This window comes from Oncorhynchus clarkii, chromosome 33 (assembly GCF_045791955.1).
Source record: "Oncorhynchus clarkii lewisi isolate Uvic-CL-2024 chromosome 33, UVic_Ocla_1.0, whole genome shotgun sequence".
In the NCBI taxonomy this organism is placed as follows: Eukaryota; Metazoa; Chordata; class Actinopteri; order Salmoniformes; family Salmonidae; genus Oncorhynchus; species Oncorhynchus clarkii.
Window position 1 is genome coordinate 9,479,903 of NC_092179.1, and position 72,089 is coordinate 9,551,991.

Genomic DNA, 72,089 nt, shown 5'->3' on the forward strand with positions numbered 1-72,089 from the left:
ACACATCCCAGATCTGAATGAAATATTCTTATTAAATACTTTTTTCTTTACATAGTTGAATGTGCTGACAACAAAATCACACAAAAATTATCAATGGAAATCAAATGTATCAACCCATGGAGGTCTGGATTTGGAGTCACACTCAAAATCAAAGTGGAAAACCACACTACAGGCTGATCCAACTTTGATGTAATGTCCTTAAAACAAGTCAAAATGAGGCTCAGTAGTGTGTGTGGCCTCCACGTGCCTGTATGACATCCCTACAACGCTTAGGCATGCTCCTGATGAGGTGGCGGATGGTCTCCTGAGGGATCTCCTCCCAGACCTGAACTAAAGCATCCGCCAACTCCTGGATAGTCTGTGGTGCAACAGGAGCGAGACATGATGTCCCAGTTGTGCTCAATTGGATTCAGGTCTGGGGAACGGGCGGGCCAGTCCATAGCATCAATGCCTTCCTCTTGCAGGAACTGCTGGCACACTCCAGCCACATGAGGTCTAGCATTGTCTTGCATTAGGAGGAACCCAGGGCCAACCGCACCAGTATATGGTCTCACAAGGGATCTGAGGATCTCATCTCGGTACCTAATGGCAGTCAGGCTACCTCTGGCGAGCACATGGAGGGCTGTGCGGCCCCCCAAAGAAATGCCACCCCACACCATGACTGACCCACCACCAAACCGGTCATGCTGGAGGATGTTGCAGGCAGCAGAACGTTCTCCACGGCGTCTCCAAACTGTCACGTCTGTCACGTGCTCAGTGTGAACCTGCTTTCATCTGTGAAGAGCACAGGGCACCAGTGGCGAATTTGCCAATCTTGGTGTTCTCTGGCAAATGCCAAACATCCTGCACGGTGTTGGGCTGTAAGCACAACCCCCACCTGTGGACGTCGGGCCCGCATACCACCCTCATGGAGTCTGCTCAAACGGTCAGAAACAGACACATGCACATTTGTGGCCTGCTGGAGGTCATTTTGCTGGGCTCTGGCAGTGCTCCTCCTTGCACAAAGGTGGAGGTAGCAGTCCTGCTGCTGGGTTGTTGCCCTCCTACGGCCTCCTCCACATCTCCTGATGTACTGGCCTGTCTCCTGGTAGCGCCCCCATGCTCTGGACACTACGCTGACAGACACAGCAAACCTTCTTGCCACAGCTTGCATTGATGTGCCATCCTGGATGAGCTGCACTACCTGAGCCACTTGTGTGGGTTGTAGACTCCGTCTCATGCTACCACTAGAGTGAAAGCACCGCCAGCATTCAAAAGTGATCAAAACATCAGCCAGGAAGCATAGGAACTGAGAAGTGGTCTGTGGTTATCACCTGCAGAACTACTCCTTTATTGGGGGTGTCTTGCTAATTGCCTATAATTTCCACCTGTTGTCTATGCCATTTGCACAACAGCATGTGAAATTTATTGTCAATCAGTGTTGCTTCCTAAGTGGACAGTTTGATTTCACAGAAGTGTGATGGACTTGGATTTACATTGTGTTGTTTAAGTGTTCCCTTTATTTTTTTGAGCAGTGTATAATCATGTCACTGTTACGGATACAGGTATCCTGTGTCTGTGTGTATCCTGTGTGTGTTTCTTTTCTCTCCTTCTCCCCTCACAGGTGAAAATCATCACTCCCCAATCAGTCAACAATCAACCCATCAATCAGAAGACACACCTCCTCCTGTTTCCTACCCTATCACAGTTCCTTCCCCATGGTTTAAAAACCCCATCATTTGTTTGTTCAAGAGCTCAATTTTTGTAATGCCATGTTGGTAGATCTCTGCTCTTGATAGATTTCAGTAGCTCAATCTTTTTGTAATGCCATGTTGGTAGATAGCTGTTCTATATAGATTTCAGTAGCTCAATCTTTGTAAATGCCATGTTTGTAGACCTCTGTTTTGCACGCGCTCTCTGTGTATTAATTAACCTCTCTTTTGTTTGAGCACCTCCATAGCACTTTGTCATCACCTGTGAGTATTGTTTTGGTTATGGTGTTTGTTTGTTGCTGGTGGGAAAAGGGGAAACCAAGACAAGTCGCCCATCGGCATACACTACCCGTAGGTAAACTTTGTTAAAAACACTAGTTAGAACTGGGTGGACCACCCACTGTATTTTTGGTTAGTTAGTTAGCTGTTGTTGAAATAGGCTAGTCTAGCTTAGGGGTGTTTTGAATACTTATTGTTTCTTTCCTTGGGTCCAGCTCAGCCCCTTTTCCTGCTCCCCCCCATTACCGTGTGTTTTACAATAAACCCTGAGTTTGACGGTATTATTTCAGTTGTCCTGGTTATTTCGTTCACACGTACTTTGTCACAATTATAATTTACATGAGTTATGTTACGCGTCTCACTACCATCCCCCCTAGACTGTCGGGCCAAAAAGGGATTCGTAACAGTCACCAAATAATTGATTAAAACACACTATTTTGCAAAGAAGGTCTACAGTAGCCCCAACAGCACTCTGTATGGTAGTGCCATCGTGTAGCTGGAGGACAACTAGCTTTCGTCCTCCTCTGGGTACATTGACTTCAATACAAAACCTAGGAGGCTCATGGTTGTTACCCCCTTCCATAGACTTACACAGTAATTATGACAACTTCCGGAGGACGTCCTCCAGCCTGTCAGAGCTCTTGCAGCATGAACTAACCTTGTCCACCTAATGAAAGGATCAGATAATGAATCTAGCACTGAAAGCATAAGCTACAGCTAGCTAGCACTGCAGTGTGTAAAATGTGGTGAACAGCTGACTCAAAGACAGAGAAAGACAATAGTTGAACAGTTTTGAACAAATTAATTTCTTCCAAAATGAAGGAGACGCAAGAGAGAAATAGAGAGATTGTCATTTCTTTCCAGTGGTCACACCGGATACTGACTGGTTTCTGATCCACTCCCCTACCATTTTTTTAAAGGTATGTAACCAAAAGATCAGTGTTGCCAGTCATATGTAATCCATAGATTAGGGCCTAATTAATTATTTTTAATTGACTGATTACCTAATATGAACTGTGAGTCAGTAAAACCTTTGAACAATTTTACGCAAAAGCAACAATTTCGGTCTACATCCATTTTTGGATTTATGAATGATATGTACCCATTGATTCTTGAAGAATGTAACCTATAAATGCTTCATGAGCTTAGTTTAAAGGGCAATTCCGCCACTAGTCAACCTTCTGCGGCACCAAACCAGTATCTACATACTGTATGTGTAAACGGTGTGCTTCTATTATCCATTTAAAAAAAGATAAGGTCCTAAAAAAAAAAAATGTGATATTACAGGGTAGGATTAAAAGTAAAAAAACTGATTTTCAAAAACTGCAAAGAGTTTCTAGCCCAAGGGAGGGTATTTTCATGCTCCCCGTCAACGCAAATCTCACCCTTTGAAAATCACTTTTTCAACAAAACAGAAATGCGCCGTTTCACATATTAACACTGGAAATACAAATTAAGTTGATAAGTGGTGGAGTTGCCCTTTAACCGTCCTGTAAGAACCCCAAATATAAACTTGCTTTACTCCAATGTTTGTAAACAAGGTCGATGTAAACAAATAACATCCATAGCTCTGTAAATGAATTTGAAAGTGATTAAATGTATACAATTGATGAGATGGTCTAGCCGGCCCCTGCCCAGTCCCTAGAGAGCCCTCCCAATAACATTAACGAGATGCTATTCGGTCTCATAGAGAAAGGAGAGCAGGACCTGTAAGGTTTGAGCTCTGGAGGTCACAGCCACCTACACCAAGGACCTAAATGCAGAGATATGCGGGATGATGAAGAGCCTGCTTGACACTGGCACAGCCTCCGAAGTCCACAGGAAGAAGGTCACGCCAGAGACCCTCTGAAGATTGAGATCCCGGGTACACAGGCAAAGACATGTTGGTGTAGAAACCTGAGATCTATGAGCAGATGACATACACCTGGGCGACCGCTGTCTTGTCGACCTATTGCTACAGATGCTCCTGCTATGCTGCACAGACCGTGTTCTACTGCAACACCTGAATGAGCTACCCCCAGTTCGGCTATGTGTACTGGATCGTGGACGAATACTTCATCTTATGTAGCAACTGGTGCTTGCCCCTTTAGGAGCGCAGTCAGGTCTCGTCATTATAGTTCTGCATGTTCGATTCAGTGGCCAGAACAGTGGATTCACCAATACTCTTTTTTTGTACAATTTAAACTTTAATAGATGAATTCAGTCCTTTAGAGAAGTAAAGGCCACATTTGGTAACAATCCAAAAATAAACAGTTACCTACAAAAATAAACCTGCATCATCAATAATATAAATAGAATATAGCAAAGTATTTTTCATTATAACATGTTAGTTGCATCCTGTCTCCTCCAAGCTGTGCCCACAGCTGCTGTGTTCATCCACATCCTGGTACTGAACTATAACTAACACTGTCAGCAGAATCATTCCAGGTATAGATCTTACAGTATCTGCATATAGCACTGCAGCATAGAACATTACAAGAGCATAGCTGAAGGGGGGGGGGGGGCGGCGATCTTTGGCAAATAGATACGTAACTCTATCTAGTTTACGAATATCTATATAAATTGTTCATACATTTCCAAGTTCAACAGTACTGGCCTACGGTTCCACGAAGGCCACATAGTAGGCCTATATGCATTAGAGTAGATAATGCATGCATTATAGTATATTTATATGGGTTACCTTAGCAGTCATATTCCTACAGACGTAAAAGCCAACCAGACAGCACCGCCCATAACATGATGCAAATTGAAGATAAACCAACTTTCACAGTCTAACAAATCATACAGGAGCTTGTATAAATATCAAGTTTTAGAAACACCTATCATATTTCAATAAGAAAGGCCTAATTATGAAACATTGTCTAGAATTAGAATAGTGGAAGATCGGCATCTGGTAAATGGAGAAAAGAAAAATCCCTGAATTAAAAGGTAAAGTGCCCAGAAGCTTCAGTAGACAGTAAACTGGTCCGATAGGAGCGCTGGAGATAGATATGAACTGGTCTGGTTCAAAGCCCTGATGCTGAGATGTGCAGACCTCTAACTAGCTAACACAGGGCCAGTGGTATCTGTCAATGTAACACTGTGCTTTGCAACACCATTTAGCAGGGCTTACAAAGAAAATAATGGCTTTAGGATCTAAAATATGATAGATTATTTTACCATATCTAACTCCATTAACACAGTGATTAAACAAATTAAGTTCAGGGTGTGTAACCCCTTATAAACTCTAGCTATAACATTTTCCCTTAATTTTTACGAGGCCTCTAAGAGCTTGCACCAGGCAAAACCTAAAATAAATCTAAACATTTTAGAATATCTTCAGTTATAGAACAGAAAAAGAGAAAGCAACAGCACATCATATCACCAACAGGCTTTAGATAAACAGTTTGATGCAGGTGAAGACCGAGAGGACAGTTACAGCATATATCCATAAGGTGGGGCTATATAACCACACCACTACTCTTCTATAGAGATAAACATGGCAAATAATGCAGTACCATCAGAAAAACGTCATATAGTACTGATAAACAACAAGGCTTTTAAACATGCCAATTCAACATATAGTCTTGCATTTGGTCAGTGTTGTTTTGATACGGTGCTAAGGGTTGATGGCCCAAAATGCACTCACTTGTTGCTCTGTCCATTGAAATGATTGTACTTTGCAATAGATGGACAGTCTCGGTTCAAATGAACTTCTCAGAGCAACAAGTTCTAGCCTCTCTCTCCTAGTCTAGGAGACTGATGAACACATGGTCATGTGACTTCACCTCCACGATAACGGACTAGTTTCTTTGGTCTGTTAGCACATCCATGCAGAGAGCATGTCACATGCAGCTTTGCTTCAGGGTTCAGAGTTCACACGCTGGTGCAATGGAAGGCTGATTTAAAGCATTTATCTTACCAGCCCTACAGCAGATTAGGACAGATGTAGCCATGTTAAATGAATACCAGAGGAACAGGAACAATATAGCCATTGTCATTCGCTGCTATTCCTAAACATGTTATCTGTGGCCACAGGCCTGGCACTGGCTCCAACAGAGGTGGTTTAAACTAGGCCCTGAACTTTCTCGGCATCAACAATCTCTTAACACGGAACTCCAAAAACCCTTGTTTGTCACATCCATTTAATTTCTCAGGTTTTTCCTTACACAGCTTTCTACGTTTCTTCTCTACCTCCTCTAAAACCATTAGTCAACTTCCCAAAATCTTTCCATTCTCACGGCATGTCCAGAGGTCAGCTCAAACTCCACTAACTGTCAGTCTGGTCACAAGCTGTAACACGCCCATTCTGACCTCTAAACCCCAAACCGCTTGTGACTCTCAGACTCTACACCAAATATTATTCTCCTTTCAAGACCATCACAACCCTCAGTTTAAATACAATCACTCATCTTCTCTATCTCTCAGTTACCTAAAATACAGAGTCACTTCCATAAACCAGTCTAGCCTTTGTTGCCAATGTGTTTTCTGTGCGCCCCTGTGAGAAATAAATGAGCTCACTAGGTCCCTGTAGGAGTTGGATTGCTGCCACACCTTCATAGAACACAATAAAACCATTTCTGCAAAGAAACAGAACAAAGCGTCACCCACATAAATTAAAATGACAATATGTACAAACCAACGCATCCAATTAAATAGAAAGTACAAATAAATTGAATCAATTATTTTGGGGTTTGAATCATTCACGTTCAAAAAGGTAATTCTAAAATAATAAAACCACAACTACAGAGAATGCACTAGAAGGATCCCAGAAGGATGGGAAGAGAGTGAACAGAAGAGTGAACATGGCACACAGGGTGTAGGCCTACTCAGTAAAGACATGGAGCTAGTCACTTGAGTGCTCCTGAATGAAGTCCAGGCTGACTGCAGTGGAACCACTGCCCTCTGCTCCCCTCTATTGTCCATCCAGTGTATTGCACACAGGGCCCACTGGTACAATCTGGAGTTAATTCCAGCTGTCTGTCTCTCCAGTTTCTGAATCAGGTTGGACCAGTTTCCCCCTCAGTGTCCCTCAGACTGGCTTTTGGTTCCCAGCCCTCTCTCCTCCAGGGGCAGTAGTTACCCCGGCCCCCCTGCTGCGCTCATGGCCTCCTTCAGTTTGAGTCTGTAGTTGTCGTAGCGACGCGTCACGGAACACACCCGCTCAGTCTCCTCCTTCTCCAGCATCCTCAGGAAGTTACTCAACTCTGGGATGGAGAACGCTTCCCACTGGAAGAGAGAGGAGTACGGTTAATACAGAGAGTGAGAGTGTGTGTTTAGTGTGTGTGGGAGTTCCGTGTGCGTCTTACCATGACCTCGCCAGTCTGCTGTTCTCTCAGGACGAAGCCTAGTGTGTCGGTGTTGGGACCTGCTAGCAGACGCAGGAACAACGGATGCTCTCCCTCCGACAGCTTACACATGTACACTGCAGGAGGAAAAACACACAAGCTAGAACATCAGTACCATAATATGCGGTGGTTATAAGGCATGATTATTGGACATTCTACAAAAGGGTTCAGTGTTGAGTCAGGGGAAGACGTGCTGTAAAACACTGACTAATGAGAGCTTGGGAAACTGGGGATAGGCCAAAGTGGTGTGTGTGCATGGAAAACAACCCTGGATAAAAGTCCTGGCTCCATGCCAATGGGGTAAGAGCACACAAACAAAATGCACACACACACACACATACGGGTAAATAACCACAGCAGCCCTGTCAGATCAGAGAGAAGTCTTTCACGAGAGTCAGTCACCAGGCAGCCCTCAACCCTCCTGCATGCTCCTTATCCAGAGACACCAGCACATGTTCCCAGCCTGTCCGTCTACAGTGGAGGTTCCTGCCTGCTAGGCCTAGCCAGCCTATACCTAACCCTATTAAAACCCAATTGGTGAAAGAGACCAGCTATGTAACAGATGGTGCCGTGGCGGTAGAGTACTTTAACCGTCCATCTCAGCGGGACTGGGAGAGAACCGCATTCCATGTCACACCGGATTCTGACATCACCATATGTTACATAGACATGCAAACATTTACCCTTCCTCATACGTCACAGTAACAGATCTAGGGTCAGTTTTGACGGTACAAATCCTGACCATTACAAACTGAGTCTATGCCCCCCCTAGGCCTACTCCACCCAGGGGGTGCTGCTGTGTATCTGTCTGAGGGTATTTATCAGCTAGTGGAACTAAACTGTTTTTAATTGGACCACAGTAATGGCTCTGTCTAGACAGACCATCTCATTAACAGGCTCAGCCCTCCCCTCTTCATTTACAGAGGGGAAAACACCACGACGTCAGAGCTAGCATCTGAGCCACACTGTCCTAGAGGTTGGGGATAGCGTGTGTGCATTTCCCTTGACATAATGAAGAGCTGTCAGATTACACAACAGTGTGAGAAGAGATTAGACAGACCGTGACAGACTGCAGTCAGCACTGCTACTTGGCTGGAAGTCTGACCTATTCACAATCAAAACCATAACCTACCTGCACTCCTATTCCCGACCCCCACCCAGTCTTCAGTAAGAGGGGCTAATCTCCTGCTCTGTGGTATAGGGAGCAGGGACTGATCCATCTTTGCTCGTCTGCTGGGGGTCTCAAACTCGGGTTAAGGTCTAGGCTGAACCCCACCAGTGATCTGCCCTATCAATCGTATCTAGCAGAGCCCTAACATAGGAAGAACTGTAGTAACAGTAGGTGGGGGAGAGAAGACCAAGACACAGGCGCTACTATAACCTGTACTGAAACCAGTTGGGGCCTTCTCTCCACAGGCTGGCGGGTTGGAGAGCAGCTGCTGCTGGACATGGTGTGTGTGTGTGTGTGTGTGTGTGTGTGTTCTGCCCTGCCAGGGTATTCCAGACACAGGGATGAAACAATGTGTGTGGGGACAGCCCTGTGGCATTCAGCAACATGAGGGCGAGGAGTCTAGAAAGTCACATCCTGACCCTATAGATACTGACACACTCGCACTCATGAATACACTCCACACACACCATGTTCAGACACCAGCCCAGTTCTGGCATGCATGCCATCCTGTCAGCTAACACAGTCTGGCATCTATGGCATGACAAACCAGCTAGTCTCTCCTCTAGCCAGAAAGACAAACACTTACCGTGCTCCTCCCTGCGGCAGCGTTTGTACAGGGCATATTTAGCAGGGTTGTCAGCTACGGTGAACTTGGTCAACAGGGCCTGGATCACCTGATAAATCAACGTTCACGATAAAGACTAGCATCAGCGTTCATATATAATTATAGCCATTTTCTACAAATCACTGCAAGCAGGTTGAACGTAACTGTGTGAGAGACCCACCTGTCGTATGGTGTTGTTGGAGCTGATGTGAAGAGTGTTAGTTGCCCCCTGGGGGAGGTAGAAGGCCTCCTCTCCTCCCCCACCTCCTCGTACAGTGATGGGTCTCCTCAGCTCCAACTGCACCTTGATGAATCCTGTATACACACCACTGGGGTTCTACAGGGAGAGAGAGACAGGTCAGGATACTTCAGGGCAACAGAAAATGTACACAAGCTAGCATGTTTAGGGGGGGTAACAAGTTAGCAGATGGAGCCCAGATTTGTGGGCCTCTCTCTAAGCCCATTACTTCACGTACCACCTGCGGATGGGACAGCACCGCGCACGTGTGAGAGAGTCATTAAAGGTGATGAGCTGAAACTCAAATCAGCTGACTGCCACGACTAAAACGCACCCACACCGTTACGTTTCTTTAGAGAAAGAACAAAATAGTTACTTGTGGTTGCGATAGATGGACAGATCAGGGACACAAAGAGAGGAGAGAATAAAATGGGTGTGGGAGCAAAGAAAGACATTCTAAAGAAGACAGAAGTAGTCATTATGCCTGCCTGACTGCATGTTTTAGATGAGACTGACATGTCTGATAGCATGACATCTGAATCAAAGAACAGTGGTTGAACGTTGACCCCTCAGAAGTCAATAAATACAGTACCAGTCAAAAGTTTGGACACATTCATTCCAGGGTTTCTTTATTTGTACTATTTTCTACATTGCAGTATAATAGTGTAGTCAGCAAAACTATTAAATAACACATATGGAATCATGTAGTAACCAAAACAGTTAGACTGTCAAAGTAGCCATTTTTCCTTGATGACAGCTTTGCACACTCTTGGCATTCCCTCAACCAGCTTCACCTGGAATTCCAACAGTCTTGAAGGAGTTCCAACATATGCTGAGCATTTGTTGGAAAACCACCATTTCACTCTTCGGTCCAATTCATCCCAAACCATCTCAAATTGGGTTGAGGTCAGGTGATTATGGAGGCCAGGTTATCTGACGCAGCACTCCATCACTCTCCTTCTTGGTCAAATAGCCCTTACACAGCCTGGATGTCTGTTGGGTCATTGTCCTGTTGAAAAACAAATGATTGTTCCACTAAGCGCAAACACAGATGGGATGGCGTATTGCTGCAGAAAGCTGTGGTAGCCATTCTGGTTAAGTGTGCCTTGAATTCTAAATAAAATCAGACAGTGTCACCAGCAAAGCACCCTCACACCTCCTCCTCCATGCTTCACGGTGGGAACCACACACGCAGAGATCATCCTTTCACCTCCTCTGCGTCTAAGACACAGCGGTTGGAACCAAAAATCTCAAATTTGGACTCAGACCAAAAGGACAACTTTCCACCGGTCTAATGTCCATTGATTGAGTTTCTTGCCCCAAGCAAGTCTTCTTATTGGTGTCCTTTAGTGGTTTCGTTGCAACAACTCAACCATGAAGACCTGATTCACGCAGTCTCCTCTGAACAGTTGATGTTGAGATGTGTCGTCTTAAACTCCGTGAAGCATTTATTTGGGATGCAATTTCTGAAGCTGGTAAGTCTAATGAACGTATCCACTGCAGCAGAGGTAACTCTGGGTCTTCCTTTCCTGTGGCGGTCCTCATAAGAGCCAGTTTCATCATAGCGCTTGATGATTTTGAGACTTCACTTAAAGAAACAGGACTGACTGAACTCCGTGTTTTCAAGTAATGGACTGTCGTTTCTCTTTGAGCTGTTCTTGCCATAATATGGACTTGGTCTTTTACCAAATAGGACTATCTTCTGTATACCAACCCTACCATGTCACAACACAACTGATCGGCTCAAACGCATTAAGACAGACATTCCAAACTTACTTTTAACAAGGAACAACAGTTAATTGAAATGCATTCCAGGTGACCTTATGAAGCTGGTTGAAAGAATGCCAAGAGTGTGCAAAGCTGTCATCAAGGCAGGGGTAGCTATTTTGAAGAATTAACACTTTTTTGGTTACTAAACTCAGCAAAAAAAGAAACGTCCCGTGTCACAACCCTGTTTTAAAATATAATTTGTAAAAATCCAAATAACTTCACAGATCTTCATAGTAAAGGGTTTAAACACTGTTTCCCATGCTTGTTCAATGAATCATAAACAATTAATGAACACGCACCTGTGGAACGGTGGTTAAGACACTAACAGCTTACAGATGGTTGGCAGTTAAGGTCACAGTTATGAAAACTTAGGACACTAGAGGCCTTGTTACAGACTCTGAAAATCACCAAAAGAAAGATGCCCAGGTTCCCTGCTCATCTATGTGAACGTGCCTTAGGCATGCTGCAAGGAGGCATGAGGACTGCAATAAATTGCAATGTCCGTACTGCGAGATGCCTAAGACAGCGCTACAAGGAGACAGGACGGACAGCTGATCATCCGCGCAGTGGCAGAACACGTAACACCTGCACAGGATCGGTACATCAAAACATCACACCTGCGGGACAGGTACAGGATGGGAACAACTGCCCAAGTTGCACCAGGCTTATAGGCCTGTTGTAAGGCAGGTCCTCAGACATCAACGGCAACAATGCCAAACCCACCATCGCTGGACCAGACAGGCTGGCAAAAAGTGCTCTTTTTACGAGTTGCAGTTATGTCTCACCAGGGGTGATGGTCGGATTCGCGTTTATAATCAAAGGAATTAGCGTTACACCGAGGCCTGTACTCTGGAGCGGGATCGATTTGGGGGTGGAGGGTCAGTCATGGTCTGGGGCGGTGTGTCACAGTATCATCGGACTGAGCTTGTCGTCATTGCAGGCAATCTCAACGCTGTGCATCCTCCTCCCTCATGTGGTACCCTTCCTGCAGGCTCATCCTGACCTGACCCTCCAGCATGACAATACCACCATTTCCCCCCAGAAATATCCAGGAACTTGCCGGTGCCTTGGTGGAAGAGTGGGGTAATATCTCACAGTAAGAACTGGCAAATCTGGTGCAGTCCATGAAGAGATGCACTGCCATACTTAATGGAGGTGGTGGCAACTCTAGATACTGACTTAATTTTGACCCCCCCCCCCCCCCCCGTTCAGGGACACATTATTCCATTTGTAAGTCACATGTCTGTGGAACTTGCCCAGTTTACGTCTCAGTTGTTGAATCTTATGTTCATACAAATATTTACACATGTTAAGTTTGCTGAAAATAAACACAGTTGACAGTGAGACAACGTTTCTTTATTGCTGAGTTTACATGATTCCATGTGTGTTATTTAATAGTTTTGAGGTCTTCAATTGAGCTGAAAATAAGTTGAATGAGTAGGTGTCCAAACTTTTTACTGGTACGTTACAGTTATTCATCTGGGACAAATCTCTCAGGCAGGCCTGTTCCAGACAGCTAGTCTGGTGAACATGTGTTGTGTGCCACCATCATGCCCGCAGATTGATGAGCAGACAGTTAGAGCTGGTCCTCTTCTACATAACAGGGTGGGTCAGGACAACTCAAGAGCTTCTGTTCAATCCCCCTAATCATTGGTAAAAGAAGGAGTTGTGGTGGAAGCATGCAGCGAGCAAACGTGAGTGTCACGTCTCTTGTGGATCAGGAGGGGATAGATGACAAAACACGAGTGCAGAATGAGCCTTTACGGTTCAGCTCAGCTCTGAAGGCTGGCCGACCCACGCACGCACACACTTGTGACAGAGATAACCATCAGAGCCGGACAGTCATTCAAGTTAGTTGAGGGATGAGTGGTCAAAGTGGGTAGCTAGGTCACATGGGATGATAAACTGAGGCCTAGTGTCTGATACAGGAGTTGGGTTAAGGGTTAGTGGACGGGGTCAGGGATTAGAGGTCACTTGCCAGGGTCATTTTGAGGTGGTCCTTGGAGGAGTTGTTGTACAGCTCGACCTTCTGTCTGATCTCCTCTCTGCTGAGATGAGTCCGTAACTCCCTTTCCTGCACCACATCCTGATTGACAGAAACAGAGTTAAGTGGTGTTATTACATGTTATTTGGCCTGAAGACATTTGCTATCTGTATCAGCTGATCTTACCAAAGAGTATAAGCACACACACGCGCACACCCAGCCCTGGGACTGCCACAGAGTGTTTTCCTGACCTTCATTCGGAGGCCCTAGATCAGGGATATGCAACTGGCAGCCAGATTATTACTTTATACAAGCCCTTTGATCAATTCTTAACATTAATTAAAGATCTGCAAAAATATCTACACCAATAGACTTCAGCGTTAAAATGACAAGCACTATGGTGGTGGTCTGTAGTGTGGTTTCTAGTGCCTACGTGGCCAGTTCATTCTTTTTTCTTCATATGAAGTTGGCTCTAGCGCTTTAACGGTTTAAGCTACAAAATATTATGACCCTATTTCTGAAAGCTACGACTAAGGAACACCTACGTGCCTTCTATTTCCTTCTCTGATATTGACAAGGACTTAATTATGACAAAAAAAATCCCTAATGACTGAGGGAAATTAATTCAAAACTGCAGACTGGAATTTGGCATTACCTGATTTGACATACTGCATATTTGTGTTATTTATTGAGATACTTAGTTCCAGATGATTTTAAATTTACTTAATTTATTTGTAGAACCTCTTTATATTTGTTTTTGGGTTGAACCGACTCACATTGGTTGAGCGCCAGTCACTTCTTTCCTAATTACTTTTGGCAACATTTCATTTTAAGAAAAGTATTTTAATGGCGGTTGTGCATTTAAAAAAAATAAAAAATTATACAGTTCTTCCAATGAATAATCATGTAGAAAATGTCCGCCGCCCCACGCAATTAACATTTGTATTTAATTTTTTAAAACTATATCTGGGCCTCCGTTAAATACATACACTGAACAAAAACAAACGCAACATGTAAAGTGTTGGTTTCATGAGCTGAAATAAAAGATCCCAGAAATGTTATTTTGCGCACAAATTTGTTTACATCCCTGTTAGTGAGCATTTCTCCTTTGCCAAGATAATCCATCCACCTGACAGGTGTGGCATATCAAGAAGCTGATTAAACAGCATAATCATTGCACAGGTGCGCCTTGTGCTGGGGACAATAAAAGGCCACTATAATGTGCAGTTGTCACACAAGTGCCACAGATGTCTCAATTTGAGGGAGCGTACAATTGGCATGCTGACTGCAGGAATGTCCACCAGAGCAGATGCCAGAGTATTTCATGTTGATTTTGCGCACACACACACAGATGACTCATCCCACCATAGGACAGAAGTGTGCTAGGCCCAACCCAGGGAGAGAGGTCATAGTCATGTAATGAATGTGCTCCCCAGATCCAGAGAGATGAGTCATACCACTGAAGGCTGTGACTTTCACACACATGTACACATACGTTTTAACTCCTAGAAAGCAGAAGGATCTGACTTCCGAGTTTGTCGATAATGAGAACTGAATTTTAATTATTTCTTAATGGATAGCTTCCTCTCCATATCACCCTGGATCAAGCAGTCATAGCAGACACGTCATCCTCAGTGTGTGTGCCTGCCTGACGGTCCAAAGTCCACACAGCGCTGTGTGTTCTTACATGGGCATAGAGCTTTGCTCTCTAAGGCTCCTAGCTACTAAAAACAAACCTAAACCACACTCAGTATCCTGGCAAGACCTAGCAGGCACTGGACACCTTATAAGGCCACACTGCACGAGAGACCAGGGTGCCAACGTGCGCATACACACAGAAGAGTCCACCTTAGGCAATAACATTGATAGTGGAGTGGTATGGTTCTAATAGCCTAGTCTCAGGGAGACAGGGCTGACTGGGGCCATATTCCTGACCTACTAGAGTTTTCTTTAATGTCAACATCAAGGCAATAAAAGGCATGCTTCTGATGGACTTGTTTTACTGCCTACCACAGAGGAAAACAGGCTCATAAAATAACAGTACAGAGCTCCTTACTGTTACGGTTAGCAATGGATGTGGTCTAATGCTGGGGTTTAGACTCTTGCTGCAGCCAGATGTCTTCACTGACCGGGGATTGGGCTGAGTGGCACTGTGGAGAACTGGAGGTCAATTCCACCTAGCCCATGGTGTAACCCAGTAGGTTCATGAGACTATGGGTTGCAGTGTATGAGCCAAAACAGGTGCCATTGACCTGTTGCTTGGTCGAGCCCAGTGACTCACTACAGGGATACTAGGTCAACGGCACTGTTAGCACTACACAGACATGACAGCATATCAAGGCCTCTTGATATGCATAGGAGAAAGTGGCTCTGCACTAATAAATAAAGACCTTAAAACAGTACGTCAGATTCAGTCTTACTGAAAGTATGCATATTCTTCACACAAACATCATACGTCCAAACTCAGAACCCCAAAATAACATTGACGCTGTGGTAGAACATTTATTTTGATTAGCGATTGTGCATTTTTCAAAATCTCATCAGGTAGCCTGATTTCAGATGGGTCATGTAAAGAGGGTTATTAGGGAAATCCTTCTTGCACAGCATGCAAACATTTAAATCAAACTATTATATTATTCTGACTATTCCCAATAATCGTATTATTGTGTGCATAATCAGTGCTGGTTGTGTTCCTATTGGTCAGTCACCGAAATCGGCTCGTAACACCAGCCACACACACGATAAATGCCCCCCAAAAATCTGATCCTGCCAGAACTGTTGGAGCCTACGACCGGACGTAGTGGTACTTAAATCGTCAGAAGTAGACCAGGTCGCACGGAACGAGCCAAGACGACCGACAATCGTTTACGACCTACGACTTTACAATTGTCAGGTACGGCAAAATCATGGCATAAGATGACAAAACAACAAAAAAACAACCTTACAATCTGGGGGGCTTTAGCCTCCAAATCCACCATGTATTTATACACACACTGTAGTCACGGCAGATAGAGCTAGTCATCCCTGAAGTACTTTACCGGGTCGTACAGGTCACAGCTGATTAAAGTGGCTCACAGTAAGACCAAGGGGATTATGGGTAGCCACAGAGAAAGAGGTTGGTGTTGGTTATGACAACACTTGCTAGCCGCTATTGCATGGGCCATGACCACTCAGGGGTTGTGTGAGAGAGAGAGTTGGTTGATTGGCCTGATCGCCATCACGACCAGCTCTATAGGATTACCTCTGTTTCAAACAGAACCTCACAGAGGTCATGATCAACTACAACAGATGGCGCAGTGCCAAGCCAGTTCATGACTGTGGTCTTGAACAAACGTACATCGGTATCATTACTTTGGGTTCAGAGGCAGAGTATGCAAAAGGGAGTGTATTTGAGTAGATACAGACAGGAGGAGCACCAGTGAGCCGGAGCGTGAGACAAAAGGCAAAACAAATGTCCTGATGAGGTAATGCCCCCAAAAAACAGCCTTCTCCCTCCCACACAGTGTTTGTTTTAGCCACGGGCCACTACACTGCAGCCGGCGAGGAGAGCAGAAACAGAGCAGAACACATTTTAGGACTGTCCCTGAGAGTTCAAACTGTCGTTTTTAACCTCTCCACTCTCTTCACTGTAGTTACTGCAGCATCAAGGTTAATGAATGCCAGTCGGATTAGACTCTGTTAAAGTAACGACAAGCATATACTCTCCCTCTGTACCCTGATTGAAGTAAGCAGTTAGGCAACTTTTCCTGGGGCAGGCAGGGTTAGCTGGGGTGGCAGAGGTATAAGGAGGAGGGAGGGGCTGTTTTTTAGGGTGAAGAGTCAGTTGGCCAAGCAATGTGGGATAGCTGTGGGCCAGTGTGCAGTAAAGTGGCTCTGGGGTTGAGTGCTTTGAGTAAGCCTTAGTAGAGTTACGAGTTCAGTGCAGGGTTAAGTAGAGGCGTGCGGGTGTCGCTTAACGTGTGAAGCAATGTGTGTGAGGTAGACCGATGATTTTTCAACAGCGATAACGATTGGAGGACCAAAAAAAGCCGAAACCGATTAATCAGACGTTTTTTTTAAATATAAATATATAAAATAAAATTTGGGAATGCGCTTGTTAAATCAACCGTTCGGCAAAGTAGACTGATTCAATGATAAATGAAGAGGCACCGCATTGATTATTTGCAAAGCAGGACAAGCTAGTTAAACTAGTCATATCAACCATGTGTTGTTAACTAGTGATTATGTTAAGATTGTTTTTTTTACAAGATAAGTGTAATTCTAGGAAGCAATTTTCGTTCGATCTTTGCTGCACTCACGTAACAGGTGGTGAGCCTGCCACGCAGTCTCCTCGTTGAGTGCAATGTAATCGGCGTCCAAAAATGCCAATTACTGATTGTTATGAAAACGTGAAATCTGCCATGCTGATTAATCGGTCGAACTCTAGTGTGAGGTGTAATGTGTTTGGTGTGTTCAAAGGAGAGAGAATAGGCTGTACTTTGCGTCAGTCGCAGTCAGTCAAACAAACCGGTTCCTCGCCTGACTAATATAAATTACACACAACTGATGTTATCCGTTTACAGAGCCAGACAGCCATGCTTCTCAAGCAGAAAATAAAACGAGCTAAAAAAAAAAGCTGGAAATAGACTAAACACCCCTGACAACCTACATCTGGATGTGTGGGCATGGATATTGTTCTAGATAAAGATTCAGGGAAGAGCAGTTCGACCTTGTGTTATGTAGTTTGTGAATCCATGACCAGTCTCACTCAGTGCTATAGTGATGAAGCAACTATCCGCTCCTCTGTGTGGGACTTCCTCTTCAGCTTAGAGGGGAAATCCACAGCAGCCACACCTTTCCTCCGCATAACAGACGTGGACATTCCTCAACTAATGCAGGTTCTGTAGACATAAACCAAGCACTGAATACACCGCATCCAGTGAAAAGCCACTTGGAGATTCTATACTACCACTATACCACAGCCAATTCCCTGACACCACACTACAAACTGCACAGTACTCATTTTGACCTGGAGGGATTCCAGCTGCTATTTACTGACCTGAGTCTGACCCAGTACTGCATGCAAACACACAGAATAACGTGGGAAAGATTAAACCACTCCATTGACTGCAGCAGGAGTGATCCATCCCTTAGCGTCCCACTGGACAGAACAGAGGTGAATTCCTGCTCAGTGGGCTCAGAGTTAGAGAGTCCATTCTGCCTCCTGTGGTGTCAATGGACACGCATAACTGAAAGTGGCTTTACTGAGGGTGAGTAAGGAGGTCAAGACTGAAACCCTCTGCTGAACACACACAAAACAAAAATACTGAGCTGGACAAACTCTGGGCTAAACAAAGAGAAAGAGGAATGGAAACCACCCCGGTAGAACTGCTGACTCTCCCCACAGGCCCCTGGCCTGGAATGCACACACTGCTGATAGAGATCTCCACAGACCCCCTATCTAGCGGAGGTATGAAAACACTGTGGAGATTGGAAAATCTGAATCTTGGGGAGTTGGGATGTGCCTGTTTCTCCAAGTCTGTGCTCCATGTGTAGTCTACTGCTCCACACCAAGTCTGAAACATATGAGAGAGAGAGAGAGAGGTGTCTGGGGTTGGGAAGGGGGGCTAAGAAAAAAGTGTGAGTTCCATATCTGGATTTTTATGGGAAAATTTATCGTATCATATTGTTTTGACGACGTGGCAAAACTATTTCTGCGCTAGTTGGCTGTACATGCAAATCAATCCCAGAACAGCAGGAAAGGACCTTGTGAGGATGCTGGAAGAAACAGGTACAAAAGTATCCATAGTCAAATGAGTCCTATATCGACATAGCCTGAAAAACGACTTAGCAAGGAAAAAGCCACTGATCCAAAACCGCCATAAAAAAGCCAGACTACGGTTTGCAACTGCACATGGGGACAAAAATCATACTTTTTGGAGAAATGTCCTCTGGTCTGATAAAACAAAAAAAGAACTGTTTGGACATAATGCCCATCGTTATGTTTGGAGGGAAAAGGGGAAGGCTTGCAAGCCAAAGAACACCATCCCAACCGTGAAGCACAGGGGTGGCAGCATCATGTTGTGAGGGTGCTTTACTGCAGGAGGGACTGGTGCACTTCACAAAATAGATGGCTTCATGAGGTGGGAAAATGTGGATATATTGAAGCAACATCAAGAAATCAGTCCGGAAGTTAAAACTTGGTCACAAATGGGTCCTCCAAATGGACAATGACCCCAAGCATACTTCCAAAGTTGTGGCAAAATGGCTTAAGGACAACAAAGTCAAGGTATTGGAGTGGCCATCACCCTGACCTCAATCCTATAGACAATTTGAAAAAGCGTGTGCAAGCAAGGAGGCCTACAAACCTGACTCAGTTGCACCAGCTCTGCCAGGAGGAATGGGCCAAAATTCACCCAACTTATTGTGGGAAGCTTGTGGAATGCTACCCGAAACGTTTGACCCAAGTTAAACAAGTTAAAGGCAATGCTACCAAATACTAATTGAGTGTATAAAAAATTCTGACCCACTAGGAAGTTGATGAAAGAAATAAAAGCTGAAATAAATCTTTACTATTATTCTGACATTTCACATTCTTAAAATAAAAGTTGTGATCCTAACTGACTTAAGACAGGGATTTTTTTACTAGGATTAAATGTCAGGAATTGTGAAAAACTGAGTTTAAATGTATTTGGCTAAGGTGCATGTAAACTCCCGACTTCAACTGAATATAAAATACAAATGGTATTGAGAGAAATAGTCGACGGGTCATAATTCCTATAATAACTACAACCTAAAACTTCTTAACTGTAAATATTTGTCTTCGCTATTCTACAATGTAAACATTAGAGGTCGAACGATTATGATTTTTTGATACCGCTTATTGGAGGACCATTAATTAATTTTAAAAAATATATATATATATATATATATATATAGAAGAACTAGTCTCCCATTCTCATCGATCGCACTCTACTCTTCTCCATCTCTCTGCTTCTGTAGGCCCAGATTCCCTAAGTTCATTTGTATTACTTTATTACTATATATATACATTAATACACATACTGCTCAAAAAAACAAAGGGAACACTTAAACGACACAAAGTAACTCCAAGTCAATCACACTTCTGTGAAATCAAACTGTCCACTTAAGAAGCAACACTGATTGACAATAAATGTCACATGCTGTTGTGCAAATGGAATAGACAACAGGTGGAAATTATAGACAATTAGCAAGACACCACCAATAAAGGAGTGGTTCTGCAGGTGGTGACCACAGACCACTTCTCAGTTCCTATGCTTCCTGGCTGATATTTTGGTCACTTTTGAATGCTGGCGGTGCTTTCACTCTAGTGGTAGCATGAGACGGAGTCTACAACCCACACAAGTGGCTCAGGTAGTGCAGCTCATCCAGGATGGCACATCAATGCGAGCTGTGGCAAGAAGGTTTGCTGTGTCTGTCAGCGTAGTGTCCAGAGCACGGAGGCGCTACCAGGAGACAGGCCAGTACATCAGGAGACGTGGAGGAGGCCGTAGGAGGGCAACAACCCAGCAGCAGGAGCGCTACCTCCGCCTTTGTGCAAGGAGCAGCACTGCCAGAGCCCTGCAAAATGACCTCCAGCAGGCCACATATGTGCATGTGTCTGCTCAAACGGTCAGAAACAGACTCCATGTGGGTGGTATGAGGGCCCGACGTCCACAAGTGGGGGTTGTGCTTACAGCCCAACACCGTGCAGGACGTTTGGCATTTGCCAGAGAACACCAAGATTGGCAAATTCGCCACTGGCGCCCTGTGCTATTCACAGATGAAAGCAGGTTCACACTGAGCAAGTGACAGACGTGACAGTCTGGAGACGCCATGGAGAACGTTCTGCTGCCTGCAACATCCTCCAGCATGACAGGTTTGGCAGTGGGTCAGTCATGGTGTGGGGTGGCATTTCTTTGGGGGGCCGCACAGCCCTCCATGTGCTCGCCAGAGGTAACCTGAATGCCATTGGGTACGGTGCGGTTGGGCCCTGGGTTCCTCCTAACGCAAGACAATGCTAAACCTCATGTGGCTGGAGTGTGTCAGCAGTTCCTGCAAGAGGAAGGCATTGATGCTATGGACTGGCCCGCCCGTTCCCCAGAGCTGAATCCAATTGAGCACATCATGTCTCGCTCCATCCACCAACGCCACGTTGCACCACAGACTGTCCAGGAGTTGGCGGATGCGTTTGTCCAGGTCTGGGAGGAGATCCCTCAGGAGACCATCCGCCACCTCATCAGGAGCATGTCCAGGTGTTGTAGGGAGGTCATACAGGCACGTGGAGGCCACACACACTACTGAGCCTCATTTTGACTTGTTTTAAGGACATTACATCAAAGTTGGATCAGCCTGTAGTGTGGTTTTCCACTTTATTTTTGAGTGTGACTCCAAATCCAGACCTCCATGGGTTGAAAAATTTGATTTCCATTGATAATTTGTGTGATTTTGTTGTCAGCACATTCAACTATGTAAAGAAAAAAGTATTTAATAAGGATCTAGGATGTGTTATTTTAATGTTCCCTTTTTTCCTTCACTGTGGTCCAACTCATCGCAAAGCACTCCATCACTCCCCTTGGTCAAATAGCCCTTCCACAGCCTGGAAGTGTGTTGGGTCATTGTCCTGTTGAAAAACAAAATGATTGTCCCACTAAGCACAAACCAGATGGGATGGTGTATGGCTGTAGAATTGTGGTAGCAATGCTGGTTAAGTGTGCCTTGAATTCTAAATAAAAATCACTGACAGTGTCACCAGCAAAGCACCCCCACCATGCAGAGATCATCCGTTCACCTACTCTGCGTCTCACAATTTGAGCATGAAGAACTGATTCACGCAGTCTCATCTGAACAGTTGATGTTGAGATGTCTGTTACTTGAACTCTGAAGCGTTTATTTGGGCTGCAATTTCTTAGGCTGGTAACTCTAATGAACTCTGCAAGAGAGGCAACTCTTGGTCTTCCTTTCCTGTGGCGGTCCTCATGAGAGCCATTCATCATAACGCTTGATGGTTTTTGCAACTGCACTTGAAGAAACTTTCAAAGTTCTTGAAATTATCCAGATTGACTGACCTTCATGTCTTAAAGTAATGGACTGTCATACTCTGAAGAATCTAAAATAGAAAATATACTTTTATTTGTTTAACACTTTTTTGGTTACTACACGATTCCATGTGTTATTTCATAGTTTTGATGTACTATTTTCTACATTGTAGAATGATAGTGAAGACAAATAAAGAAAAACCCTGGAATGAGTGTGTGTCCAAACTTTTGACTGGTACTGTATATCTACAGAAATAAGACTGATTTTGCTTCTGTTGCCTGTTTGTATAATAGCCTACTGATTCTGGGAGCACCAAGCCTCATCTAAGGGCAAAATGTTGGAAAAAGTAATTTTACATCTTTGCTATACAATTTTTTTCATTAGAAGAGACTGTATTATTTAGTGTTGTTTACACTGTTCCAAACAGGCAGAAAAATATTGTAACTTGACAGCACCTGTTTGTCAAATAATATGCAGGCAGCGCTCGCTCCTGCACCCTTCTTTTTCTTGAGCTCCTTGTTATTATTCCAATTATTATTATGATCATCATAATAAGTAATGTTATTATCATTAGTAGGCTTTGTATAGTATCCTTGTATAACCACCATCGAGCTGTGAGCCTAAGAGCGTGTCCTGTTTAGTTGGTCTTAATACCGTAACTTATTTAGGCCCATTTCAATAGGCTACTGTGTCTATCAATCAATCTTTCATTTGTTCATGTCATCACACAGGGAGCTTGTAATCTAACAGCAATTGTCTGAGTATTGTGTGCCAAACAACATTTCCACAACTAAGTCAAATGTCTTCTACTGATCCGACTTCCCCTTTCCCTCCTGAACAACCAGTAAACATTTACTGTCAACATTACATGTTCCTTGGAGTTTGATATAAGAAATGTATGGGATTATGATAGGGCCTGACCTATAGCCTGTTGATCACATGCATGCAATTCTTACACGTTTCACATAAAGAGCAAGGGTTAATGGAACAGGGAATGTTTTTCCTAAACAAATGAGGGATTTCAGTAACAACTTTTCAGGCAGAAACAAGAAACTAAATGGATGAAATAATGTTGCAGCTTCAGCACAGACAGCGCAATAAACACTTGCTGTGCTACCTTTTCACTGCAGTAGGGAGGCGTGCGAGACAACGTGCACCAGTTAAACACTGTCGTCATTAAAATTAACACCATGACCATTGGGCTCGAGTCATTTGTGTGTCTTAATTATTTAATCAAACTGTGTGCTTAAAGCATCAGACAAGCTCGGTGCATATGTAGTGGTTTTATTCAAATATTCAGAGTGATTTTATTCTGTCTATGTATGGAAAAATACATTCAAACATTGACCAATCATTTGCTCGAAAGAACAGGACAACGCTCGGTTGACCAAGATTATATATACATGTTTTAATGTATTTTTCCATATATAGACAATGAATAAAATCATTATCTAGTCATTTTATAAAAGTATGTTTCTAAATGAAAAGTAACTTCTACTGCCATTATGTGGAAATAACCTACATAAAGCCAATAAATAAAAATATCGCAGCCTGCAGGAAGAAAATTTCCTGATAGATTTTTTTAAAATCATATTGGCTATCAACTTGGTCCAGCAGGAAGCTTGTGCTAACAAACTTTCGGCATTGTATAAAATATTCTGGGCCCTCAGAGTTATCCCACACCAGTGAACTCCGGACAGACACAGGGAGAGAAAAAGGGAGAGAGCTGGAAAGATTTTTCAAAAAGGCTACATTGAGGAACAATTCTCAATGGATGTAAAAACAGACTGTTTACTTGCTGTTATAGGTGAAGAAAAAAAATGACTGAGAAGCGCCACAGCTCATTAGTGGTGAGTTAAGACAGAAATACGATCAGATCCCCAAACAAGCACATTTATAAGTCTACATTTGCCAGGTAGCCGAGGACTTATTCTATGCGTAATCAGATGCGTGTCCTTAACATTGACAGGAGCGCTCCAAAAAAAAACACAATGAATATATTAACTCGTAAACAGAATGAAACAAACCAAAACGTGTTTCTCACAAGTGTAGCCTAGGTTGTGCGCTCATTGACATGTTGTTTGCGACAATGAAAACTGTAAAAGTCTAATATTTTGAATCCATTAACAGAAATTACAGTAACCAAACATTGTAGATTTGAAATTATGGGAATTAACTGTAAATGTACTACTGGAGAGCCATCGGCGCAGCCTCCGCAATGGATTAGTCCCCCGACAGGCTTCAGTCAATAAGTTCCATAAATAAGTTTTTATTTATTTTTTAATTGTAACCGCTCGACTAAAAATATATATCTTAGATTGACCAAAAGCTAATTACCCAAACGGGGTCAGCCCAAGTACAGTCCTCCAACACAGCTCTCCCACAGCTGTATAGCTTCACCACACAAAACAGTGCCGATAACTCAACTCTTCACCCCTCAACACCAAGTGGCTTCTTGCCAGGATGTTCCAGCACTGTTATTGTTTTTCTAAGACTCCTGAAATATAAGCTTAATATCAGTGTGCGGAGTACGACTGACTGGTGCAGACAGGACTCATTACTGCAGCATGTAGCCCAGGCCTATAATAAATACATTGCTATAGTCCAATAACAAGACTGTTCTACTTCCTCACACCTCCTCAGACTTTTACCACACCCCATCCTCCCCAATCACTTCCATCTGAAAAGCTGGTTACCCAACACTGTGTGCATTTCAACAATGGGGACTAAGCATGGGGTGGTGAAATGTTACATGATGAAAGGCAGACTTCCCTGTTCATCAGTAGCTATTTTAGTGTGTGAGGCATTAGAACATGTCACAGCACTGAAAGGCACCTCCCAGAACAGAACCGTAGGCCAGTCCTTTGAGAACCCAGGCCAACAATAACCCATACTTCCACTGTTGAGTGTTATTAGCTGGCTCTGGAAACCTGGACCCTGCACTGCAGACCACAGACATGTTACCTAGGGAGACAGGGATGATTGAAAGTTCACATTAACTGCCTGGGGAAGACTCATCATGCCTCAAACCACTGTGCTGGGTCAGCATGTTGTCAGCCAAATGTGAGAGGCCCACAGGGGGAGAAGTCCACACAATACACACATTCGCGATAGTATGTAGCCTAGGCAGTGTGGTGCCAGGACAACAACCTCTCCCTCAATGTGAGCAAGGAAGGAGCTGATCGTGGACTACAGGAAAAGGCCAGGCCGAACAGGCCCCCATTAACATCGACGGGGCTGTAGTGGAGCAGGTCGAGTTTCAAAGTTCCTTGGTGTCCACATCAACAAACTAACATGGTCCAAACACACCAAGACAGACGTGAAGAGGGCTCAACAAAACCTTTTCTCCCTAAGGAGACTGAAAAGATTTGGCATGGGTCCACTGATCCTCAAAGACCTATAGCTGCACCAGAGAGCATCCTGACCGGGTCCATCACTGCCAGGTAGGCAACTGCTCGGCATCTGACCGAAAGGCATTACAGAGGGTAGTACGTACGGCCCAGTACGTCACTGGGGCCAAGCTTCCTGCCATCCAAGACCTATATAATAGGCGTGTCAGAGGAAAGACGATAAAATTGACAGACTCCAGTCACCCAAGTCAGACTGTTCTTTGCTACTGCACGGCAAGCGGTACCGGATCACCAAGTCTAGGACCAAAAGGCTCCTTAACAGCTTCTACCCACAAGCCATAAGACTGCTGAACAATTAATCAAGTGGCCACCGGACTATTTACATTGATGCACTCACCCCCCCATTTGTTTGGTACACTGCTGCTACTTGCTGTTTATTATCTATGCATAGTCACTTCACCCCTACCTAGCATATACAAATTAACTAACCAACCTGTACCCCCACACTGTCTCTGTACCGGTAGCCCTTGAAAATAGCCTTGTTATTGTTATTGTGTTACTTCTTACTTGAGTTCATTTGGTAAATATTTTCTTAACTCTTCTTGAACTGCACTGTTGGTTAAGGGCTTGGTAAGTACGCATTTCATGGTAAGACGTGACAAATAAAGTTTGATTTGACATGGCATTGAGCGATAGGAGACACATAGGGAATGCAGTGTAACAAATAGCACTAGGCCCAGCACTGTTTCGGTCTTTCTGATTCACTTCTCTCTAGAGTGAATCTCCATCTCAGACATAAAAACAGGCCTGGCTTCAGACAGATCGGATTACAGTAACATGGAAAACATTCCTATAGACCAACACACTGAGGATAATAAAAACAGGTGTGTATGTGGCAAGAGACAGGAACACAATAGAACACACACAGTATGTGGAATATGGGGATGACTGAGCAGATGTGATACTATGTGGCTCACTCTGGGAGGAAGTAGACTTGTCTGACTAACACTCCAACAGCACGCATCATGAAAACTGCCACGGAAGTATGAATCGGTAGGGAGCTAGCCTGTAGAGCTAGTCTATGGGGAGTAGCATTGACCCACTATCATGTCTGTAACCCTCACTTAGCAAAGACAGACAGGAACCCCACTGCAGAGAGCGTAACAAGCGCAACAGCACAAGGCTAGCCCACTCAGTCAGCATGGTTGCAGGGAAACTGCAGCAGAAAATTAATTTAAGGTCCTTGGCTGCATGGTACAGACATCAAACCCTGAACCTGTGGGCAAACTACTGTACTAACTGTTACAAGGCAGTCAAAACTTGCTAATACTCTACAACTGTAGACTCAACTCTGACGATTAAAACAGCACTACTTTAAAATCAACATTGATGAAAGGCTTTCAACCTAGAGTATGGAGAGTTGAGACATTGACAAGCCTCTCATAGTGAAACTGAAGGTCTGTTAATATTTGCTTAAAGGCAGCTAGCTAACCAGCAGTCGTTCATCATTAACTAACTATAGTCTAGTCTCCTGTGACAATCATTACATCAACCGGTCTGTCTGTTACATATAAATACACACACGTGTGATTAGATATATAACTGCCAGTAGCATACAACAACAGTCCTGTTCTGAGAACCAGACAGTATTCTCTTTACCCTAAGCATGTCAAACTGAACAAGTGCTCAATTAAATCCATTCAAAATAGAAGTAAGAACATGTGATAGGATGGTTGTGTATCTCAGTAAACGCACGCCAAGACCACTCAGTCAGGCACTAACCAGGTGCAGAAACACAGCACAGAGGCCCTATAGGGTTACACAAGTCACATTTAGCAAACTGTCCACACTCTGTGGGAATGGGACGGGGGTGTGTGGTTGCTTTTCCTACCATGAATAAACCCATACCACATGGACATGACAGAGGTCGACAGACCAAGGCTCATTCCCTTCTCCAATAGAAACCTGAACAGGCCTATCTCTGGCATGTGTGGTACAATGCATAATGGAGTGTGAGATGAATGGAGTGCAAGATGAATGGTGTGGCTGATGGAGGACTGTTCCGACAGGAGTCGTAGACAAAGCATTCTCACTAATCACACAGACACAGCTGCAGTACTAGCCAGGGCGGAGACCAGCAGCTATAGCTATACAGTGCAGTGACTGTAGCAACCAGCCATAGCGGGGCTGTGACTAAGGCTCAGAGAGGGATAATAAGGCTCAAAGACTCCAGTTATTGCACCTTGATCTGTTTTTCAATGTCACAATCGCCATCCAAAGGCATAATTCATCCCTGTGCCCAAGAACACCAAGGTAACCTGCCTATATGACTACCGACCCGTAGCACTGTAGCCAAGTGCTTTGAAAGGCTGGTTATGCCTCAACACCATCATCCCTGAAACCCAAGACCAACTCGCATACCGCCCCAAAAGAGCAACAGATGACGCAATCTTAATTGCACTCCACACCTGGACAAAAGGAACACCTACATGAGAATGGTGTTCCTTGACTACAGCTCAGTGTTCAACACCAGAGCCCAAAGATTATCACTAAATTAAGGACCCTGGGATTAAACACCTCCCTCTGCAACTGGATCCTGACTTCCTGACAGGCCGCCCCCAGGTGGTAAGGGTAGGTAACAACACATCCGCCATGCTGATCCTCAACACGAGGGCCCCTCAGGGGTGTGTACTTAGTCCCCTCCTGTACTCCCGGCTCACCCACGACTGAGGCCACGCACAACTCCAATACCATCATTAAAGTTTGCTGACAACAAGTGGTAGGCCTGATCACAGTCAACGATGAGACCTCCCTATAGGCTGAGGTCAGAGACCTGGCCGTGTGGTGCCAGGACAACAACCTCTCCCTCAATGTGAGCAAGACAAAGGAGCTGATCGTGGACTACAGGAAGAGGGCTGAACACACCCTTGTTCACATTGACGGGGCTATAGGGGAGCGGGTGTAGAGCTTAAAGTTCCTTGGTGTCCACATCAAACTATCACAGTCCAAACACACCAAGATAGTCGTGAAGAGGGCACGACAACACCAATTCCCCCTCAGGAGACTGAAAAGATTTGGCATGGGTCCCCTGATCCTCAAAGTTCAACAGCTGCGCTATCGAGAGCGTCATGAACGGCTGCATCACAACTTGGTATGTCAATTGCTTGGCATCTGACCGTAAGGCGCTACAGAGGGTAGTGGATACAGCCCGCGGATGGCAGCGGTAGCGGAGCACCAAGTCTAGACCCAAAAGGCTCCTTAACAGCTTCTACCCCAAAGCCATAGGACTACTGAACAATTAATCAAATGGCTACCTGAACTATTTGCATTGACACCCCCCCCCCCACACTTTATATATTTTTTTACTGATGCTACTCACTGTTTATTATGTCACTTTACCTCTACCTACATGTACATTTGAAGTCAGAAGTTTACATACACCTTTGCAAAATACATTTAAACTCAGTTTCACAATTCCTGACATTCATTTCAGCTTTTATTTCTTTCATCACATTCCCAGTAAGTCAGAAGTTTACATGCACTCAAATAGTATTTGGTAGCATTGCCTTTATTTTTTTTTTAAACTTGGATCAAACATTTTGGGTAGCCTTCCACAAGCTTCCCACAATAAGTTGGGTGAATTTTGTCCCATTTCTCCTGACAGAGCTGGTGTAACTGAGTCAGGTTTGTAGTCCTCCTTGCTCACACATGCTTTTTCAGTTCTGCCCACAAATGTTCTATAGGATTGTTGTCAGGGCTTTGTGATGGCCAATCTAATACCTTGACCTCATCTCGTCAAGACGTCATGTTACACTCCCTCTTACATGGACCTACAAGTGGCATGAATGTTCAGCTGATACACTGCATACATTTAAAATGTAGTTAGTAGATACTAGACCCAATACATTCTATACTGTTGGTATGTTCTCCCCTTCTCGCTCTCATAGTGTGCAGTAGTGTGTGTGGAGCTTGAGCGTAGTGTGTAATGTGGGCAGACATGTGTAGTGTGTGTGATGGTGGTACAGTAATTACAGCCACAGCCAGTTTCTCTAACTGTTCCCAGAAACAGCATAAGCAGGCAGGGACCCACGAGGATAGTGACCCACAACCCTCTGATCTATACAAGTTGACCTCTGAACCTTGTCAGGGGAAATGAGAGGGTGGTGGACGACCCATCAGTTAAATGACCACCTGGATGCCCTTCCTAGTGTGTAATATCCATCTGTAGACCAGGTGTCTTCTGGGACCTATGAGTAAGAATCAGCTCCTATTGTGCCTCAGTAGTTCCATTACAGGGCATTATTCAGGATAATGACAGTTTGTTGTCCAGAGAAAAGGGGGATTCTCTGACAGACAGTGAAGTGGTGTGTGTCTTATAGACCACCTGTTCTGTGGTCTTGCTAGGATGGGACATGACCATGTGATACAGTTCAGTAGGTCTGGAAGTTTGATCTAGCATCGAGTGCTTCCGTTCCATGACTGATGTGGCTGTACATGCACGAGTAGTTGAGTACACCCACACGGGTCCAGTGTTAAACACCTCATCTGCTTCATGACGCAGGCAGTCTTCGAAAGGTAATCAATCATATTACCAAGGAGCCTGCTCTGTGTGTATGTTTAGACTGCGAGAGCTGTTTCCTCTGGAACAGAACACTTAGAGCAGCAGACAGTTATAAAAGGGCTTTAAGTAACGTGCAGACAGGTGATGCTAGAGCAACATAACAGAGCAAGACTGATCATAAAGTAGCCTAAACCCATACCAACTCCCTGCAGTAAAACCCACCTCCAGAGCAGTGTTTTTTCAACATGTTTGATATGTAGGCTAGATGACTTAGGACCCGTTTTGCATTTCTAAACTAAGAAGGATGTTTCCATATCAGTCTTTTCTTTCTTTTATTTTTTATCAGTAGCTGCGAGAGCTGGATTGGTAGAGTGTGCTGTGTGGGCCTTGCTCAGTTTAGCTGAAGTATGAAAACAGAAACTGTTGACATTCTTTCCTTTCTGCAGCAGAACAAAACTCACCACAGCAGGAAGGAAACAGGCCTGCATTGCACCCATTGACACACACACAAACAGCTGAGTTGAGCTGATCGGGTCGGCTATGTTGTGAATATAAAGCTTCAGGGACTCCTCTTCAAACAGTCTGTACCTCAAGTGGTGCCCTGAGCCCTCTGCCACTGCTTAGGCTTAATCATTCTATTCAGTTTCCTATCAACACGCCATATCGAAACAGACACAAAAGGCTGATGACGGGACAAATGTAGTAACTGCACCAGCCAGTTTAAACACAGGCACTCCGCGCTCGGACATTAAGTAGTCACACACACACACACACACACACATCTATTGGAGATCTCCCTGGAGCAGATCATACATTTTGTCTAGACTAGGGGTACCACCAAACTGTTTTGAGATCTGAAGTCTCAAGTCAGAAGGGTTATAGCTCAGACACACGTCAAAAGAGATGTCAGTATGCAGTAAAAAAAATGGACACCCCGTCTCTGAATAGCAGAGACAGAGCTCTCCTTCTGGAACAGGCGTCTGGAGAGGTCTGGCTGCCGTTATGTAAACTCACAGCAGACTGAAGGTTCCACTGTGAGTGAGAGATTGGCTGGGGCTCCTGGAGGTCTTCTCTTTCACTCAGACCCTTTCCACTCCCCAAAAGCTAGTGCTAAGCGAACGCTAGCACAGTACAGCCCAGGAGGAAGAGCAGGTCTGGAGAACAGGTTTGTTGTACATACTTAGGAAATGTAAACAAACATGCAAGTCCTACAGCAAGATGACAAAGACGACAAAATGGAGGAACTGTGGTAAATGTGATACTGTAATAATTAGGGCCAGGACGATACAAATATCGCAATATTATTTCCATGGCAAAATTGAAAACATGAAGCAGACCAAACTCTTTGGTCCTTTAAAAACCTGCTGTATGTAAAGTAGTCTGTGCTATAGCTTGGAAAATAAATACATGTGACTGAATGACAACATAATGCTGCTTATTTCCAATATTAGGGCTGATTTCCTAACAAAGTTAAATCCGCTTCATGTTGTGTTTCCTTGCCACAATACTAAAAATGGCAAGGAAGTTAGTCCCAGCTCTAGTAATGATGCACAACTTGGACTGAAAGTGGCAGCAGAAAGAGAACCGGATACAAAACTGAGAACATTTAGGAACTGCAACAATAGCTGAGGAAACTGGGGTGGAGTTGGAAGAGGGGGAGAGACACGTGAGGGAGGGTGTTTTAATGGATTGTGTGGTTGATTAAGCTCCTGACATGGGGTTTGCACACCATGCAGTCAGGTGATGTCATAGACAAGTCAAACCCAGCCTACCTGAATTGGTGTGGGGGCACTGCCTCTGCCATCAATGCCCCTCTCCTGTACTCTCACGGGAATATAGCTTACAAGACTGAGATTCAACTAAAAGGGGCCTTTTCCCACCAACAGAGACTGGAAGGGAGGCTAAAGCAGCTTCTGTATCTACCACAGAAACTGTTGGAAACCATGGGTGTGATTCCATCCCCTTCTAGTATTCTGGGGAATCCTCTGGTCTGGACAGAGAATATGTTTCTGATGTCAGAGGAAGACCAATACTAAGCTGTTTCTCTCCCTTCCTCTCCATCTGGAAACAGAGTGCACTCAAGGAGAAAGACTGAAATGCATTACTGTTGTACAGCACTCAAAAACACACAAACCACAGATGGGGACCGCTTATCCTTCACTCAACCCAACAAACAGCCCTCTCTGTGACCAAGGCAGCCCATAGTTTGAGTTTTATACAGGAAGACTGTCAGAGGAGATAATGCGTGGTGATCATTTTATGAAAGCGTCTGCCGTTGTTGACTTTGGAGCAGAGAAACCAAACAGCAGCCCTCTCCTCCTACAAAGCTGCCATGTTAGATTGGAGCCAACTGATTCACTGGCTCCAACCCAGCTCTACTAAAACCCTACCATAACTAATATTACACAAACTCTTATACTAAACACCTACTACTATGATTAATGTACTATACATCAATATAACTATGACATGGCTCCACTACAGACCCACTAGGGTCCTCTCCTCCCATATACACAGAGAGAAGGCTGTGAATTACTGAGTAGTCCACAGTATTAGCTAGCTACTCTGGAGACACAGAGACTAGCTGAAGAGGGTTATGAGGCCCCGCCACTCAGAAGCTGTCTGTCTATTGCAGCTGTTTCCCGGCAGCCCAGGCAGGGTCAGAGCATTTTGAGACTCCATTTCCCCCCGAGTGTCCATGGTGCTAAAGGGTAAACAGAAAGACTAGAGGCATGTTGAAGCTGAAGCTTCGACTTGTAAAGACACACCACAATGAACAGGCACTCTTGATTAAACATGGGCCAAGGCCGACAGAATCTAAATCACCACAAAAACCATTGCTCAAGGGGAGACATTGCTATGGAATGACTCAGGAGAAGTGACGAACTAGCCTAACTAGACCCTCTGAGGTTTATCATCAACTGGTAGCCTAACTGTTGTATGTTGGTGGTGGTGGTGCTGTCAGAAGGGAAAGGATTGAGTTATCTAAGCCCATGAATCATATTTGAAACAAGCAGCAGTGGCATAACTGATGTCGCCATGAAGTACAGTACATTTAAAAGAATGCATTAAGTAATTCACACATGCTTGATGAATAGAACCCCATACAGCAGGATTTGAGCTGGAGGGTTAACTAGAGGAGCTACTATGCTTGACATTTCACCCACAATAACACCATTGTGGGGGCAGACAGCATTATGCTTACTGGGCAAGTCCCTTCATGGCATAGTGTGTGTGTTGCATGGGCCACATTGTCCGCACCCGGGCAATGGAATATGATTGTCAAGATCATATGGAAATATGAGAGGTCAGGCTGAGAAGAGTTTGCAAGCTCACACACCACATACCTAGTGAATGCAGTTGTGTGTGTGAAAGGACAATAACTGTTACATTATATGTAGAGTCTTGAGTCTGAGAGACAAACCAGTATTGATGAGCACAAACGGACCTTACTTATGAGTTCCATACCCCAGTCAGGAAGTCATGGGCTTTAACCAAATCAGGGACTAGAGGTCTCCTGTGGCATGTACGTTTCCAAATAACCAACTCTTCCACTGTATAAAATGCAACTATACACTTGAATTATTGCCTAGTTTAAAAGATGACGTGTTAGGGGCCCTTAAGTGGCTATCCTATCAAAGTATGATTCCACGTGGTTCGGAAATATATTAGCTGCACGTGCCACTCAGATTATGGGTATAATTGCTGACCATCAGATTAGCTCCATTCAAATCTAAACAATAAAGCCTGGCAAAACAATATGGATTTAGCCTAAACAAATAATTGATAGCTAACGGTAGCTAATGGAATGGCTAGCCAGCCTGCCTGCCATTTGTTACGTTGAAAATACTGTCGAGCAGACTGCATGCGAAACTGGTAGCTCCTTAACGTTAGCCGTTTAGCAACAGGTTGCTAACTTCATACAACAAAACACAGTAGCTACCAGGTGAGACGTTGGCATAAATTCAAGTTAATTTACCTTGCACTGGGTTGGTTTCCCTGAAGGCTTCTTAAAGAACGATGTTCTGGCAGTGAAAAAATACTCTTCGGAGTCCTCCTCTAAACTACTGTAACCACTACTCATGGTGCTAGTCCACGTCATTAGAGGAGAAAACTAATATCTTCAAATTTGTCAGCATTAAAAAACGAATGAAAAACGAATAGCAGACCACAGCCGCAAAGCAACAACTAGAAAATAAAGTGGGTTACACCTTCTCAAACTTGTTTTTTTAACCGCAAAAAGCCCGAATACTTTCCAACGTTCACTCTTCCACCAACTACTGAGCAGTCCTCACACTCTAGCAGCTATCCAGCCGCTGGCTGTCAACCGCTCTGTAGACACGCCTACTAGAACTCGTCGAAAGTCCCTTATCCAATCACCTTTGACTTTTTTCTTCTTCTTCTTCTTCTTCTTCTTCTTCTTCTTCTTCTTCTTCTTCTTCTTCTTCTTCTTCTTCTTCTTCTTCTTCTTCTTCTTCTTCTTCTTCTTCTTCTTCTTCTGTTTCGTGTGGTTTTCCGGCAGACGAGACGCTGTGGTGCTGCCTTACGCAGGTCGGAGTGCGGATTGCACATTTTGGTCACCCCCCAAAAAGGGAAAAGAGGAATAGGACAAACTTAAATTGCGTCACCATATAACAATGCAACTATACACTATCCCCCAAAACCAACCACCCCATCCCACTACTTTGGCAGGATGGATAGAACCCCTTCTCTCAAAACTTCCTGTAGATCTTCTGCACTAAAATCTCTCACACCCAAATATTGCTCTACTACTGCAACTAATACATCTATATTTCGGTGGTGTCTGCTACATCAGTGCAGTGCAGTTGATCACCACGGCTATAACCGCAAGAAATCCAACCTTACTAAAACTCATCCTCTCTGGCTCTCTCTCTTCAGGCCTGCTCACTTGGAGGCTCCTAGTCAAATGACTCAACCTTGGGGTATCCAATACTCTCTTCACTGCCTCAGCATAAGAAACTTTCTGCCCCACTAGAATTTTGGTAATCTCAGCCTCTCTGTTTCACAGGGTACTTCGTATCCCCAGCTACATGGGCATCACCAAAGTTGACACACAGTGCTTTCTCTATCCCAACTGTACCCTCCCTCTGACTATGCCCTCATGCACATTTCTCACATAGTGGGATCTCCCTTCTACACACTGCTGCAACATGTCCGAATCTCTGGCACCTAAAGCACCGTAGCGGGTTCTAAACATAGGTTATTTTTGCTATTCTGTGAGGGCCTAAGGTTAACAGATAGAAACTCAGGATCAAAGCTTAACAAAGCAGACATAGTATTTTCAGTCTTGCCATTGCCACCGTGACTATGTCTCACCAAATGGCGGAAGTCACAAACACTAGGATTCTTCATTTTCATTTGATCCACCTCTACATTCAACGCTACCCCACACCCCTTTCAGCGGCGCCCTGCTCCGGAGAGCAAAGCACACCACGGGTTTAACCCTGAGCCACGTGACTCAAAGCGCCCACTTCCTCTGGGAGGCGGACACATAAAAAAATCCAAACAATTCCACTACTCGACAACTTCACAGATGTAACCATTCCCAGTTTGTCCTTTACCCAGCTCGACACAAAATATGGGTCGGCCAAAAAGCAGGATTAAACCCTTTCTAAAAAATCTCACTCCTAACGGTCCAAAATAATTTCTGGTAGGATTCTCAGGGCAAACGTTGAAAGGCTCTACCACACCTGCTGCCGCAGGTAGGCCCACTACATCCTGGACCGGCTCAACTTTTGAGTGCTCGCCACTGCCGACTGACTCCATTTCAAGATCCTCAAGGTTCCCAAGAGAGCATGAAGACCTATAAGTAAGATGACTTGGTTTGTAATCAGGAGACGGAAGTATGTGCAGCATGTACTCCTCAAACGAAGGTGTATACACAGGAGACAAGCCTCTGATCTTAGCGGGGCTTTTTCTTGCTCTTTCACGTCGTCGCACCTCCTCTGCCTCTTCCCAACCTACACTTTCCACCGGATTCTCCGTGGTCCCCCTTTGATTTGTTGAATACGATAGAATAAGTAGAGATAAACCATTACATTCACTCCAATGAAGTGAAAGCCATAGTTATTTCTTTCTTGCTTGCTTCTCTCCTCCTGCCTCCTCATACTTTTCTTTCCTTAGTCACTCATCATCAAATAATCCACATGAATCCATAAATGCACACATCCTTAAGAGACAACATAACATCTGCTTCCCACTTACCTCAATGAACATGCAGCACAGCGAAGCTAGCTTTCTTATTTTCCTTCCCTGCAACATGCTGCTTTACCAGAGCTCCAGGACCAACTAAACTAAAAATACAGACCAAAGGCATCAAGATACTTTAGACTGACATACGCCCAGATGAATGGGTGGAACAGCAGGCGTTCGCTCGGACCAACCTTTTAACATTTCCCGTGGCCCTTGATGGTGGTGGCGGTGTGTGTGTGTCTAAGCGTGTGTCGTGTATATGCAAATAACACCTGCCGATCTGTCACGACCACATATAACCTATATATAAAATCAGAATGTCAAAAGCAATTTCTAAGCTTTCGAAGCTCTGCATAGGCCTCTGTGAGCCACCCTCACACAGTTCAAGGTGCTCGTAGCCAGAGGTGACATGACATCATCAGTAACCAGGAAATGGGATGTGAGAACTCTACGCGAAAACTCTGGTTCAACTGCATTCCCACCTTTCAATCCAAACTGGTCAAGCAATTGGTTATAGTGACCTGGGGTCCATATCTGTTCCATCAGAGGACAGACTGGGTTATGTAAACGTTTGGCCTGGACGAGGAAAAGCTGAATCAAAAACACACAAATTAAAGCCTTGTTCCATCTGGAGGCCCTCTGTTAGCCATGAGGCTGGGTTGGGTTCTAGCTAAGGAGAAATCACTCTCTGGTACGGACTCTCATTCACTGGTGTGGGTTGACTTTCTCTCCTACTGGCGCTGATCACAGCGATCACAGTCAATAAAGTTATTCGAATGGAATTGAATCATTTCAGCAGCAGCTTCCCATGCTGCTGTTACGACAACCACCCCATGCAGTGTCAGATAACCTGTTGTATAAGTATCAATAAACACATTGAAAACACATTTGGTGTTTGACTGTGGGGAGGCTAGCTGTCTCCTGGGTTTATTTGGTTATAAATGTGTAATATGGCTTAATTCATGTTTTAACTCTGCGGTGGTGTTTGACTGTGGGGAGGCTAGCTGTCTCCTGGGTTTATTTGGTTATAAATGTGTAATATGGCTTAATTCATGTTTTAACTCTGTGGTGGTGTTTGACTGTGGGGAGGCTAGCTGTCTCCTGGGTTTATTTGGTTATAAATGTGTAATATGGCTTAATTCATGTTTTAACTCTGTGGTGGTGTTTGACTGTGGGGAGGCTAGCTGTCTCCTGGGTTTATTTGGTTATAAATGTGTAATATGGCTTAATTCATGTTTTAACTCTGTGGTGGTGTTTGACTGTGGGGAGGCTAGCTGTCTCCTGGGTTTATTTGGTTATAAATGTGTAATATGGCTTAATTCATGTTTTAACTCTGCGGTGGTGTTTGTAGCGTCTGATAAAGTTTCTTGCATCAGCCCACAAATGGAACCCATTACTGCAATTCTCAGAGAGCAGAGCTACAATGCTTTAACAACCACAATGAAAAGCGCATGCAGTTCATTTCTAAAAGGATTTTAGTTGCCTGAGGCTTTTTTCTGAGTACATTTCTACATGACTCCTCCTGTGTGGCTTGTTCTTTTACACACTAATATCATACAACTAACTAGCCCACCCAGTCACTGGAAAGGCTGTTACAACTTCAGCTACTGGGTCAAATGTATGTAACACATGTAGTGAATAAGGCGTACAACCCTTATCCTGACCACACCCAACACATACTGTAGCTTCTTGGGGGTTTATGGGAGGGACAGGCCTAATTTAAACCCAGAGTGCAGAGGCGACCTACAAGTAACCTAGGAGCACAGGAACAGCCAAACCCTCCAACCACACCACAGCCTGGCCAGGGAAGATTCATACAGCTGGCCTCTCTACTGTCCAGTCTCAGAGCCAACTGCCCACCTGTATGTTAAGGAGAAACTATAGTGTCCACTAGAACCCTGTCTAACCAACAGCTTCTGGTCAGGTGAGGTGATGGGCACTAGTTGCGGCATCCTTGGCCTGTATTTCTGTAGTACTGTACTGACTTAGGAAGGAACAGATCGGCTCCTGTAGGTGACTGGAAGTGTGTGAAAACAGCACAGAGAATGTCTCAGACACATGGAAACTCATTCTCAGCTCCACCCACCTCACTCTCCCTTCCCTGGTGTAAAACAATGGACACTCGGCATGAACTCCACCCCCCTTCCTGGTCTCCACACAGAGAGAGAGAGAGCGGTCACTGGGCCTGTAGTCTCTCTGCCTGAGAGCCACAGCCCTTGGCAGACATTACCCACATTCCTCTGCAGGCAAGGGCTTAAGGTTCTCAGCACTGCTTGTTTACATGCTGCAGGTCTAGTTAGTTATAGGTGAAGGGGTAAGAAGAGGTGTGGGTGAAGAGGGGGTGAGGTGGTGAGATGAAAGGGGTAAGGGCGCAATGAGGTGAATGGGTGAGGTCGGGGAGGCGTAAGGAATGTCCCATAAATGACTCCATAAATGAGAATTCCACCACAAAGTCTGGTATGTGGAGAGAGTTGTGAGAAAACAGACACTCTACTTCAGGTTTACCTGCCTACTCTCTACAAAGGTGTATGTTTAAGGAGGTTTTTCAAGTGAGTGTGGGAGTCTGAGTTCCCCTACCTTTATCATCTAGAATGATGTCATTGTTGTAATAACTCACCCTGTTTTATTAATCAGGAAGTACAACAAATATTCCTGTGAGTAATGACATCAAATGTGCTTGAGATAAAACACAGATGAGGAATGCTCACTCATAAGAGTGATGGATAGCTACTTTCAGTATACTGTCTACAGTGCATTCAGAAAGCATTCAGACCCCTTCCCTTTTTCACATTACAACCTTAATCTAAAATGGATTAAATAAAAAGACCTGAAAATAGCTGTGCAGCAATGCTCCCCATCCAACCTGACAGAGCTTGAGAGGATATGCAGAGAAGGACGGGAGAAACTCCCCAAAATACAGGTGTGCTAAGCTTGTAGCGTCACACCCAAGAAGACTCGAGAATGTAATCGCTGCCAAAGTTGCTTCAACAAAGTACTGAGTAAAGGGACTGAATACTAATGTAAATGTGATGTTTCAGTTGTTTAGTTTTAATAAATGTGCAAACATTTCTAAAAGACTGTTTTTGCTCTGTCGTTGTGGGGTATCGTGTGTAGATTGTTGAGGAAAGTTTTTTTTCTCAATCAATTTTAGAATAAGGCTGTAACGTAACAAAATGTGGAAAAAGTCAAGATGTCTGAATTCTTTCTGAATGCACTGTATATGGAGTACACCCTGGCCCCTTCTCTGCGGATCAACTTTAAACCCCTGTGGCCATATATGAGGTTAGATTACACCACAATAGTAGTGGATACCTGTCCCTACCCACTTGACTGAGCCAAGTAAAGCCTGCGTGACTCAGCTTGGACTCCTCCTGTGTTTCTCCTGAGGCACTGAGTGTGCTGGAGTGAGTGTGTGTGAGTGTGCATGTTGTAATATATCTGCTGCCTCTCTTCCTCTGAGGCACAGTAAGTCACACAACTCTGACAGCCAAGACGCTCCACTCACTCATGAGCAAACACCATAGGAATGCTTGGATACGGATACTATGCTTCTGTAATATAATCCCACCTTTGCTACGGTAGTTACCCAATTTTCACAACTTTATTAACAACATCAACAAAAAGGTTCTGAGTTACGTGCAGGCTACTGTATCTCATTTAACTGTTTTATGAGCTACACAAACCACCCTCCATTTTGCGCTTCAAATGGTAAAGAACCTGGCACGCAACATTGACCCCGGAGAGATCAAAGGGGACTATTCTACTGGGTAACACATTTACTCTTTGGGGAGTTGAGCTGCCGCCCATCATTCTACACTCTTTGTTGCCAAAACAGAGCCAGGTCAACACTATTCACTTCACCACACTCTCTCTGGTTTTCTCAAATCAAGTTGAATCTCAAGTCTTTCAACGTTTATTTTGAACATGTTTCTATACCCTTTTCACCTGAACCTTTATCAGTGATGAATGTGTGCCATTTACAGTGGAAGCTTATCGGAGTGGAGCAGAGGCGGAGGCCGAGATGATGTGGGTAGATACCGTTCAAGACAGCATCGTGAACGTAAACACACACACACACCCACTTCATACCACACCATAGGCTACCCTACGATCAGCCCATAGGCACAGATCTAAGTTCAGCTCCCTCACCCTAAATGAGGAAACACAAAACATAGCCTGAATAAATGTATAGGGGCAACTTTATCCGACTCATAACCGAAGACAACACAGGAACAGCTGCTGCTCACAGGTATAATAGTATAGGCAGGTCAGGACTCGCTTAAAGAGTGACAATAGACCTGCTCTCTCCCCGCCTTATGCCCCATATACAGTAACTAACTGTGGCTCCTTTGTCTGGCCCTTATACGCACTCTGTCCGTACATTAAGTGGGAAGCGCACACACTACCTACAGACAAGGAGAGGGAAGCACAAACACTACCTACAGACAAGGAGGGGGAAGCACAAACACTACCTACAGACAAGGAGGGGGAAGCACAAACACTACCTACAGACAAGGAGGGGGAAGCACACACACTACCTACAGACAATGAGGGGGAAGCACACACACTACCTACAGACAAGGAGGGGGAAGCACAAACACTACCTACAGACAAGGAGGGGGAAGCACAAACACTACCTACAGACAAGGAGGGGGAAGCACACACACTACCTACAGACAAGGAGGGGGAAGCACACACGCTACCTACAGACAAGGAGGGGGAAGCACACACGCTACCTACAGACAAGGAGGGGGAAGCACACACACTACCTACAGACAAGGAGGGGGAAGCACAAACACTACCTACAGACAAGGAGGGGGAAGCACACACACTACCTACAGACAAGGAGGGGGAAGCACACACACTACCTACAGACAAGGAGGGGGAAGCACACACACTACCTACAGACAAGGAGGGGGAAGCACACACACTACCTACAGACAAGGAGGGGGAAGCACACACACTACCTACAGACAAGGAGGGGGAAGCACACACACTACCTACAGACAATGAGGGGGAAGCACACACACTACCTACAGACAAGGAGGGGGAAGCACACACACTACCTACAGACAAGGAGGGGGAAGCACAAACACTACCTACAGACAAGGAGGGGGAAGCACAAACACTACCTACAGACAAGGAGGGGGAAGCACACACACTACCTACAGACAAGGAGGGGGAAGCACACACACTACCTACAGACAAGGAGGGGGAAGCACACACACTACCTACAGACAAGGAGGGGGAAGCACAGACACTACCTACAGACAAGGAGGGGGAAGCACACACACTACCTACAGACAAGGAGGGGGAAGCACAGACACTACCTACAGACAAGGAGGGGGAAGCACACACACTACCTACAGACAAGGAGGGGGAAGCACACACACTACCTACAGACAAGGAGGGGGAAGCACAGACACTACCTACAGACAAGGAGGGGGAAGCACAGACACTACCTACAGACAAGGAGGGGGAAGCACAGACACTACCTACAGACAAGGAGGGGGAAGCACAGACACTACCTACAGACAATGAGGGGGGAGCACAGAGACGCTACTGTTAAAACACACAGCCACTACAGGCAACATAAAACATCAGGTGAGATTGTCCCCTCGTCCCACTTGGATTAGACGCAGGCTCTGATTAGCTGTTGGCTCTGTCAACAACATGGCTCTCTCTCTCTCCTCCCTCAGGTAACAACACAGTGACTCACTGATTTCACTACAGACCGGCAGGAAAGAGGGGAGACGATGGGAGACAGGGGAAAGGAGGTGCAGATAAGAAACAATAATGAATCATGTATTTACAGGCTGACCTGGAAGTCATCGGGCTGTGATGTTGATGGGATTTTGATGGGACTGTGATTGTGGCACAGAGGCCCCTCTGTCTTGTGGTTCGACATAAGGTTTTATTTTATTGACATGGCTTCTTAGGGCTGTGAATGATAGGGGAACTACGCTGGAACCGTAAGGGACTGGGAAGACCACTGAACATTGACTAGTAGTGATAGCCATTCTAGCTAAGTAGAGTTCACTGGATCGAGGGAGTCTTCTGGGACTCTACAGACAGTCATGTCCTCTATGTCTGCTGATAGTGTCACGACTTCCACCGAAGGTGTCTCCCCTGCCTGTTCGGGCGGCGCTCGGCAGTCGTCGTCGGTCTCCTAGCTGCCACCGATCCCCTTTTCCTTTTCTGTTTGTTATGTCTTATTGGTTGCACCTGTTTCTTGTTTGAGTTTTGATTCAGGACTATTTAAGCCTGTTAGGCCCGCCTGCTTTTGTGTGGGCTTGTTTTCTGTTAGTCGAGGTTTGTTGCAGGGAACACAACCTGTCTGTTTGTGCCCAGTTTTGGGTTGGACACTTTTGATTATCGCCTGTTGTTTTGGGCGTTTATTTTGGTTACCGCAATAAAGTTTGGGTTTCCCCCATTATCCTCTGCTCTCTGAGCTTGACTCCGCCCCCACCACTCCTGGCTGTGTGACAGATGGGAAACGCTGTCTGTCAGAGGTAGCTGGGGTATGGGGAAAGCCTGGGGATTTCTAGTGGTTTTAAGTTGTTATCGTACATCTTTATCTGCCCAGTTTGACACAGAGAGGGAACATTAAGACAGCCGGAACACCTTGTCTGTAAAACAGTAAAACGCTGAACCAATCTGGGCTGAACTCTGACCCTGCTCTCTCACAACAACCATGTAACAAAAAAAACCTGACTTTCCGACATCAACATCTAGAGTAAATCAAGACCGGGTGTGACCTGGTTACCCAAACTGGTTAACTGTGTTTCACAACATCCCTGCAGTTGAGGTTAGGTTACTAATCATATAGAACAGAGCTGTTACGCAATACATGATTTAGTGGATTTTGTTCCATGTTCTGGGTTGGAGAACGGTTTTGGAGAACCAGGCACTCTACCAGGCATTCTGCTGAGCGGTTGGGTTCTGTTGCCAGAGGAGTGTGGGCCGTTCTATCTTAGAACTAGAGCCGTGCGAATGTGGCAGAGCAGCCTGTTAGTGATTAACATAGCGAAAGTGAAAAACAGAGTTGTAACAGAGTTCAGGGTTATTTCCACTCAACATGATATTATATAACATTTGGGGTCACCAAGGAAACGGTTGGCAATTTCTATTGGCTGCACAGTGTGCTGTTGAGGAATCTTCATTCAGCATGAGGTCTAAAGCTTTGTTCGATCCATGCAGAGCTTTTCCTGCCCTCTTGTATATACTTACAGTATCCTTTCCCTTTGGCCCATAGCTTAGTAATCAGTAGGTCTTCAGATCAGAGTTGATGTTTTTAAGAGGAGTGATAAGATAAGGAAAACCCTGCTAAGAAAAGGAAGAAAAACTGACAAAAGCAGGTAGGACAGCACACCTATGGCATGACACAAGCAACCCTATAGGACGTACTACATTACCCCACGCACGATGAGGAGGAGAAGAGGGAAGGGAATGAGGGAGACTCCCTTTAGTCTGAGATCTCAGAGAGGTGTAGAGTCCCTGGTCATTCCCCCACAGATAAAGAGGTCTGTGAAGGTTTGTGAAGAATGCACAATATTAACAGAGGTGACATCACAAAGGTCAAACGTTAAAGATCAATAACTTATGCAGGTGTTCCTAATCTAACATTTGGGGTTAACGAGCAGCAATGAAGCCCAGAGGGAATACATCAACATTCTTGTCCTCCTAACGACTGTTTTCCCCCAGGTCCCTGTGTTTGACTTTCCCATCGTTCAGGAACAGGAAGTGGCCCTATTATTTACTGCCTGTCTGGCTAGATAGCCTATCAGAAGGCATGGCTCAGCCTATAAGAGTGCAGTAATGGACATGGGCATATAGAGTGCAGAGGTCACTCCCAGCACTGTGCGTGGTCAGTCTCTCAGAAAGCACATCCCCTCAGTCAGAACAACTTTCTCTACAGCTCAACATACTAACTACATCACACATTAACTAATTACACATGAACTAACTCAGTACAAATTATGTACCCAGCTGTCTTCGTGCATCATTTTTTGTGAGTTCATTTTTGAGTTAGTGAGATCTTGCTGTGTATCGAACTCCAGTTAGCTCTGACAGAGATGTAGACTGCATGTGAATCATGTCTCTATGGTGAAAAATGTACAGTGACACTGACCTGCCATTTCCAAGAATTGTGTTTCAGGCCCAGTGACAGAGTTAGCCCATGACAGGGCAAGAGCTCTGGGTCAGACTCTGTATTACTCTGTTATAGTCAACTCAGTGACAAACTCCAGACCGGAACAACCACTGCTTAATGCAATCACTGATCTATTCGATCAGTTAATCACTTTGCGCTCCTGCACGTCATGACTGAGTGCTGTCCCAGAGCTTGTCTCACTCAGAGGGTGTGTTACAGAGTGTGTAGGATTCCACCACGTTGAATTGACCCCTAGTTATAAATGTCAACATGTGTTGGCTGGCAGCCATATTGAGTCAGTGTCATTCCTTCACTCCTGTGAACTTCATCAGCTAACCAGCTGTCTGTGATTTATCTGCTAGTGGAGGGAGGGAGGGAGGGAGGGAGGGACGGACAGCCAGCCAGCCAGCCAGCCAGCCAGCCAGCCAGCCACTCGGTGTTAATCATGATAGTTACTGAGTAATATTGTAGAGGCCCTCTCTATTCCTAGTTTATTGCAGACTCTTCTAAACTGGGATAAGGAGCTCATTGTCTTCCTGTGTCTGTGTCCTCTGGGTATAACAGAGGCTGAGAAGATCCATCTATCCACTCTCTGATTCCATTTCCTTCACCGAGACAGATAGTAAATAAACTGTCTCATGGCTTCATATCATTATCTGAGTCCATTCCAGGAGAGTTTCAACCACAGACCACAGAGCAGAGTTGGACAGAGATAGAGCTACAATCTGCTGGGAGGTTCAGAGTGCTTTATATAAGGATAGTAAAGGATCATCTGAACATATGAGTCTAGTTCTGGTTCTGGGCAGTCACATGGGGGAGTTTGGTCAAAACCAAACAATATCTCCCACTGTCTGACTCAGCCGCACACACACACACACAGAGACACACGCACAGAGACACACACACAGATACACACAGACAGAGACACACTCAGCCACAGATTAACACAGAAACATAAACACGACACTGTGAAACAACAACATGACAGAGATCTGCATGTCTCAGCAGCACTGTTCAGCACTGGTCCCAGGTTTCTGCTGAGCTAACATCTCAACACTAAACTGTTTCACTGCAGTATTGAAGCCAGACTGTTTTGAAGATCCCTGACAATTGCATTATTTAAATAAATAAAAAAATGTACATGCTAAATATGATCCACAGAGGTGTGTAATGCCCTCACTCATTCCATCCATCCATCCATACCATCACACCGCAAGAGTAGTATTTGTGTGTGTGTGTGCATGCCTGCGTTCGTGAAGTTGACCAAGGCTCAGGGATTTAGGGACAGGGCCTCCACACACACACACCTTTCGATTCCCCTGGGACCACAGAGGACAGAAATGTGTGTGAGGCCACCCAACACAACCACTCGTTATATATGGCAGCCGGCTCATGTTGCTGTTGGGCGGGCTACAGGGCCAGGTCATTTTGAATGCACACACACAAACAATGACTCCAGGGCTATTATATGGACAATGACATGGACTGCTGGTTTCAAAGCATTGGCACCACCTAGTTAATCCCAAACACACACCCTTCTGTATAATATCATCAGAGTATTCAGAGCCAAGCTATCTAAAAGCTACCTAAAAGCAACACATCCCCCAAACACTCACTCACTCCCGCCAAGAAAGCTATCTAAAAGCTACCTAAAAGCAACACATCCCCCAAACACTCACTCACTCCCGCCAAGACATCTATGGACAAGAGAGTACAGTATAGAGACAGAGAGAGCGTCATCTGGTGGTACATTAGTGAACTACGTCTCAGTCCCTCACTGTAATCACGGGCAGGGTGAATACTCATTCCATGCACTCTAACGCCCCCGTGTGGTGAAATACACTAAATACAGTGCTAATGTGACCATCACAGAATACAATATCAGCACATCTCAAGGAACAAAGTGTTGGCCCTTTAATTAGACCACACACACACGCGCACACACACACACACACACACACACACACACAGGGAGTGAGAGAGAAGGCGGGTACTCACAGTGGGCTGTGTCTCGTCGTTGAGGTGGTCCTGGCTGAGGGGGGTGTCAACGGTACCAGGACCACCGGGGTGACAGTCCAACGACACTCGTTCTCGACACTCTGGGTGACAAGTATACTTACACCCTGAAGTAGGAAGAGAGGAGATTGTTAAACAATTGCAAAGACCTGACCTTGCAGACTCATAGAGGCTGTATTCTCTCTCGACGTGTGTCAACAGAGCGGTCCAACGCTGCTGCCGACAGTGTTTAACACGGCACCAAATACCCTCATTTCATACTCCTAGTTATTCTTACACCTCTTGAAGACTCTTGCCACTTCCTTGCCAGGAGGATTTAAAGTATTGTATCTGTGTGGACTCAATAGCAGCGTGATCATTAACAGAGACCCGTGGATTCACCCAGGTCACAGGTACTATGTTAAATACGCAGCCAACCCCTAACGAGTCTCATCCACAACAAAATAACTAACGTATAACCCAGCCGCTAACATCTTTAGTCTAGAACGCAACCCCAAATGGCTACGCAAATATTCCCTGGGATCCCAGGCTCGGGTCTCCAGCAACAGCAATAACCAGGTGAGGCTGTGTTGTGTCTGGAGAGAGGACAGGAAGGAAATGAGGTTGTCCACAGTATGCAAACACTTCATACCGACCCCATTCACAGTCACCATTCAACTTTCAGCTCAGTCAACTATTCGCAGTCACCATTCAACTATCAACATTCAGATCAAGTCAAGTGAAACAAGGCTACTATTCTAACTATTCCAAGTGCAACCAAAATGTAAACACGATACAATGCATTGGAATGGCGAAGAGCAAGAGGAGCATGTTCCGCTGACAGTCAATCGGATCGGTCTGACAGGCCGGGGAAAAGTCTAGTGACACAGAAACTTCCTGCCGTGCACACTGCAACAATAAAGGTTGAAGGAATCTCTAATATGTGCTCTCTTTCTTCCTCTTTCTCCTCTCGTTCTCTGCGCCGGGCCTGGCCAGCATCCAGCGGCCCACGTAGAAATAACTCGTCGTGGAGGAGAGACAGGGAGAGACGGCCAACAACACAGAACACGTTGCACATCACCGTGACAGTCCCTCTGCAGTGTACAGAACATCCAGCAAGCCCTCACTGTTAGCACCTGGTGTACAGGAACAGCGTGGTGTGTTCGTGTGTGTCTCCTCACTTACCCGAGGTCCTCCGCTTCACCTGCCGGCTGAGCTTCACCGACAGTTTACAGATGGCTGCTCCCATCCCCGACCAGCACACCATCTCCCTCCTGCCTCGCACACTCTTCTCTCTGAAGCTCTCCCTCACTGCTCTGTCTGATAACCAATACTCCTTGACCACTTCCTACACTGTACCACCACTGGCCAGTAGCAACAGGCCCAGCTTCGACGCACTCACTCTCTTACACACAGGCACAACAAGCATCAGGAACAATAGCCTGTGTTGACTGGGATACCCCTACCTCCCTCGCCAGCCCAGACCTACACAGAGACTAATTTGCCTAGCAGCTACCACTCTCTCGCTCTTTCTCTCTCTCACAAACACTCACTCATTCTCTGTCTCCCACTCTCTCTGTATGGTAGTGCTGAGTGGGTGATTTGCCTGTCAAATGGAGGCTCAGTGGGTCACAGTGCTGGACACACAGACAGTAGAAGAGAAGAGCGGGGGAGAGGTGGAAGGAGAGAGAGAGAGTGTGTGAGTCTGAGCGTGCGTGAGTGAGAGAGTGTGTGGGCAAGGGATGCCCCTCTCTGAGCTCACTCACCAGCACACAAAGAGGGTGGTCAGCTCGTCTGCAAGGCTTCCTGCCCTAACGCTCTCTAACCCTCTGTAACTTAGAGGGGATTTTTTCTCACCCCAGTGAGGAGAAATAAATACGCTTCCATGTCTTACACAACCGCAAAATACAGACATCTGATGATGATGATTTTTATTGTCTGTCTGATGAGTCAAGCACTTCCCCCCCCCCCCCCTGGGAGTCTCCTGGGCCTGTGGGGAGTGCTGCCTGCGTGTGTGTGTGCGTGCGTGTGTGTGTGTGTAGTATAGCTGTGCTGATGCTTTGATAATAGCACTTCCTGTAATCAGCCAGACAAAACCAATTGATCAGACTTAATCAGTGGAGCTGAGAGGAGAACAGAGCGCAACTCAGCATCTTTCCTCACTCAACTCACTCACTCACTCACTCACTCCATTCACTCACTCCATTCACTCACTCCATTCACTCACTCCATTCACTCACTCCCTCCCTCACAGAACAACAACACACTCCACAAACAAATGCATACCAACACCACTCGCCCCTGAGCCTAGCCAGTGTCAGCTGTGTGTAGTATATAGAGCTGGCTGTCTAACCATGTCTCTGTGTGTAGTATATAGAGCTGGCTGTCTAACCATGTCTCTGTGTGTAGTATATAGAGCTGGCTGTCTAACCATGTGTCTGTGTGTAGTATATAGAGCTGGCTGTCTCAGTGAGCAAAGTCTTGCTATTGAGAAAGGTCGCCGTAGGCAGACATGGCTCTAAAGAGAAGACAGGCTATGTGCACACTGCCCATAAAATGAGGTGGAAACTGATCTGCAATTCCTAACCTCCTTACAAACGTATGACCATATTAGAGACACATATTGACCTCAGATTACAGACCTACAAAGAATTAGAAAATAAGTCAAATTTTGATAAACTCCCATATCTATTGGGTGAAATCCCACAGTGTGCAATGAAATCAAATCAAATTGTATTAGTCACCGTGAAATGCTTACTTACAAGCCCCTAACCAACAATGCAGTTTAAAAAAAAGTATGGATAAGAAATAAAAGTAACAAGTAATTAAAAAGCAGCAGTAAAATAACAATAGCAAGACTATATACAGGGGGGCACCGGTTAGTTTAGGTAATAAGTACATGTAGGTAGAGTTATTAAAAAGTTATGCATAGATGACAACAGAGAGTGGCAGTGGTGTGGAGAGAGGGGGAGGGCAATGCAAATAGTCTGGGTAGCAATTTGACTAGATGTTCAGGAGTCTTATGGCTTGGGGGTAGAAGCTGTTTAGAAGCCTCTTGGACCTAGACTTGGCGCTCCGGTACAGCTTGGAGTCTTTGACAATTTTTAGGGCCTTCCTCTGTGTCACGTTCTGACCTTAGTTCTTTTGTTATGTCTTTGTTTTAAGTATGGTCAGGGCGTGAGTTGGGTGGGTTGTCTATGTTCTTTTTTCTATGTTTTGGGATTTCTGTGTTTGGCCTGGTATGGTTCTCAATCAGAGGCAGCTGTCAATCGTTGTCCCTTATTGAGAACCATACTTAGCTAGCCTGGTTTCACTTTTGAGTCGTGGGTGATTGTTTCCTGTTGGATGTTTGTTTCACATTTCAGGACTGTTTCGGTTTTCGATTGTATCAGTCACTTTGTTATTTTGGATTCTTTAGTGTTCAGTTTTAATAAACTAAAATGGACACTTACCACGCTGCACATTGGTCCGATCTCTCCTATTCCTCCTCAAAAGAGGAAGAGGAAAACCGTTACAGAATCACCCACCACAAAGGACCAAGCAGCGTGATAACGGGCAGCAGCAGCAGCAGCGATCTCCAGACTCCTGGACATGAGAGGAGATCTTGGATGACAAGGGACCCTGGGCACAGCCGGGAGAATATCGCCGCCCCAAGGCAGAGCTGGAGGCAGCGAAAGCCAAGAGGTGGTGGAATGAGGAAGCAGCACGCCAGCGCGGTTGGAAGCCCGAGAGGCAGCCCCAAAAATGTCTTGGGGGGGCACACGGGGAGTGTGGCTAAGTCAGGTAGGAGACCTGAGCCAACTCCCCTTGCTTACTGTGGAGAGAGGTGGACCGGGCAGGCACCGTGTTATGCCGTGAGGCGCACGGTGTCCCCTGTGCGCAGGCATAGCCCGATGCGTTACATAGCAGCGCCTCGTATCGGCCGGACTAGAGTGGGCATCGAGCCAGGTGCCATGAAGCCGGTTCAGCGCATCTGGTCTCCAGTGCGTCTCCTCATGGCCGGGGTACATGGCACCAGCCCTACGCATGGTGTCCCTGGTTCGCCAGCACAGCCCAGTGCGGTCTATTCCACCTCGCCGCACTGGCCTTGCTACGCAGAGTATCCAGCCAGGTAGGGTTGTGCAGGCTTGGTGCTCGAGACCTCCAGTGCGCCTCCGCGGTCCGGTCTATCCGGTGCCTACTCCACGCACTAGCCCTCCGGTGGCAGCCCCCTGCACCAGGCTGTCTCTCTGTCTCCTCCCTACAGGTGCTCCCGCCAGCTCAGCGCTTATCAGAGTCTCTCTCCTGTCCAGCGCTGCCAGAGTCTCCCTCCTGTCCAGCGCTGCCAGAGTCTCCCGTCTGTCCTGAGCTGCCAGAGTCTCCCGTCTGTCCTGAGCTGCCAGAGTCTCCCGTCTGTCCTGAGCTGCCAGAGTCTCCCGTCTGTCCTGAGCTGCCAGAGTCTCCCGTCAGTCAGTAGCTGCCAGAGCCGCCGGTCAATCAGTAGCTGCCAGGAAGTCCAGGATCCAGTTGCAGAGGGAGGTTTTTAGTCGCAGGGTCCTTAGCTTATTGATGAGCTTGGAGGGCACTATGGTGTTGAACGCTGAGCTGTAGCCAATGAATAGTCTCACATAGGTGTTCCTTTTGTACAGGTGGGAAAGGGCAGTGTGGAGTGCAATAGAGATTGCATCATCTGTGGATCTTTTGGGGTGGTATGCAAATTGGAGTGGGTCTAGGGTTTCTGGGATAATGGTGTTGATGTGAGCCATGACCAGCCTTTCAAAGCACTTCATGGCTACAGACATGAGTCTACGGGTTGGTAGTCATTTAGGCAGGTTACTTTAGTGTTCTTGGGCACAGGCACTATGGTGGTCTGCTTAAAACATGTTGGTACTTCAGACTCGGACAGGGAGAGGTTGAAAATGTCAGTGAAGACACTTGCCAGTTGTTCAGTGTATGCTCCCCGTACACTTCCTGGTAATACATCTAGCCCTGCGGCATTGTGAATTTTCCATCTAGCCCTGCCACATCCGACGAGCGTCAGAGCCGGTGTAGTACGATTCGATCTTAGTCCTGTATTGATGCTTTGCCTGTTTGATGGTTCATCGGAGGGCATAGTGGGATTTCTTATAAGCATCAAGGTTAGAGTCCCACTCCTCGAAGGCGGCAGCTCTAGCCTTTAGCTCAGTGCGGATGTTGCCTGTAATCCAATGGCTTCTGGTTGGGGTATGTACGTACGGTCAACTGTGGGGGCGATGTCATCGATGCACTTATTGAGTAAGCCAATATTCGATGTGGTGTACTTCTCAATGCCATCGGTGGAATCCCGGAACATATTCTAGTCTGTGCTAGCAAAACAGTCCTGTAGTTTAGCATCTGCTTCATCTAACCACTTTTTTATTGATCTAGTCACTGGTGCTTCCTGCTTACATTTTGTGCTTGAAAGCAGGAATCAGGAGGATAGAATTATGGTCAGATTTGCCAAATGGAGGGCGAGGGAGAGCTTTGCACGCGTCTCTGTGTGTGGAGTAAAGGTGGTCCAGAGTTTTTTTTTCCCCCTCTGGTTGCACATTTAACATGCTGATAGAAATTTGGTAAAACGGATTTAAGTTTCCCTGCATTAAAGTCCCCGGCTACTAGCATCAAGCTTTGTGACCTGTTGCCACAAGAAAAGGGCAACCAGTGAAGAACAAACACCATTGTAAATACGACCCATATTTATGTTTATTTAATTTTCCCTTTTGTACTTTTTGGATATGTACTTTTTTTGTATACGACATTTGAAATGTCTCCATTATTTTGGAACTTGTGCGAGTGTAACATTTACTGGTCACTTTTTATTATTTATTTCACTTTTGTTTATCCATTTCACTTGCTTTGGCAATGTAAACATACATTTCCCATGCCAATAAAGCCCCTTGAATTGAATTGAGAGAGAGAGAAAGAGAGAGAGAGAGAGATCGTTTTCTAATCCTGTAATCAAAGCTGAGCGAAGCCTCATGTTTCAGTAGGTACAATAGCTTTATCTGTGCTATGGGCCGGCGCGATCCATTTACTAAAGCAGTTGGTATGACACCAAGGCTCTGGATGCAGCAACACAATACCTGTCATAGGACAACACTGTTTAGTACTGGACTGTAATAGGAGTAGAATGGTCTGAGGCTGGAGAACTGTGGATGTGTGTGGCTTGTCCAGACAGGTGGTGTGTTGTATTTGTTCCTGCGCTGTCTCTAGACAATAGAAAATACATATCCTTTTTGAAGCGGCATTGTGTCTTCTTAACTTCATTCTACATTCCACATTCTACATTCCACATTCCACATTCTACATTTGGAGACTTCAATTCTAAAATCCATGTCTCTCATTCCCAACCGGCTCCACTCAGGCCCCCACTTACAACATGCTGCCCTAAAACACACTGCCAGGACAGCAGGTGGTCTCAGACCGTGCTGACTGTCAGTGGAAGAGACGGAAGGGTTGTCATTCCACTGTGGTAGTGTTGTTTTCCTCAGTAAACAGTAATCTGTTTCCCATAGAACCAGCTACGGGACTAAACCCATTCACTCAGCACTTATGAGCCTTTTCAACACATGGCTGCTAAACACCTAATTGAAATGCACACACACTTAATTACGGAACGCGCATATCTTTCCATCTCTCTTCCACTCTCCCTCTCTTACGGTCTCTCTGCAGAGTCTGTCTGTCTGTCTGTTTGCCTGCCTTCCACACCAAGTGTTTGTGCTGAGTCTCGCATGTTTCATGGCAGGTCAGCGATGACATTGAGTGGTCTGTCTGTGGACACAACACTGCATCTGTGGCTGGTCTCTACAGAACATGAACACTGAAGGACCTTAACTGTAGGGCCCTAAACAGTGTGTACAGTGCATACACTTGTATTATCTCTCAGGTCATGGCCTCTTAGTGACACCAAACACTCTGTCTGCCTTACCACCATGCTCTGGGTTTGGCTAAACACAGGCCCACATACACACACTCACATATACAAATGTACATACACACACGCACACACACTCACTTACCAGAGTTCCTCCAAAGCAGGCTTAGTTCCAGGCGTCCCGAGCGGCGGATCACTTTGGGAACACGGAAGAAGAAACCAGATAATCTCCTCAGAGTCCTCCCAAATCCTTTAGCCATCCCCATTGCTCATTCAGTCACACACCCAGGTTCCAACTCATACACACTGGGCTCCATTTTGCAGAGAGCGCTGCGCATATCCAACATAAGGTCGCCCCAGTCCTGCAAATCCCAGCTCTGGACTGTCTTTCACTCTGGCCCCTCTCTATACCCTCTTTTTCCCCCCCTCTCTCTATCCTGCCCCGTCTGGCTTTTCTGTGTCATGTCTGGCCTGGGCTAGTCCCTCCCCTTACTGTAGCCCCCCATTCACCACCATGTGAGTGTGCATTACTATCCTCGTGGTTACCTGAAATCCCCAGAAGGACAGTAAAACATAAAGTGTGTGTGGTCATTGTGATGGGTCATTAACCTGTCACAGTGTCTTCTGGAGCCACACTGTCACTGTGCCTGCACAAACAGCAGCTGGGCGCTAGAGAAAACATACGCTCAGGCAGGCAGGCAGGCAGACAGACAGGCAGGCAGGCAGGCATGCGCAAGTACACACACACAGCCATAGGTGGAGAATGAAAGCTGATCTTTTCATGGGCATTTACAACAAGTTATTTCTTCGCCCAGGAGCAAAACAGGTCTTTAACATTCCCCCGTGGTGATTGAATGGTCATGTTAATCCACCTTCTCCTCCGTGTCTAATCCGACTTCACCAACTTCTCACCTCTCCGTGTATGTAAAAGAATTTGGCACAGGCCCACAGGCCGAGCTGACCATTTGGGCCAAACGGTTCTGGCCAGCTAGGTGTGAATGACAGGGATAAACACCGCCCCAATAGAACCATGGATGATACAATTCTCAGGAGGCTGAAGAAATTTGGCTTGGCTCCTAAGACCCTAACAGGCATTTACAGGTGGGCCATTGAGTGCATCCTGTCAGTCTGTATCAACGTCTGTATCAACTGCACCGTCCACAACCGCAGGGCTCTCCAGAGGGCGGTGCGCTCTGCCCAACGTATTAGCAGGGGCACAATGCCTGCTCTCCAGGACATCTACAGCACCCGGTGTCACAGGGAGGCCAAGAAGATCGTCGAGGACACCCGAGCCACACTATCATCCAGAAGGCGAGGTCAGTAAAGGTGCATCAAAGCTGGGACCGAGAGACTGAAAAACAGCTTCTATCTCAAGGCTATCAGACTGTTAAATAGCCATCACTAGACGGCCTCCAACCAGTAAGTACCCTGCCCTGAACTTAGTCACTGTCACTAGCCGGCTACCACCTGGTTACTCAACCCTGCACCTTATAGGCCCTATGTATATAGACATGGAACACGAGTCACTTTTAAAATGTTTACATACTGTTTTACCCATTTCATATGTATATACACTGTATTCTAGTCAGGTCCATTCTACTCAACTATTGCTGTACATACCCTATTGTATCCTACGTATTCCTGAGATAGAGTACATCTTTGATTTGCGTACAGTCCATAATGTCTATACATCCCATCACATACATACAGTGCCTTCGGAAAGTATTCAGACCCCTTGACTTTTTCCACATTTTGTTAGGTTACAGCCTTATTCTAAGATGTATTAAATCGTTTGTTTCCTTCAATCTGCACACACTAGCCAATAATGACAAAGCAAACAGGTTTATAGATATGTTGGATAATTGATCAAAAATGAAAGAAAAAAAAAATCACATGTACATAAGTATTCAGACTCTTTACTCAGTACTTTGTTGAAGCACTTTTGGCAGCGATTACAGCATCAAGTCTTCTTGGGTATGACGCTACAAGCTTGGTACACCTGTATTTTGGGAGTTTCTCCCATTGTCCCACAGCCTGGTGGTGTGTTGGGTCATTGTCCTGTAGAAAAACAAATGATAGTCCCACTAAGCGCAAACCAGATGGGATGGCGTATTGCTGCAGAATGATGTTGTAGCCATGCTGGTTAAGTGTGCCTTGAATTCTAAATAAATCACATACAGTGTCACCAGCAAAGCACCCCACACCATCACACCTCCATGCTTCATGTGGGAACCACACAAGTGGAGATCATCCGTTCACTGTCTCACAAAGACACAGCTGTTGGAACCAAAAATCTCAAAATCAGACCAAAGGACAGATTTCCACCAACTTAAAGTCCATTGCTCATGTTTCTTGGCCCAAACAAGTATCTTCTAATTGGTGTCCTTTGGTAGTGGTTTTTTTGTGGTAATTTCTTTGTAGCAGTCTCCTCTGAACAATTGATGCTGATATGTGTTGCTGTTATTTGAACTCTGTGAAGCATTTATTTGGGCTGCAATGTCTGAGGCTGGTATTCTAATGAACTTATCCTCTGTAGCAGATGTAACTCTGGGTCTTCCTTTCCTGTGGCAGTCCTCATGAGAGCCAGTTTCATCATAGTGCTTGATGGTTTATGCAACTGCACTTGAAGAAACTTTCCAAGTTCTTGAAATTTTCGCATTGACTGACCTTCATGTGTTAAAGTAAAGATGGACTGTCATTTCTCTTTGCTTATTTGAGATATTCTTGCCATAATATGGACTTGGTCTATCTTCTGTATACCACCCCTAACTTGTCACAACACAACTGATTGGCTCAAACGGATTAAGGAAAGACAATCCACAAATTAACTTTTAACAAGGCACACCAGTTAATTGAAATGCATTCCAGGTGACTACCTAATGAAGCTGGTTGAGAGAATGGCAAAAGTATACAAAGCTGTCAACGCAGAGCGTGGCTACTTTGAAGAATCTCAAATATATTTAGATTTGTTTAAAATTTTCATGGGTTACTACATGACTCCATATGTGTTATTTCATAGTTTTTATGTCTTCACTATTATTATACAATGTAGAACATAATAAAGAAAACCCTTGAATGAGTAGGTGTGTCCAAACTGATATATATATATATATATACACATACACACACACACACACACACACACACACACACACAGTGCATTCAGAAAGTATTCAGACCCCTTCCCTTACTGTGGGGATGTTTCATCGTGCTGTGGGGATATTTGTCAGCGGCAGGGACTGGGAGTCAGGATTGAGGGAAATATTTATGGAGCAAAGTACAGAGAGATCTACTGCAGAGTGCTCAGGACCTCCGACTGGGGCGAAGGTTCACCTTCCAACAGGACAAAGACCCTATACACACAGCCAAGGCAATGCAGAAGTGGCTTCGGGACAAGTCTCTGAAAGTCATTGAGTGGCCCAGCCAGAGCCCGGACTTGAACTCGATCGAACATCTCTGGAGAGACCAAAAAATATGTGCAGCGACGCTCCCCATCCAACCTGACAGAGTTTGAGAGGATCAGCAGACAAGAATGAGAGAAACTCCCCAAATACAGTTGTGAAGCTTGTAGCGTCATACCCAAGAAGACTCAAGGCTGTAATCGCTGCCAAAGATGCTTCAACAAAGTACTGAGTAATGGGTCTGAATACTTACGGAAATGTAATATTTCCATATTTTTTTATCAATGTTCAAAAAAATCTAAAACCTGTTTTATCTTTGTCATTATGGGTTATTGTGATGTCATTATGGGTTATTGTGATGTCATTATGGGTTATTGTGATGTCATTGTAGGTTATTGTGATGTCATTATGGGTTATTGTGATGTCATTATGGGTTATTGTGATGTCATTGTGGGTTATTGTGATGTCATTGTGGGTTATTGTGTGTATATTGATGAGGGAAAAACTATTTAATACATTTTAGAATAAGGCATTACAAAATGTGGGAAAAAGATAGGGGGTCTGAATACTGTCCGAATTACCTGTATATATAGGACATTGCTGGTCCTAAAATGTTTATTTCTTCATTCCATTCTTTTACTTTTAGATTTGTGTGTATTGTTAGATATTACTGCACTGTTGGAGCTAGGAAGTCAAGCATTTCGCTACACCCGCAATAACATCTGCTAAATATGTGTAACATGACCAATAAAATTGCCTTTGATCTTATGTGATAATTGAATAGCTCCTCCCCCCCCGACACAGAACCCCACAGGGAGGGAGTCAACTAAGTGCGAGAGCAGAAAACTTCACAACACCATTAAACATTCACTGAGTGGTCAGAACACACTGCTGGTTATTTTTCCCTCCCACACCGGATAACCTGCTGCAACCTGAGTCCAGTCTCACTGTGGGGCTGAGGTGGACACAGTAGACAGCTGTGAAAGTCACCTTTGTCCTTACAGCCCGATGTCACATTTGGGTTAACAGAAGGAATTCAGCTAGTTAGCCAAGGATAAAAGACTTCTAGAACTGCTACATAGGGCAGGGGACAGCAACGCAGAACCTGTGAGGGTTAGAGTTCTAATGGCCAAGTAAGGGTTCTAAAGACCAGGTTAGGGATCTACTGGCCAAAGTAAGGTTCTAATCATGATTGGGTTATTACCCATTCTATGCCAGATGTGTAGAGGAGGAAATATTTGACAGCATATGCATTTACCCACTCGGTGTCCAGTTAAGACACAACTGGACATTTGACCATCATATTGCACAAGCCCACAACTTAATGTAACATAGGCCAACAGCAGAGGCCTGTAAGCAACTGCATCAGACCACTGCAGAATGACATGACAATGTGGAGAGGTGCTTTAAAAGCATCAACCTGCAAGCAATGCTTTTACCCGTGTGATGGTCCACTGGGCACAGACGTCAGTTCAAGGTCTAGTTTTGCTTTCCATTTGGTTGAGTTGTCAACTAATGTGAATTCAGTGTGAAATCAACAACAAAATGTCACCATGTCCTCGGATTTAGGTTAAAAGAAATGCCCTTAAGTTGGTGACTTCTTGCAAATCCAATCTGTTTCCCACATTGATTCAACATCATCACATAGATTTTAGTGGTTGAAATGACGTGGAAACAACGTTGATCCAACCAGTGGGGAGTAATGCAGCAATGATAGGAGTAACAACAAGAATATATTGTATCAATCGACAGTAAACAGGTTCCTATGACGTTAGCTTGGGGGGGTGAGTGAGTGACTATCAGTGGAAGAATGCAGAGAGAGCTGAGCCGAGAGGAAAGCATCTGTATGAACGTACAGGAATGGTTGCGTTTTCCCTTCAAACCAGTTTATCAGCATGGTGAGTGTGAGTGTGTGTGTGTGTGTGTGTGTGTGTGTGTGTGTAGAGCCTGGCCCTATGTAGGAGTAGTCTGTATGTAGCCATGCCTTTCTGAACATGTACAGCCTACAGAAACTATTCCCACCCTTTGACTTTTCCCATGGTTGTCTAGCAATGATCAAAAATCAATTTGACAAAGCTTGAATATTTTTCTTTAAGAATAATGGGCAAATGTTGCACAATCAATGTGTGGAAAGCTCTTAAGACTGAAACCAGAAAACACTCACAGCTTTACTCACTGCCAAAGGTGCTTTTACAAAGTATTGACTCAGGGGTGTGAATAGTTATGTATTTGAGATATTTCTGTATTTCATTTGGAATACATTTGCAAAAATGTCTAAACAAGTTTCTACTTTGTCATTACGGGGTATTGTGGGTAGATGGGTGATTAAAAAAAAAAAACATTTAGAATTCTGGCTTAACACAAAAAAATGTGGAATAAGCCAAGAGGTATGCATACTTCCTGAAAGCACTGTATGTGTTTATATACCGATTGTATAAAGCCTGTAAGAAAGTCTAGATTCATAAGGCAGTTTCTCCAGTTAAGTCATTATATTGATAAGCTGTATGTCATGAGGCTATCTGTTAACCAGTATGTTGTCTGCTGTAGTAGATGATATTGGAGTTGAGACGGTCTAACTATCTCACCTGAAACATCACACAGTAGTAGAACTCACCTGAACACATCAGGGAGAAGCGGGGGATGTACTCCCAGCACACATCGCACCATGCGCCTGAAAGACCTAGGTAGAAAGTGTGTCCCTCCCCCCTCGCCCGGGGGTTTCTCTCACTTGGGGAGAATATGGTCCTCACATCCGGGGGCTTGAAACCCCTTTTCCTACTGCCGCGGCCAGGGCAGCCGTTCTCGGCGGGGTTCATCACCTTCACCGGGCCCGGTCTGCTCTCCGGCTCCGGTCTTCTCTCTACAAGGTTTGGTAACGAGCCTGCTCTTCTCTCGCTCCAGACTGCCTCGATGCCCTCCAGACTGCGACTTGGAGGAGAGATATGCCTCCGGACGGCTCTGACTCCATTGACTTTCGAATGGTGCACCCTGGGCGGGTTGAACAATTCCCCTCGACTATAGTCCACCGTCTTCGTCCTCTGTGTCAGTGCTGATTTATTAACGAAATCCAGAGCCATCGGTGAGTACTTCCTACTTTGGTGCATCGTGTTACATTACCACGCACTCTCTCGAGCACACAAGCGACAGCAATGCGGAGTATTGGGCGTTTGACAGGTGAGATACAGAACAAGGTGTTTACCTGCATGTTGAAATCCACATTATGTGAATAGATGACACTGCGTCCTCTCTGGCCTGTTTGTGTGTCTTCCTGTTGTCTTGTAAGCAGGTTGAGCAGGTGCAGGACATGGGGTTGGGTTCATTTCAGTACAGACCCCAAGAAATCCCCCCTCCCTCCATGAGTGACATACCTGTACACAATACCTGTACAGGTATGCTGTGCATGATGATCTTGAGATTGCATTTCAGTATAATTACCATGTTGGTCATAAATAATTTCACACAATGCTAGGAGTCTTTAAAGTATTTTTTTTATTCAACTAGGCAAGTCAGTTAAGGACAAATTCTTATTTACAATGACGGCCTACACCGGCCAAACCCGGATGACGCTGGGCCAATTGTGCGGACTCCCAATCACAGCCAGTTGTGAAACAGCCTGGATTCGAAACCAGGGTCTGTAGTGACTCCTCTAGCACTGAGATGCAGTGCCTTAGACCTCTGCGCCACTCAGGAGCCCAGTAGATCTATTTGTATTTAAAAAAATTAATAACAAATCAAGCAGTCACAAAGCTGTCTAAATCAGTGTTAACATTGAACACTATAATCATAACATGGAATTTCTTTAATTGTTCTTATGAAACAAGGTAGATATTCCAATGCATAGGTTCAGCACACAGTATTACTGTTTGACCATATACCATATAGCACTTCCATACAGTATACGTAGGCTACAGTAGCTGCCCAAGTCTTTGGTCCAGTCATGATTTAACCATATAGTGGTTCCATTTCTGGATCAACTGAAGACGTCCTGGAGGTCTGCAATGTTGACATCTTTGGTAATGTTGCTTTATGTAAACAGTACTTGGATCTGACAGTATAGCCTTTTCAAGAATCAAGTAACCCTGTTTATTGTAGCAAACAAGGGCAGAGACAGGTCAAGGCAGGAAGGGGTCAAAAATCAAGGGTTAGGCAACGGTACAGGACGGCAGGCAGACTCAGGGTCAGGCAGGGTTCAGTAATCCAGAGGTGGAGCAAAGGTGCAGGCAGGGTCAAGCATCAGTCAAAACCAGGAGGGACTAGCAAAGCAAGGCTTGGAAACAGTAGGCGTTGACAGGAAAACCGTTGGTAAGCTTGAACAAACAAGACAAACTGGCAACAAACAAGACAGAGAACACAGGTATAAATACACAGGTGATAATAGGGAAGATGGGCGACACCTGGAGGGGGGAGGAGATAAGCACAAGGACAGGTGAAACTGATCAATGGTACGCAGTCTCATCATCATTATTCTTACAATAAAAAAAGTAAATAACTAAATAGAATGTAAAATACAAGTAAATGTTTCATTCAACAGATTTGTCTATTTTTTTACATTCCTATAGTCCCAATTAAAATATTTTAACAAAAACACCTGAATACTGTACTTTCATATACATTCTTATATCATATACATTTATAATTCATAAGATGGAATGGGGCTTGAGATGAACAGTTTCCCTCATATCATTTGGCTCTGGAAGACAGTCATCTATATTTCTATGTACATGTTTCTTTGTGCAAAAGCTATGTTTAATTGGGCATGCAATAATAGAAATACATTACCCTGAGTTGAAACTTCTCTAGGGGTTAGGGCTAGGGTTAGAGAGCTAGATCCCAATTATCTACCCTTTCCCGTCATAGATTTAACAATGGTGGAAACTCCCTTTAGCCAATAATTACACCAATCAAATTCTGATCCATGACAGAAAATGCACAAGTGCATACTTTGGGAAAAGAGTGGATAACCGGGAAGAAGACAATGGGGGTATAGAATGGGGGAAAATCCCTCTGGCTCAGTCGACTTCCTCCTCATCATCATCATTCACAAAAGCTTCCTCCTGTTGAGAGAGAAATTAAAACTATTGATCGTTGCTCGACATCTCACAAAATAGCATTGATATTTTTGTCAGCTGTAGATCATTGATAGGATCAAGGAGGTGGAACTCCAGTACTATAAGCAATATACATCTGTTTGTACGTACATATCCACCCTGCTGTCTGGCCCAGGAAGAGAAGTGATCCTGCAGGTATTTGGCTCCGAAGCCCAGCACCCGGCTCATAGGGAGGCTGTCCACCGCTTACAGGCGACTGGTCACCTGGTGGAGCAGAGAAGGCTGAGACTTTTGACACAAAATGGCTGCTTTACGCCAATGGGTATACATGCTTGTGGTACTCCAATTGGTGATTTAGCCGCATACAATGTAAAGCACTTACAGGGAGTTTCCAAGACTCAGATTAAGCGTATTCCTGGAGTAAAAAACACTTTCAATTGGGATTCTTAAGCATGCTTTTTAGTCCAGGACTCGGTTTAAATATATGTCTGGGAAACTGCCCATTAGTGTTTAAAAATGGGCTGAAAACATTCTGATGTAACTGTCATGATTACCTATCAAGTCATGGCGATTTGGGCCTTGGGTGACCCATGAGTGCTGGTAGAGATGGTCCTCTCATAGAAGCCAAACAGCTGAGGACAGTGAGGCGTCCTTCAGGACCTGACAGGATAAAGGACAGTAAAGTTTACACCCCATCCCAACAAGTATTTTCTGGGTGAATGACTGTGTGATGAAAAATGAATGCACCACCATCTCTTCCATGTTTCTCTTTGTGAGGGGAGGACAGGGCAACAACCACTATAAACATGCCATCACTAAAACCCAAGCTGTGTTTCGAATACACATACTAACATACTGTATACTACATACTTAATGTGTAAATACTACATGCTATATATGAGTATATACTATAGTTCGTTTTAGTATACTGTAAATTAACAGTATCCTTTCAGTTGAGCACATTAGCTATTCGCCTGTTTACGGGAAGTTGATGCTGTTGCTATGCAACCTCTTGCTAGCTTGTTAGCATAACAAATGACTAGTTAGACATTTTACAACTTCGGATGGGTTCTTAAATTCAATCTGGAGTGCCAGCGTAGGCTCGTAAATTCAGAGCGTTTCACTCTCGGAGTGCACACTGGACGCTAGGGACAAGGAGTAGGGTTGATTTGAGCGTTCTGACCTTACAACGGCAATCAAGCTAACGTTGGCTAGCTACTTCCAGAAACAAATGAGACCACTGACCATTTTACTCACCCTAACACAGCTGGTTAGGCAGTTGTCATGTTATCCAGAGCGTTGGTGACTAAATGTGCTGCTGGCAACAATTTAATAACGCTTTTTTTTTGCCGGGGTTTACTGACACCGGCCATATTCAACCGGTGTTGAGCGTTCGTAAATTCATTTTCTGCACTCTGCTCTGAGGTATAACATTACTCAGGCGAAATCGGAGTAGATAGCCAGAGCGAATTTACAAAAGCACCCGAATATCCATTGAGAACGCAAAACGACTATAACATTTAGCTGAACAAAGAATGACGGGAATAATCAAGTAAATAAACCTATGACACGGGTAGTTAGATAGCCTATAGTTAATATACTGGCAAGTTTGATGTATAAGTAGCCAACTAGCATACCGGTACATGCTGTAATGATAAGGACAGCGTAGCTAACAAATTGTCAGCCTACATAACGTGTAAGGTAACTTATTTGAAAAGTAATTCCTGTATTACATTGCTCAACATTTTCTTAAAATTTGTCATAATTATGTGTACTTCGGCTGCATATTTTGCGCCATGTTCTTCAAATCTGAAAACACTGAGCCACGCCCATTTCCGGAACAATTGCATTGTGGGCCTTAAAGTACGTAAACAGTGTCCTCGATGTGTATACTTCATATTTTGGCAAATTTAGTACAACATCCGGGAACTATATCCATACTATGACCAATAAGCATACTATTTTCTCAATTGACGCCACAAATAGCACAGTTGGTGCGGTTAGTATAGCCTAGTGGTAAGAGCGTTGGCCTAGTAACAGAAAGGTTGCAAGATTGAATCCCCGAGCTGAAAATCTGTCATTCTGCCCCTGAACAAGGCAATTAACCCACTATTCCGAGGCCGTCATTGAAAATAATAATTTGTTCTTAACTGATTTGCCTGGTAAAATAAGATAGTTTTAAACACAACTCCAGTCTTGCAGATAGATTACTATTATCTGTGTGTAGAGTGACACCAAGTGGGCAGAGACAGAACTACACAATCACACTGGCTCTACCTACAGAAACTGATATTTCCTGCCATACTTCACCTCCTCATTGAGTTTGTCTCCCACTCTTCTCAGCATCAGCACCACCAGTCTCTATATAGCATCTGAAAGGCAGAGATAGAAGAGGGGTTAGGGGTAAATACATTTTTAAAAACCCAAAGAGGAGTTCAGGGTCATATTCGTAAAAAATAAAGACGTAAAATAAAAACGAGTGATCCTTATTAGATAAGTTCAGGTAGTCCCTCCCATTTTCAGTCCCTTTTCTTCCATTTTGGTGCCTAGTGAATACAACCCAGGTATGGTGGCTGAGTCGGCCTTATACCTTCCTCCCTGTCAGTCTCCAGGTCCCCAGGATTGAAGCTCCATCCTCCTCCAGCTCATCTCCCCAATGAACCCAAAACACACACACAGCTTGGCATTGCTGTTCGCCATCTCCCTAAACAAAAATAAACAAACAAACCACAGCAGGAAGTGAGTGTATAGCTGCAGCGTCCTCCATTGCACAAGTGACAATATTGATGTATAAGTTCTCCTATGCAATTTAAAAACAGTTTATAAACATATACTTTCCTGGAAGAGTGCAATGCACAGTCAGCCCTAACAGGACATTGGGAATGGAAAATGAGCATTTTCATTGCAAAAACATGAAAACCAGCTTCTAGAGAGCAGCATAATTTTGATGCCAAAAAATGGGAAGACAACATGCAAAGGCATGCCCTTTTGTCCTGTGACTGAGTTTTCTCAGTTTGACAAATTACATCAAAGGTGGCAGGTAGCATAGCGGTTAGGGCTTTGGGCCAGTAACTGAAAGGTTGCTAGTTTGAATCGCCAAGGTGCCCTTGAGCAAAGCACGTGGGCTTATGCAATAAAATAATTATTATTTAGATACAAAATGTTTTGTCCCGAATGTCATAAATTGTAGGGTGTCTAATCAAAAACGCATATTTTGATCAACGGCTAAAATGAATTATTAATTGTGTAGATACTCCTCTAGGAAAACCATTGGCCCAAACCTCATGTCTCTAACATAAACAGCTCAATAATTATTGGAGAGGATAATTCAATGGAGGCCATAAGAAAAAAAAGAGGTAAAAAATCAGGCAAATAGCACCGCGTCAATTACGCCGGATGCTGTGCGAGAATTAAGGCAAATTGACAGGCTCACTGTTGAACACATCACCTTTCTTCTCAAATCCGGAATATATATCGAGCTAAAATATATATCGACTTTGAAACCTTACATATAGTATTTTCATATTTTAGTATACGTTTTTCATATTAATGCGAAATTCCCGTTAGGAAGATTTCTCACAAACACAACCATATCTCTGAAATATTATCAATGTCCACTAACAGGAGCGTACTGGGAAACTGGACAGTAAAACTTTCACGATGACAAAGTTTTAACAAACTTTAAGTTATTAAATCGGCACTTACTTATTTATCAAATAAAAAGCTAGGCCTACTTACGTGTACTACGCCTGCGCCAGTTGGCGAAGTTTTAAATTATATATTTGCGGTGAATGAGCGAGTGTTCTTCTGATTCTTAAAACTCTAGTTCTGCCTGCTGTATGTCGGACTGACTCCAAGTGTCTTCCGTAAACATCAGAGCATTGTTTTAATGTGGTCGAAATTGAAACCAAATTGGTCTGTTGGAATGACAGAGTTTTTTTTAACTACATGCGAGAAACTCCAAATAGGTACACATCAACCCAGTGATAACAGCTAGTCAGCTTATTTAGAAAAACAAAGCAATGATACTTCTATTTAATCTATTCTTCTAAATTGATAGTTATTCAGATATTAGGACACAATTGTACACTCTGATGGGATTGGAATATTCGTAATGTCTATCAAATGTATCCCCTTCCAAATATAATACATAATATACCTGCTCGCCAGTCTGTTCCCTTTCTATACAGGCCATAGTAACCTGCTTGGTGTAGTGGGTAAAGGTTGTGACTATATTGCAGGTTTAGTCTATGACTGATAAAAGTCTATCTGAGACTGCATAGAGCAATTCAAGTTAGCCACCTTCAAAATGGGCAACGATAATATTATATTCTATTCCCTAAGGAAATCCCCTGCGTTAGTTTTAGCAGGCACCCATGATATTCAACCACACAACTATTTATCTTCTAGCCCCAACTCAACAACACAAAATCAATCAAAACACAGGAAACGATGTCAAGAAGCAAGCAATAGTATGTTCTCCTGGAAATATGCCTCATCATCTGGAGTCTTCCCCTGTGACAAGTACCGTCAGTTAGCCTACCACACACATACATGGTTATAACATGTTTTGTCGTGACTCATTCTGTTGTAATAAATTATTGTCTAATCATAGGCCTATTATGGAAGTACATTTCCTTGGAAAGATAACTGACAGTGCTTCTCCACCCATGCATAGGCTATAGCCTACTCTATTTTGAGATCACACTCGCACCTGATCTCGCAGGTTAGGCTACTGAACTGTAAGCAGCGAGAATGATGACAGCGACACTGGCATTGGCCTATAGGTGATGAATGTCTTGCTCAAGCTGTGTATGCAACTGGTTCACCTCTGATGCTCACAGGCAATGTGTATTAGATTTGTGTAGAGATTTCTGAATGTTCTTTGCCCAGCATACACCCATCCAACTAGACATACTTTATCTACTAATTTGCTGGATGCAGAGTTCTGGGGCGGCAGGTAGCCTCGTGGTTAGAGCGTTAGAGCCAGTAACCGAAAGGTTGCTAGGTCGAATCCCTGAGCGGACAAGGTAAAAATCTGTTGTTCTGCCCCTGAACAAGGCACTGTTCCTAGGCTATCATTACAAATAAGACTTTGTTCTTAACTGACTTGCCTAGTTAAAAATAAATAAAAAGTGAAGGTCAAGCAAATCATAGAGAAAGCAGACTGTATTGCAATCATCTCTGATGGGTGGTTGAATGTTTGCGGACAAGTAATAATTAACTACATAATCTCCACCCCTCAACCAGTTTTTTTTACAAGAGCACATACACAAGGGACAACAGACACACTGGTCTCTACATTGCAGATGAGCTTAAGGCAGTCATCAATGACCTTGGACCACAGAAGGTATTTGCACTGGTGACAGACAATGCTGCGAACATGAAGGCTGCTTGGTCTAAAGTGGAGGAGTCCTACCCTCACATCACACCCATTGGCTGTGCTGCTCATGCATTGAAGCTGCTCCTCAAGGACATCATGGCACTGAGAACAATGGATACCCTCTACAAGAGAGCCAGGGAAATGGTTACGTATGTGAAGGGTCATCAAGTTATAGCAGCAATCTACCTCACCAAGCAAAGTGAGAAGAATAAAAGCACCACATTGTTGTCATCATGTTTGACTGTCTCCTGGAGGGGAAGGAGTCTCTCCAGGAAATGGCCATATCACAGTCTCAGCAGGGCCAGGCAGCCAGGGAGGACAAGTCTGATGTAGGTGAGGTGAATTTGTGCAGATACACTTTATTCTCTCTGTGCAGGAAACACTGGACAAGCCTGATTCTATTTTAAGGCAGTCTGACAAACCTCTGAAGTTGATTTCCAAACTGTATCAAGGGTTGATAGAGACTTTTCCTGATGACACAAAACATGTACAACAAAAATGTGCTGAAGGCCTGGTAGAAGCTATTGATGATGAATGGATACAGATGTGTTTGGATGCCGAGTCATGTTCATATCATCTCAGACATAAATTACTGCAATTTAAGGCCATCCGTAGATGTAATTCCTCTGCTGAAGTTGTAAAACACAAAAGGGGACATATTTGCATATGCTATGGTCTTGTGAAGGCTAAGCTGAATTCTGGCAAAGACTATGTTCTTTTATCTCCGCGTGTCTACAGATTCTTACCTAGCTTAATGCCTCATTACCGGGGGGAAACTACCCGCCCTCCAGGACACCTACGGCGCCCGATGTCACAGGAAGGCCAAAAAGATCATCAAGGACAACAACCACCCGAGCCGCTGCTTGTTCAACCCGCTAGAAGGCGAGGTCAGTATAGGTGCATCAAAGCTGGGACAGAGAGACTGAAAAACAGCTTCTATCTCGAGGCCATCAGACTGTTAAACAGCCATCACTAGCACATTAGAGGCTGCTGCCTAAAGGCATAAACTAGGAATCACTGGCCACTTTAAGGAATGGAACACTAGTCACTTTAATAATGCTTACATATCTGACATTACTCATCTCATATGTATATACTGTATTCTATACTATTCTACCGTATCTTAGTCACTTAATAATATGTACATATCTTGCATTACTCATCTCATATCTATATACTGTTTTCTATACTATTCTACTGTACCTTAGTCCATTCCGCTCTGACATCGCTCGTCCATATGCATATAGTCTTAATTCATTCCTACTTAGATGTGTGTGTATTGGGTATACAGTGACTTGCGAAAGTATTCGGCCCCCTTGAACTTTGCGACTTGATTACACACAGGTGGATTGTATTTATCATCATTAGTCATTTAGGTCAACATTGGATCATTCAGAGATCCTCACTGAACTTCTGGAGAGAGTTTGCTGCACTGAAAGTAAAGGGGCTGAATAATTTTGCACGCCCAATTTTTCAGTTTTTGATTTGTTAAAAAAGTTTGAAATATCCAATAAATGTTGTTCCACTTCATGATTGTGTCCCACTTGTTGTTGATTCTTCACAAAAAAATACAGTTTTCTATCTTTATGTTTGAAGCCTGAAATGTGGCAAAAGGTTGCGGGGTTCAAGGGGGCCGAATACTTTCGCAAGGCACTGTATGTTGTGTAATTTGTTAGATATTACTTGTTAGATATTACTGCACTGTCTTGAGCTAGAAGCACAAGCATTTCGCTACACCTGCAATAACATCTGCTAATCAGGTGTGTGACCAATACAATTTGATTTGATTCCCCCTTCTCCCTGTTTGTGTTTGCTTGGAAATGTTGGTTATCCTCCCACAATGTCAAGTTATGTATCACCAGATTTTATTTATTACCAGATTAAGGGTATACTGGGCAACTTTTACAAGGCCTGGATGCCTTATATGGAATACAGTACAACTTTATTTCTTTATTTAACCTTTATTTAACTAGGCAAGTCAGTTAAGAACAGATTCTTATTTACAATGACGGCCTACGACTAAAGGAGTCTGTATTGAAAACATGCCTACGTCAGGGGAGATTCCTATTTAGCTGCTGAGGTACTCAGTCCTGGCCCTGATGGTCTGCCGTCCTGTGGTCTGCCGTCCTCTGCCGTCACTCTGGCCTTGGCCTAACACACCCAACACCAATATTAAATGTTTCACTAAGATCCTAAAGTTGAGTGGGGTGTGTTTGGTTGGCGCTGCAGGGTGGTGGACCCCTAGGTACAGTGCGACCCAGCTATATTGTGTGGAAGTAAAAAGAGCTCTACAGTACTATTAGTCCTATGAGTTTAAATACATGGAGGATTTGCTGTTTCTGTGTATTAATGTATATTTGAGGTGTATGTGGGTTTTTAGTTTTGTTTCTAAACCTTCCCTTGGAATTAAAGCAATTTAAGGTGTACACTGGGAAGGAAATTGTATTGGGAGAGAGTTTAGTCATTGACTAGACTGGTGGGGGTCGGGCATGCAGGCGACTCGGGCTGGCTGGTCGTTCTGGCAAAAATGTAATATAGAGGATATCTTAATAAAGCCAATAACAAGTATTTGTATTTTTTCAAGAGTTGCTCATTTGTTAGGCATTTGGTTAAAGGTGCAACACAATATCTATTATTGAATTACTTTAGATCTAGTTCAGTCTTATTAATCACCTAAACATATTCAATACGGATCTCTTACCTAGCTTGATGACTGTGGGCATTGTTGCTTACTTTTTGTTCTAAATGGAGAAGGCATATTGGATTGTGTAAAAATGCAGGAAATTTGCTTTAGATGCCCAAAAACATTCTGGGGGAGGTCCCCCTGACAGGTTATGCCCCCCCCCACACACTTCTAAAACCAAAGTGGGGCCCATGCTCTAGTGTATGTAGCGTGGGTTGTTGGCGATTGAAGTACTACTTATCTTCAACCAGTGATACAGTCAGATCCACGGAGAAGAAGACAACTGGCTGGTAAGTGCAATCAAACTGTTTTACATAGGCCTAACGGTCGATAGAATATGAATATAGGTATTTTATGGTCACCAACCCTTTTCATATGGTTTCTGCACAGTTTAGCACAGGGGCACAACTTTCACAGGGGACAGGGGGGACCCCCACATTCTGAAATTCTGATTATTTTATTTAATTATGCTTGGCAGTGACCCGCTATAGTGTTTCAGCACTGATTCTTTGATAGCAAATATTTTGTTTAAACATCCCGCACGCCAGATTGCAAAAAAAATAATTGTATAATATTAAACACGCAAGCAGCAGACAATGTGGTCAAAAAGTAATATGATGTCATTTGGGGTTCCATTATGACGCACGCTCCAAAATGTATAAAAGTCCGCCATCGCCGATTGTCTTTCATAAATCCATTAGACATGGATAGCTATAGCATCAACCTTGACTCAATGCTACAGAAGGCTGATAAGTCCATTGAGGAGAGAGAGGCTGGTCTGGGCTTCCCCTGCCCTGCCCCTAGAGAGCCCTGCCGATAACATCAACAAGATGGTGTTTGGGCTTCTTGGGGACTGTCGTGAATGGGAAGAAGAAGGGTGCTGGACGTCCAGGTTTGAGCTCCGAGGTCACAGCCGCCTGCATTGGACTCATGGCGTCTCCAGAGACCCGCACAAAGGACCTGACTACAGAAATTGATGTGATGATGAAGAGCCTGCTGGACACCCGCGTGGCCACTGCCTCCACTGGCAATCAGGCACTGGCGCAGCCTCCAAAGTCCACAGGAAGATTCTCACTCCAGAGACCTTCCTGGGAATTGAGACCCCAGCTGCATGGGCAAAGATATGCTTGTGAAGAAACCTGAGATCTATGAGCAGATGACCACAGGAGGTTGGTGGCACCTTCATTTTAGAGGATGGGCTCGTGGTATTGCCTGGAGTGTTAATAAGTGGAATGGTATCAAATACCATTCCATTGGCTTCGTTCCAGATGTTATTATGAGCCGTCCTCCCCTCAGCAACCTCCACTGCTTTATGTACATCATTGTCCACCCAGTTAGAAGACCTCAGCACTGAGGATTTTAGGCCAGGGATAGTGCTTTTTTCATCAGGGTTAGTGCTATCCAGGATCCTTGGGACATCCCTACCCTACCCTAAACTTAACCATAACCCTTACCTAACCTTAAACAATTTTCAACTTTTACAGGGTGACATCAGTTGGACTTCCAAATAAATCTAGAGCAACGACCGATACGGCAGGGATTTTGTGGACAGGGTAGCAGCACCCTCATGTGGCTATCAAAGAACATGACCACAGAAAACATAACCCCAGACAGCGAAGAGATGCCAATCACATCCGCGTCATACACTTATACAACATGATTGGTCGGTGGTGCAGGGGTAAACCCATATTTGATCATGTGACGTCGGTCGTATAAATACTTAGAACCTCACCACATTAACGCAACCCTAGTTTTTTTTTGAGGGAAAATGTATCGTCTTCGCCAACAGTCTTTCTCCAGGATCGCTTTTAATTCCTTTTTCTCTACCGTGCCACGGGAAGATTGTCAATTTATGAGACAGTTTAATAAAAACTGGTCGTGTATCGGCTGATTTTTGCTCATATTTTCATACGTATCCGCACGAAAATGCCAAGGTCCAAGAAGAGGAGTTCCAGGGGTAAGTAAAGTCGCTACAGACCGGGTTGTTTTGGCCTACTCTCGTGGTTTGAGTTTTGTGCGTTGTAGGAGTTGTAGTTCTGTACATTCTTACAGCGTGTTGAGCTCAACGACCGGTAATGTCAAACAGAACTACAAAAGTGTGGCATCACTGCCCATGTTTTGTCGTTGAAATCAGAGCTTCCAGACAAAGAACTCTCGCTTTCTCTTAAAATAATTTTAATTAACTTCAACATCAGATTGTTTGCCGATATTATTGTATGAGTATTGTGATTATAGAAACGACCCCCGAAACCGCGATTACAGTATATTTATTTTTTAGACTGACTTTTGAAACGAATTCGTTACCTAGCAACTAACGTCCGTTGGCCAG

At 44.6% G+C, this 72,089-nt stretch overlaps 3 protein-coding genes and 1 long non-coding RNA gene across 5 annotated transcripts in view; 1 reads left to right on the forward strand and 3 right to left on the reverse strand.

Annotated features, from left to right (window-relative positions):
• Positions 1–4,135: 4,135 nt before the first annotated feature.
• Positions 4,136–34,369, reverse strand: LOC139392689 (ras association domain-containing protein 3-like). Of its 2 annotated transcripts, XM_071140858.1 has the most exons (6): positions 33,994–34,369; positions 13,059–13,166; positions 9,254–9,409; positions 9,055–9,142; positions 7,259–7,374; positions 4,136–7,178 (listed from the first exon to the last, which is right to left on the reverse strand). In XM_071140858.1, exons 1-6 carry the CDS (start codon positions 34,114–34,116, stop codon positions 7,029–7,031), a joined length of 741 nt encoding a protein of 246 aa, XP_070996959.1. In that variant the 5' UTR covers positions 34,117–34,369; the 3' UTR covers positions 4,136–7,028. The 2 variants fall into 2 exon arrangements, with proteins under 2 accessions (XP_070996959.1, XP_070996960.1); XM_071140859.1 differs by lacking the exon at positions 13,059–13,166 and having other exon boundaries at positions 33,994–34,293.
• Positions 34,306–59,752, reverse strand: LOC139392560 (uncharacterized). The gene is made up of 4 exons (XM_071140604.1): positions 59,261–59,752; positions 46,378–46,502; positions 35,726–35,810; positions 34,306–34,556 (listed from the first exon to the last, which is right to left on the reverse strand). The coding sequence occupies exons 1-4, from the start codon at positions 59,748–59,750 to the stop codon at positions 34,306–34,308; spliced, it is 951 nt and encodes a 316-aa protein (XP_070996705.1). The 5' UTR covers positions 59,751–59,752.
• Positions 59,753–61,639: 1,887 nt separating this feature from the next.
• Positions 61,640–63,094, reverse strand: LOC139392498 (uncharacterized). Its single transcript, XR_011629696.1, has 4 exons — positions 62,952–63,094; positions 62,249–62,354; positions 61,845–61,958; positions 61,640–61,700 (listed from the first exon to the last, which is right to left on the reverse strand). It is a non-coding gene; the product is annotated as an uncharacterized lncRNA (long non-coding RNA).
• Positions 63,095–71,478: 8,384 nt separating this feature from the next.
• The window catches only part of LOC139392541 (interferon-related developmental regulator 1-like), a 10,986-nt gene continuing 10,375 nt past the window's right edge, over positions 71,479–72,089 (forward strand). Inside the window, exon 1 of the mRNA XM_071140586.1 lies at positions 71,479–71,717. Coding sequence (XP_070996687.1) covers positions 71,687–71,717 — 31 coding nt within the window. The 5' untranslated portion in view covers positions 71,479–71,686. The remainder of the gene's footprint in view (positions 71,718–72,089) is intronic.

Bases quoted from the DNA above. Each gene is read 5' to 3' on its own strand.
- LOC139392689 (XM_071140858.1), bottom strand. From the start codon at position 34,116: ATGACGTGGACTAGCACCATGAGTAGTGGTTACAGTAGTTTAGAGGAG. The intron at 9,143-9,253 runs GTGGGTCTCTCA...TTGATTTATCAG, and splicing joins CCAACAACACCATACGACAG to GTGATCCAGGCCCTGTTGAC. The intron at 7,179-7,258 runs GTAAGACGCACA...TCTCTCTTCCAG, and splicing joins AGCAGACTGGCGAGGTCATG to TGGGAAGCGTTCTCCATCCC.
- LOC139392560 (XM_071140604.1), bottom strand. From the start codon at position 59,750: ATGCACCAAAGTAGGAAGTACTCACCGATGGCTCTGGATTTCGTTAAT. The intron at 35,811-46,377 runs GTGAGTACCCGC...GGGAACCTTGAG, and splicing joins ACGACGAGACACAGCCCACT to GATCTTGAAATGGAGTCAGT. The intron at 34,557-35,725 runs GTGTGGTAGAGC...GACCTGCGTAAG, and splicing joins GGGCCTACCTGCGGCAGCAG to GCAGCACCACAGCGTCTCGT.